The following is a 72,089-nucleotide window of genomic DNA, read 5'->3' as shown; positions in this document are numbered from 1 at the left end:
GGGTTTCAATGAGTATGGTTATTTTGATTTCTATGAAAGAATGTATAATATTGTGAAAGTAGGAAGTATAGTTGATAATTTACTTAATCTGATTCGAAGAATGTAACATATTAATTGTGAATATATATATATATATATATATATATATATATATATATATATATATATATATATATATATATATATATCTCGGGTATTACCTACCCGTTAAAAAATTTCACATTTAATATTTTGTACAAAAGAATTTTATTACAGTCTTTATGAATATATATATATATATATATATATATATATATATATATATATATATATATATATATATATATATATATATATATATATATATATATATATATATATATATATATATATATATATATATATATATATATATATTCTCTTCAGATGTAACATAGATTTTAATGAGTTAATACTAAATTAAACTCATTCGATTTACGGTTGGAGCCAGAATTGAATAATCCCTTGAAGGCTTTAGAGATTATATAAGTATTTCTTCAATAATATTGGAATTATGAATCAATGCTTCGTTATTTGTTGAGGCGTGATGTTGGTTTTCATTAAATTCTTGTGAACTTCGCAAAGTACGAATGATGTTATCTGAAAAGTTTCGGTTACATCGATGATGACAGTGTAAAATCAAATATATACGTGATTTATTAGGAATTGGAATTTGTTGAATTAAGACAGATATTGTAGTTAACGATGGTTAAGTTGCGGGCAAAGGACTTACATTATTGCATATTTGTATTATGAATTAACTGATTAGTTAAGATTCACACACAATAGCTTAGCACGGAAAGATTTATTTTTATTTCAATATATATATATATATATATATATATATATATATATAACAACAACAACAACAACAACAACAACAACAACAACAACAATTTCTTCAGAGGGAATGAGTTAATTCTTCATAACTCGTTGATACAATATACGTGTTATTGATTTGTAATGATGTACACAGTGATACTTGAACTGACGGAGTTTGTGATGTTATATGTGTTGTTGATTCTGATGTTGACTGTACTGACGATGCTGGTGACGCTGACGGTAATGTTGATGTTGTTGGTAAAACAAGTTTAGCTTGTTAATCACACACCATTTTTGTCAGGGTTTCTACTCTTCCTTCTATCATATTGGTTTGTTTAACTGATTTATGGTTAGGGCAAGATTAAATAATCTCTAAGACTTTAGAGATTACATAATCACCGCGGAATGTTTCTCCAATGAAGTTATGAATTAATACTTCGTCAGTTATTGTTGTTGGTACTCCTTGGTATCTATGGTGCGTATGACGTTGATGCTCGTGGGACAGATTGAGAAGTTGAGGTTTACGCCGCGGTTGTGGTTGGGGGTGGTAATGGTACTTTTGGCGTTGATGATGGTGGTACAGGTTATGCTGCTGGTGCTGCTGCTGGTGTTTATAACCTTTGCACCATATTCTCCAAAGCCACTACCCGAGCGCGAAGCTCGTTGACTTCTTCTATTACACAGGGGTGATTATCGGTTCGGCCGAGCGGATAAATAAAATCTAAAATTTGATGTAATATATAATCGTGACGAGATACTCTGGAAATGAGAGAGAAAATGGTGTCTCGAACAGGTTCGCCGGTAAGTGCTTCAGGTTCTTCGTCAAGAGGGCAATGATGTAGATGGAAGGGATCTCCTTCTTCTCGTCTCCAATAAATGAGGAGGCTACGAATCCATCTCCAATTCATCCAGAATAGATGATGACTGATTAGTTGATCCATTCCGATCACACTGCTTTCGGAGCTTAAGTGGGATTCCATTTCAGAATCCGAGTGACTTGAACTGATGATGAATTCCATTTAGTACGATTAAATAAAGGATTTCTCGATATGAAATGATTTTCTAGCTATCGTATGGTATTCTATTTACACAGAATATCTATATATATAGATCAAAAGATTTCATAGATTACGGAGGAATTTGCGGGATATGTCAGGCAAAGTTTAAAGTAACAGATACGATATGATATGATTTAGCAGATACGCTAAGATATGAATTTTGTCTATACACTACTCATGCAATTAATGTAGCAAGATGTGTCTAGACTAATAATGATAAGCAAGTAATTTCCTAAGGATGATAAGCAGATGATTTCCGACTAGAAATGATAAGCAAAACTTTTGACATGCAGACATGGTCAAAGTCCAGACTCACTAATGTATCCTAACGACTTATCAGTTAGACACACTAATGCAGACCTGGTTCGCTAAGACCACCACTCTGATACCAACTGAAAGGACCCGTTCATATACATTATAAACGATTCACAATAGTTGATTACATCGCGAGGTATTTGACCTCTATATGATACATTTTACAAACATTGCATTCGTTTTTAAAAGAAAAACTTTCTTTAAATCGAAAATTGACAGGCATGCATACCATTTCATAATATCCATTATCCAACAATAAATTGACCTAATAATAATCTTTGATGAACTCAAAGACTCGAATGCAACGTTCTTCGAAATATGCCATGAAAGACTCTAAGTAATATCTTTAAAATGAGCAAACGCACAGCAGAAGATTTCTTTAATACCTGAGAATAAACATGCTTTAAAGTGTCAACCGAAAGGTTGGTGAGTTCATTAGTTTATCATAATCATTCATTTTCATCATTTTAGTAGACCACAAGAATTTCATTTCCAGTTCTCATAAATATACGTCCCATGCATAGAGACAAAAATCATTCATATGGTGAACACCTGGTAACCGACATTAACAAGATGCATATAAGAATATCCCCTATCATTCCGGGAAATCCTTCGGACATGATAAAAACGATTTCGAAGTACTAAAGCATCCGGTACTTTGGATGGGGTTCGTTAGGCCCAATAGATCTATCTTTAGGATTCGCGTCAATTAGTAGATCGGTTTACTAATTCTTAGGTTACCAAGCAAAAGGAGCATATTCGGCTTCGATCATTCACCCATATAATGTAGTTTCAATTACTTGTGTCTATTTCGTAAAACATTTATAAAAATTACGCATATATTCTCAGCCCAAAAATATAAAGGGTAAAAAGGCAAATGAAACTCACCATACTGTATTTCGTAGTAAAAATACATATAACATCATTGAACAAGTGCAAGGTTGGCCTCAAATTCACGAACCTAAATCAAGTATATATATTTATATGTTGGTCAATATTTGTATAACAATTTAGGTCAAGTCATAGTGTATCACAACTCTAATGCTCGAGACTAATATGCAAAAGTCAACAAAAGTCAATTTGACTCAAAATAATTTCCAAAAATCTATACATGATTAATATGTAGTTTAAATATCGTCGTTTTATATTTTTAAATATTTTTAAAAGATTTATTAGAGTAAATAATATAATTCATTTATTAATAAATAAAATTTTATATTAAAATTTATATAATAAAATATACTTTTATATATAGTAAGTAATAAAATTTAAAGGGTTCATTTAATATCATAAAGATAATATGATAGGTATTATTAAAGTAATTTATTACACGTAGTAAAATATGTTTGTATCACATTTTTATTTGATAAAATAATATCTATAATGATAGTAAGTAAAAGTTGTATTATTTTGTAATAATAATTATTATTATAAAAATATCAATATTTATAATTACTAAGATGACATTATGATAAAACGATAATTCCAATTATGATAACTTTAATATTTACGCTAATTTTTAATATTATCTTTAAAATAATAATTCTATTTAAAATGATAATAATAATGATATTTTATAGTAACAATGACATTTCTATTAAAATGATAATTTTTGTTAAAATGATAGTTTTAATACTAACGATACTTTTAATAATAATAGTAATGATAAAAATAATAAGAACGATAATTTTATCTAAATCAATATCGTATAATATTTTAATTTCATCATGATACTCTTACTCATTATTTCCTAATCATTTCATTTAATAGCTTTTAATCGTCTTTTATATCGTGTTTATAATAATGATAATAATAGTAATCAAAATAATTAGGTGTTACTAATATTAGTTTTAATTACAATAATACTAATAATGATAATTACTATGACATTATTAACGATAATGATAATATAATAATAATAATAATAATAATAACAATAACCATTTTTAAATAATGATATATATGTATATATATATATATATATATATATTAATAATGATAATAATAATAATGATAATAATAATAATAATAATAATAATAATAATAATAATTAGATAATAATAATAATAATACTTATTATAACTTTAATGATAATAACGATAGAATAATAATAAAAATAACAATTTTTAATGATAAATCCTTTTATTGATAAAGATAATAATAATAATAATAATAATAATAATAATAATAATAATAATAATAATAATAATAATAATAATAATAATAATAATAATAATAATAATAATAATAATAATAATAATAATGATAATAATAATGATAATAATAATAATAATAATAATAATAATAATAATAATAATAATAATAATAATAATAATAAGATAAAAATAAAACGACGATAATAATAATCATTTTTAATAATAATACAAAAATTCGATGGAACATAACTTCAAATCCGTTCATCGAAACCATTCGATATCTAAAGGAAAAGTTCTTAATTTTTTGCTAGCTTTCCAACGACATGCATATCTTATACCTTATCTCAACCGCATAATAACTAATTCAGGATTCAATATAACTTAACTAAAGGTAATATCAAAAGTACAAACATGCATAATCCTATATACTCGAGCACTAGTCAGGGATACACTATTAGTATGTAAAAGTTAAATTATAAGTACTCACGTATCAATGTCGAGATTCAATATTGCAGAAAATGTACGTAAACGCAACGGAGACGATAAACACTAGATTGACCTCACGAGCATATCCTCGAACATTACCCATCACCTCCATAGCTATAACCCATAATTTTCTTAGCCCTAACCCACTCGAAAAACTCATTTTGAAATCACGCGAGCAGAACCTCGTCGTAGTATTTTATGTATAAATACAAATAATATCACTCATATTAATAATAATAAACAGAGGGAGTAATATATCGATGTATATGTGCATGTGTAATGAACCAGTTCGTCGAGCTTTTAAGCATTTGAGCCACCATCTTTCACCATGCGATCGCATGGATTCAAGAGAGGTTGGCCATACGATCGCATGGCCTCCACTTACAGCTCATATGCACGATCAAAGTTGTTGCCGACACTGATTTATATTATTTTAAATTTAATATATTTAATTTATATAATTACTTATATATTATATTATATTTACGCTCATGGTAAAAATGTAATTTTTACTCAAATGATTTGGACGTTGTCACTCGACTCATGTACCACTTTCGATTTTTCGAGCGCACTTTCGTACATTTAAAAAAAACTAGCCTTTTACGTTACGAGACATGTACACTTATTAATAATTTGACTTTACTCATCAAAAATTTACCTTATGATAAATGTAACCTATAAAATTGAGCGTTGTGGTCATTTGCTTCTATAAATTAGAGTCTCGTAGTTTATCAAAATGTATCATTTTAAATCATTTGTTAAAATATTATATTTATGTTGCATGTTAGAAGCTCTTTCTAATTCACGAAATCCTATGTTGGGATATGTTGAGTCAAAATAGGTTCTTAACCCGTAGCGTAAAATTGCATTTGGGTTCCCCGCATTTAACGCTTTAAAGAAAACACGACGTAACTTAAAGTCTCCCCAATGTGATATACCCCACCTATCAAAGGAAAGTCTTTTATAAACTAAGGCATTTCTGGAAAGTCTTTCAAATGTTTGACAAGTTAATTTCGCCATAACTAAATGTGCTGATGAATTCTGACCGACTCTAGACAAGATTTCCTCAATCATATCCTCTGATAGGTCTTCTAAAATATTCGGTTGTCTACCCTTAACGTCCATTTTGTTTTTATACTGTAAAATAGACAAGGATTAGATTCGTAATAACAAATAATACAAGCAATTTTTACATAGAACATAAAAGTACAAGCACACTACAATACATATATTACACAACATGCTCCCACCCCTCTAATCTGAATTACTGGTTTCTTCTTCTTCAGACTTGGTTCTTTTTCCTAATCTTCTAGGGATATATGATGTTCCTCTAATACGAGTCGTCATTTTCCACATTGGTTTGGAAAAACCTGGTGGTTTAGAGGTTCCCGGGTTATTGTCACGATATTGAAAATACGGGTGTTGACGGTACATATAAAGTTCATCTGGGTCGGAATCAGATTTCTCTATTTTGATGCCTTTTCCCTTATTATTTTCTTTTGCCTCATTAAATTGGGTCGGGGTAATTTCTATAACATCATCGGAATCCTCATCGGGATCCGTTTCATCGGAAAATTGGTAATCTTCCCAATATTTTGCTTCCTCGGCGGAAACACCATTGACCATTATTAACTTTGGTCCGTTGGTTGGGGATTTTCTTTTATTTAATCGATTTACTATAGGTATCAATATTTCTTCCTCCGGAACCTCTTCTTCTTCTGGTTCCTCCTCTTCCGATTCCTCATCTTCTGGTTCCTCTTCTTCCGGTTCCTCCTCTTCCGGTTCCTCCTCTTTCGATTCCTCTTCGGGAATTTGTGAATCTTCCCAAAATATATTCGACTCTTCATTATTACTAGGTGAATCAATGGGATTTGTACTAGAGGTAGACATCTATCACACAATATCAAACACGTTAAGAGATTAATATATTACATAATATTTACATGTTAATAATATATAGTTTCCAACAAAAAAATGTTAAGCAATCGTTTTTGAAGGAAAACACGGTCGAAGTCCAGACTCACTAATGCATCCTAACAAACTCGGTAAGACACACTAATGCAATTTTCTGGTTCTCTAAGACCAACGCTCGGATACCAACTGAAATATCCCGTTCATATTGATTATAAACGCTCCATATTAATTGATTTCGTCACGAGGTTTTGACCTCTATATGAGACGTTTTTCAAAGACTGCATTCATTTTTAAAACAACCATAACCTTTATTTTATCTATAAAGGTTTAAAAAGCATTACGTAGATTATCAAATAATGATAATCTAAAATATACCGTTTACACACGACCATTACATAATGGTTTACAATAAGAATATATTACATCAAAAATAAGTTTCTTGAATGCAGTTTTTACATAATATCATACAAGCATGGACTCCAAATCTTGTCCTTATTTTAGTATGCAACAGCGGAAGCTCTTAATAATCACCTGAGAATAAACATGCTTAAAACGTCAACAAAAATGTTGGTGAGTTATAGGTTTAACCTATATATTATCAAATCATAATAATAGACCACAAGATTTCATATTTCAATATACATCCCATACATAGAGATAAAATTCATTCATATGGTGAACACCTGGTAACCGACATTAACTAGATGCATATAAGAATATCCCCTATCATTTCGGGAAATCCTTCAGACATGATAAAAAAACGAATTCGAAGTACTAAAGCATCCGGTACTTTGGATGGGGTTCGTTAGGCCCAATAGATCTATCTTTAGGATTCGCGTCAATTAGTAGATCGGTTTACTAATTCTTAGGTTACCAAGCAAAAGGGGCATATTCGGCTTCGATCATTCACCCATATAATGTAGTTTCAATTACTTGTGTCAATTTCGTAAAACATTTATAAAACTGCATGTATTCTCATCCCAAAACATTAGATTTTAAAAGTGGGACTATAACTCACTTTCACAGATTTTTACTTCATCGGGAAGTAAGACTTGGCCACTGGTCGATTCACGAACCTATAACAAATATGTACATATATATCAAAGTATGTTCAAAATATATTTACAACACTTTTAATACATTTTGATGTTTTAAGTTTATTAAGTCAGCTGTCCTCGTTAGTAGCCTACAACTAGTTGTCCAAAGTTAGATGTACAGAAAAAAATTGATATATATTATGTTGAATCAATCCACGACCCAGTGTATACACGTCTCAGGCTAGATCACAACTCAAAGTATATATATTTTTGGAATCAACCTCAACCCTGTATAGCTAACTCCCACATTACTGCACATAGAGTGTCTATGGTTGTTCCAAATAATATATACACATGGTCGATATGATATGTCAAAACATTTGCATACGTGTCTATGGTATCTCAAGATTACATAATATATTAGAATACATGTATAATACAATATAAGTTAGCTAGGATATGATTAATATAGATTTGTTACCAATTTTCACGTAGCTACAACAAGAAAAAATATCCAATCTTGTTTTATCCATAACTTATTCGTTTTAAATCCGTTTTGAGTGAATCAAATTGCTATGGTTTCATATTGAACTCTATTTTATGAATCTAGACAGAAAAAGTATAGGTTTATAGTCGAAAATATAATTTACAAGTCATTTTTATAAAGGTAGTCATTTCAGTCGAAAGAACGACGTCTAGATGACCATTTTGGAAAACATACTTCCACTTTGAGTTTAACCATAATTTTTGGATATAGTTTCATGTTCATAAGAAAAATCATTTCCCCAGAATAACAACTTTTAAATCAAAGCTTATCATAGTTTTTAATTAACTAACCCAAAACAGCCCGCGGTGTTACTACGACGACGTATATCCAGTTTTACGGTATTTTTCGTGTTTTCAGGTTTTAAATCATTAAGTTAGTATATCATATAGATATAGAACATGTGTTAAGTTGATTTTAAAAGTCAAGTTAGAAGGATTAACTTTTGTTTACGAACTATGTTCTAGTGATTACATGTTCAAATCTTCGAATAAGATAGTTTTATATGTATGAATCGAATGATGTTATGAACATCATTACTACCTAAAGTTTAGTAGGTAAACCTAATGGAAGTGACAAGAAATGATCTAGCTTCAAAGGATCTTGGATGGCATGAAAGTTCTTGAAGTAGAATCATGACACGAAAACAAGTTCAAATAAGATTTCCACTCGAAATAAGATTGTTATAGTTATAGAAATTGAATCAAAGTTTGAATATGAGTATTACCTTGTATTAGAAAGATATATTACTCTAAATAAGAAAGATTTCTTGAGGTTGGATGATCACTCTACAAGATTAGAAGTAAGCTAGCAAACTTGGAAGTATTCTTAATTTTATGAAACTAGAACTTGTAGAATTTATGAAGAACACTTAGAACTTGAAGATAGAACTTGAGAGAGATCAATTAGATGAAGAAAATTGAAGAATGAAAGTGTTTGTAGGTGTTTTTGGTCGTTGGTATATGGATTAGATATAAAGGATGTGTAATTTTGTTTACATGTAAATAAGTCATGAATGATTACTCATATTTTTGTAATTTTATGAGATATTTCATGCTAGTTGCCAAATGATGGTTCCCACATGTGTTAGGTGACTCACATGGGTTGCTAAGAGCTGATCATTAGAGTGTATATACCAATAGTACATACATCTAAAAGCTGTGTATTGTACGAGTACGAATACGGGTGTATACGAGTAGAATTGTTGATGAAACTGAACGAGGATGTAATTGTAAGTATTTTTGTTAAGTAGAAGTATTTTGGTAAGTGTCTTGAAGTCTTTCAAAAGTGTATGAATACATATTAAAACACTACATGTATATACATTTTAACTGAGTCGTTAAGTCATCGTTAGTCGTTACATGTAAATGTTGATTTGAAACCTTTAAGTTAATGATCTTGTTAAATGTTGTTAACCCATTGTTTATTAAATCAAATGAGATGTTAAATTATTACATTATCATGATATCATGATGTATTAATATATCTTAATATGATATATATACATTAAATGTCGTTACAACGATAATCGTTACATATATGTCTCGTTTCAAAATCATTAAGTTAGTAGTCTTATTTTTACATATGTAGTTCATTGTTAATATACTTAATGATATGTTTACTTATCATAATATCATGTTAACTATATATATATCCATATATATGTCATCATATAGTTTTTACAAGTTTTAACGTTCGTGAATCACCGGTCAACTTGGATGGTCAAATGTCTATATGAAACCTATTTCAATTAATCAAGTCTTAACAAGTTTGATTGCTTAACATGTTGGAAACACTTAATCATGTAAATAACAATTTCATTTAATATATATAAACATGGAAAAGTTCGGGTCACTACAATACCTACCCGTTAAATAAATTTCGTCCCGAAATTTTAAGCGTTGGAGGTGTTGACGTATCTTCTGAAAATAAATGCGGGTATTTATTCTTCATCTAATCTTCTCATTCCCAGATGAACTCAGGCCCTCTACGAGCATTCCATCGAACCTTAACAATTGGTATCTTGTTTTGCTTAAGTCTTTTAACCTCACGATCCATTATTTCGACGGGTTCTTCGATGAATTGAAGTTTTTCGTTGATTTGGATTTAATCTAACAGAATAGTGAGATCTTCTTTAGCAAAACATTTCTTCAAATTCGAGACGTGGAAAGTGTTATGTACAGCCGTGAGTTGTTGAGGTAACTCAAGTCGGTAAGCTACTGGTCCGACACGATCAATAATCTTGAATGGTCCAATATACCTTGGATTTAATTTCCCCCGTTTACCAAATCGAACAACACCTTTCCAAGGTGCAACCTTAAGCATGACCATCTCTCCAATTTCAAATTCTATATCTTTTCTTTTAATGTCGGCGTAGCTCTTTTGTCGACTTTGAGCGGTTTTCAACCGTTGTTGAATTTGGATGATCTTCTCGGTAGTTTCTTGTATTATCTCCGAACCCGTAATCTGTCTATCCCCCACTTCACTCCAACAAATTAGAGACCTGCACTTTCTACCATAAAGTGCTTCAAATAGGGCCATCTCAATGCTTGAATGGTAGCTGTTGTTGTAGGAAAATTCTGCTAACGGTAGATGTCGATCCCAACTGTTTCCGAAATCAATAACACATGCTCGTAGCATGTCTTCAAGCGTTTGTATTGTCCTTTCGCTCTGCCCAATTGTGAAAGGATCCGTTCATATACATTATAAATGATTCACAATAGTTGATTACATCGCGAGGTATTTGACCTCTATATGATACGTTTTACAAACATTGCATTCGTTTTTAAAAGACAAACTTTCTTTACATCAAAAATTGACGGCATGCATACCATTTCATATTACATCCAACTATAATTGACTTAATATTAATCTTGATGAACTCAACGACTTGAATGCAACATCTTTCAAAGTATGTCATGAATGACTCCAGGTAATATCCTTAAAATAAGCTAATGCACAGCGGAAGATTTCTTTAATACCTGAGAATAAACATGCTTAAAAGTGTCAACCAAAAGGTTGGTGAGTTCATAGGTTTATCATATCAATCATTTCAATATATTAAAAGATCACAAGATTTCCGTTTATAAATATATGTACACTCGCAAGTGTATAAAAGTATTCTATAAGTTGTAGGCACCCGGTAACAAGCCTTAACATTCATGTTTTACCCTCTGAAGTACACCAGATCAGGTGTGTTTAATATAACCTCGAAGTACTAAAGCATCCCATAGTCAGGATGGGGTTTGTCAGGCCCAATAGATCTATCTTTAGGATTCGCGCCTACCGTACATAGACAAGTAGTTTAATGTTACCAAGCTAAGGGTATATGTGACGATCGGTCCAAATCCATATGGACGAACACGTCATTCATTGATTTCATTACGAGGTATTTGACCTCTATGATACGTTTTGTAAACATTGCATTCTTTTGAAAAGGCACACCATAAATGAATATTTAAATCAAAGGTTTTCGACATCTAATGATTTCTACATATAGACAATCACCATAAATAATAGTTTACAACAGTACTTCCATTGACAATGCAGTCAAAATAAGATACATGGTAATGATTTGGTGAATGCAACGTTTCCTCGAAAAATATGTCATGCAAGACTCCATGCACATAGCTTGTCTAACATCTAAGCAAACAGCGGAAGACTTCTAGGAAACCTGAGAATAAACATGCTAACAAGTGTCAACACAAAGGTTGGTGAGTTCATAGTTTTAGTGTTTCGTATAATCTGTATATAAAAGTGGATCACAAGATTTTAGTTGTTTCATCCAGAAATGTTTATCAATAGATTATATAAAAGTGGATCACAAGATTTCAGTTGTTTCATCCAGAAACGTTTATCAAAAGATTATATAAAAGTGGATCACAAGATTTCAGTTGTTTCATCCAGAAACGTTTATCAAAAGATTATATAAAAGTGGATCACAAGATTTCAGTTGTTTCATCCAGAAACGTTTATCAAAATATTCTACGAAATTGAGCACCCTGGTAACTAAACTTAACGTATATATAATTTGTACCCTTTGTATAATCATCTTAATAATACACGCAAACCAACGTGTACGCTTCTCAAATGGCATACGTCCGTTAAAAGGCTAGTGCTCTAGCTCGGACGGGGATATCAAGCCCTATGGATCCATATACTACTACTCGCGCCCACCAGTTCTTATAACTGGCAGTTAACAGTTACCAAAGCTAAGGGATTTTCGGTTCAAACTCAGTGTAGAATTTAGTATGTACTTGTATCCATTGCATTTAAAATAAAGTGCATGTATTCTCAGCCCAAAAATATATATTGCAAAAGCAATTAAAAAGGGAGCAAATGAAACTCACACATATAAATCTAGTATTTTCAGTATTTATAAATAGTCACATGTATTCTCAGCCCAAAAATATATTGAGTAAAAGGGATCATATGAAACTCACAGTTTAATATTGATATACAATATTGCAGGAAAGCACGTAGACGCATCGGAGATGATAAACACGAGGTTTGATTCACAAAAATACCCCCGAACATTACCCATAATTTCCTTGGCAATAACCCATATTTTCCTTAGCTCTAGCTCGCTCGAAAACTCGTTTTGAAAATTACTTGGACAGTACTCCGTCGTAATATTTTATGTACATTATTATTTTTGTATCGCAAAAATAATAATACTAATAATAAGATTAATAAGATTAATAATAATCTTAATAATAATAATAATAATAATAAATATTATACGGAGTAATATATATTTGTGTATGTGTGTTTGATTTTTCATTCGAGCGAAACACCTGAATTTATAGTACCTGGCCTGGAATCTGGAGTCATGCGACTCGCATGGAAATGGCCTTCTGGCCATGCGACTCGCATGAGGACCAGGGACAGCTCACATTGTTTTGTAATTTAGCTCGTCGACATAATTAAATATTAATATAATATATATAATTTAAATAATTAATTATATATTATATTAAATTCACGTGCATAGTTGACTTGTAATTTTTGTTCCGATAAGTCGTACGTTGTCACTCGACTTATGTCCCGGTTCCGGTTTTTCGAACGCCCTTTAGTACGCTGAGAAAACTTGTACTTTACGTTTCGTGAATCGTACCTTTGTCAAAATATAGTCTTAAATCATCCATAAAATATACCACTGTAGCAAAGTTACTGTAGCAAAGCACTGTAGCAAAGTCAATTTCACTGTAGCAAATAGTGATTTTCGAAAACACTGTAGCATTTTGAGTAATGTGGCAATTTGAAAACACTGTAGCAAATTAGTGTTTAACTGGTTTATCTTAAACGCTTTAGTTAACTTATCTAAATATCAATTGAATCAATAAACGAATGTTACTATCGTTTATTATATATATGTATATATCTTTTTAATATACATAAATCAGTTTTTAAATACACATTGGACGTTATTTATAAATAAATTTTAATAATAAATATTTAAATTTATCATATACATTAAAATAGACATTTAAACCAATAAGTTTAATGTACGGTATCAAACAATTAATACATTGTTACCTTTTCATGTTATAGTATATATGTATCTTTTTACATATAATTGTTCGCGAATCGTCGAAAACAACCGAAGGTATTTAAATATATAAAAGTAATTCAAAAATTTTGAGATTCAGTTTTACAGACTTTGCTTATCGTGTCGGAAATGTTAATCATACAAAGATTAAGTTTAAATTTAGTCGAAATTTCTGGGTCATCACAGTACCTACCCGTTAAAGAAATTTCGTCCCGAAATTTGAGTGAGGTCGTCATGGCTAACAATAAAAATGTTTTCATGACGAATATGAGTTGATAAATAGAATTTTATTACCGTTGAGTAATATGGATAAAACAATCCAATTACTCAGAGCTTATAAGAGAAGTTATCGTAATTGAGTGAAATGGAGAATAGAGATGCGTCTTATCTCTTGATGTAGTAACGATTGATTTCCGGATTTTAAGGAATAGAAAATCTTCATAATTTAAATAAGATTTGATTTTTCGGAATTTGCGGAAATTAGGATTTTCTTTGATTAAATGCGTAATCTGACTCTATTACTGCGTCCGATATTTTGCTATAAATTGACCTCTTCCGTTTCATTTATTTTCAACACTCCTATAATCTTCTTTATTATTTCATACATCCCAATAGATTGTGAAAATGCTTAATCCAGTTCTGATTCTTGATATTTTCCTGGCTATCGTATCCTTCATTCTTCTTTTTCATCTGCCACCAGAGGAAGTTATTTTCTTCTACTATTACCTTGGGGTTATAGTGTTTTTCATTCTCCCGTGTCTTTATATTGCTATACGCATTGATATACACGGTTTGTAATTTCGGGTTGTTTTCGGGCTTTATATTTTCCATTATATTTCGGAGCTTCATGCTTTCGTTTTCTCTTCCCGACTTTAAGTCAAGCGAATAATGGTTCAGAATTCGTAGGTATGAATTTCAGAATAAACATAATTAATGTTCTACGAAAGAAACGGTAATGGCACAATCTGACTTGTCAAATTACCAGAATATCCGGAAAAGACCGAATCATCAAGAAATATATTTTCTTGATATATTTAGAGATTATATAGAATGAAAGAGTTATGTAACATGGTTTATGATGAGGGTGTGATCTGTGAACCTTTGTCACTTTCCATTAGAAACTCAACATGACTTACTGTAATATAATCACGTTGATCAAGTGTCATTATATTATACTAACTCATGCTTCAGTTCCCAACATTACTTCAAAACATCCATTTTTTCGAATTTTTTTAGATTTTAGAAATTAAAATAGTTTCTTTTATGATGTAACACAGATAACGCGAAGAGGTAATGATTTCAGATAAGAATGGTTTCAAAAAAATATCTTCAGAAATATGGAGGATATTTATAATGAAAGATACGATGATATCTTAGAATTTCTAATATCAGAGGATGATGAAGAATATTGTCCGCAAGGGTTTAGATTCGGAAGCAAGGTATTCGTTAATGGCTTCAGCAGATACTGAATCATTTGTATTCTTTGAAGGCAGGTTTAGTCTTTGTGATTTATCCACAACCCTCCTTCATACTTTGCTCAATCCGTTTTCCAGTTTCAAACCTTCTCTTTTTCTCAGCTTTACCACCATATTATTCTTTATCATCAAACTTTTGTCTGTTAAGGTCGTTTACAGTTTTTGCTGCTTCATCAGCATTGTTCCAATTTCAGAGAACTAGTTTCATAGTTTGGGGTGTTTTTCAAAAACTTCACATTCAAAGTATGTAATTCGAGGAGGTAGACGTTATATGTACACATATAACTGTTGGCGTAGACGTGCTGCAAGATTTCAAAATACTGATTGCTAATTCCCGATAGTTGGTATGGCAATTGCCGTTACAAGATGTGGATGAGTACATGATACGGTTTCAATGAGTATAAGGATTTTTTTTTTTTTTGAAAGGTCAAAGATCAATGAAGTTGTTGGTAAATTTACTGCTAATGTGGTGGAACATGAAAGGTTCCCCAGTAACAAAAACGTATATGCCAAAGTTATAAGTCTGAAAGGTCGTCGTTGACTAGTTGAATGGGTGATAATACTGGATACTTTTAAAAAGAAATTGCAAGGTTACTTTCAGTAATAATAATGCCGAAGGATTTATCACAGATACGTGTTAAAGTTTTACTTAGGTTTCGAGAGCTTTCCAGATATATGATTATAAGTACAAATCTTTCTTCTCGTAGATATCGTGTAGTTGGTTTGTCTTCTCGTTTGTTCATTAGTTGAAGTGTTTCCAAGAATTTCGATGGGTTTGAACGCAAAATATAATCATATGATGTTCTAGTACTGTTCTAAATTCAAAGCATGGGTTTCGAAGCATGGTTTTGAAAGATGTAGGAATCTAAGAGTGATGTTTTTTGTTTAATCTTGACTTGGATTCTGATCTATCAGAATATGAAATTGAATGAAAATGGTTTTATTGTAGCAATTCACTGTAGCAAAGTCAATTTCACTGTAGCAAATAGTGATTTTCGAAAACACTGTAGCATTTTGAGTAATGTGGCAATTTGAAAACACTATAGCAAATTAGTGTTTAACTGATCATCTTAAACGCTTTAGTTAACTTATCTAAATATCAATTGAATCAATAAACGAATGTTACTATCGTTTATTATATATATGTATATATCTTTTTAATATACATAAATCAGTTTTTAAATACACATTGGACGTTATTTATAAATAAATTTTAATAATAAATATTTAAATTTATCATATACATTAAAATAGACATTTAAACCAATAAGTTTAATGTACGGTATCAAACAATTAATACATTGTTACCTTTTCATGTTATAGTATATATGTATCTTTTTACATATAATTGTTCGCGAATCGTCGAAAACAACCGAAGGTATTTAAATATATAAAAGTAATTCAAAAATTTTGAGATTCAGTTTTACAGACTTTGCTTATCGTGTCGGAAATGTTAATCATACAAAGATTAAGTTTAAATTTAGTCGAAATTTCTGGGTCATCACAGTATATTTCTGGTTTAAACCCACGTAGAATTAGTTTTAGTACTTGTGTCTATTTCGTAAAACATTTATAAAACAGCGCATGTATTCTCAGCCCAAAAATATATATTGCAAAAGCAATTAAAAAGGGAGCAAATGAAACTCACAATACTGTATTTCGTAGCAATTATGTATATGACGGCACTGAACAAGTGCAGGGTTTGTCTCGGATTCACGAACCTATATTAAGTATATATATTTATATGTTGGTCAATATCTGTGTAACAATTTAGGTCAAGTCGTAGTGTATCACAATCCTAATGCTCGAGACCGACATGCAAAAGTCAACAAAAGTCAACTTGACCCAAAATGACTTCCAAAATCTATACATGTTTATTATATAACTTATATATAGTAGTTTTATATATTTAAATATATTTATCAGATCTTATTATACTAAATAATACAAGTCATTTATTAATAAATAAAATTTTATATTAAAATTCATATATGATAAAAATATACTTTTATATATCTCAAGTAATAAAATTTATAAAATTCACTTAATATCATAAAAATATAGTGGTATGTATTATTAATGTAATTACATTACGTGTGGTAAAAATATCTTTGTACGCATATTTATTTGATAAAATAATATTGATAATAATGATAATGATAAAAATAATAAAATGATAGTTTCAATAAAAATATTAATTTTTAGTAATAAAAATAATTTTAGTAATAACATCAACTGATAACAATTATAATAATCGTTTTAATAATAATATTAAAATTAATAATAATTCAGTTGACCATATCTTTTAATCTGTTCATCGAACCCACACAATTTCTAAATGAAAAGTTATTAATTTTTCTTTAGCTTTTCAACGACATGCATATCATATACCTTATCTCAGTAGCATATGTATCAAATTCGTGATTTATCATAAACTATTTAACGACGAAACTAAGCATACAAACATGCATAATCATATATACTCGAGCACTAGTCAGGGATACACTATTAATATATAAAAGATAAGATATGAATGCTCACGTATCAATATTGTGATTCAATATTGCAGGGGAGTACGTAGACGCAACGAAAATGATAAACGTTAGGTTGACCTCACGAGCAATACCCTCGAACAATATCCATAACCTCCATAGCTATAACCCATAATTTCCTTAGCTCTATCCCGTTTGAAAACTTATTTTGAAATTTTCTGAATATAACTCCGTCGTAGTATTTTATGTATACTAATAATATCTTGAAATAATACAAAGTAAATATATATATATATGTAATTCGATTGAGAGAGTTTAGAGAAATATATTTTCAAGTTTCTATGAAATAATGAAACCTATTGAATTCTATTTATAATAGATTTTTGAATTATTAAAGTGAATTATTAAAGTATGAATTATTAAAGTGAATTATTAAAGTATGAATTATTAAAGTTAAAGTAAAGTAAAAGTAAAGTAAAGGTAAAGTTAAAGTATAGTAAAAGTATAAAACTATGTACGTATCATACGCGTATAAAAAAATATATATAATATTAATTTAAATCGTTTTATATATTTAATAAAATAAAATATAAATATCATTATCTTTATCATACTGGTTAAGTATTGAGTTGTCAAAAAGAATAGATTTCTTAAATCACAGTGGACCTCATAACATAGGCCCGTAATCATATCATAATGTATCTGATAATTCAATTATTTGATATTATCTCTTAATTCTGTCGATAAATATATCGAAACAAATATGTTCATGTAAAGTATCATATATCTAATACTTTGTTAATGTTTTCAGTTAATATTATATATTATATATACATATCTATATACACATAATTGTTCGTGAATCGTCGAACACGGTCAAAGGGTAATTGATTACATGAATGTAGTTCCAAACTTTTTGAGATTCAACATTACAAATTCTGCTTATCGTGTCGGAAACATATAAAGGTTAGGTTTAAATTTGGTCAGAAATTTTTGGGTCGTCACAGTACCTACCCGTTAAAGAAATTTCGTCCCGAAATTTGATTGAGGTCGACATGGCTAACTTTAAAAATGTTTTCATGACGAATATGAGTTGATAAATAGAGTTTTATCATCATTGAGTAATATAGATAAAACAATTTGATTACGCGAAGAGTATAAGTGAAGCTATCGCAAGAGAGTGAAATGAGTAAACGTATATTCGTTTTAACCGATGACGTAGTTATGATTGATTTCCGGAATTCATGGAATTTAAAGAAAATCTTTGCAATAAGATTTGGTTCTTTGGCGATTAAGGAAATCAGGATCTTATTTGATTTAATGCGATAATCTGTCTCGATTTCTCTGTCTGATATTTTACTATAAATCCACCCCTTCATTTCTTTATTTCCACAGCTCACACCTTCTAGTCTTTCTCCCCAATTCATACTTTAAAGCATTCGTTAATATGCTTCATCCAGTATTGATTCTTGATATACTCTTAACTTTCATATCTGTCATTCTTCTTTTTCATCTACCACCGGAGGAAGTTATTTTCTTCTACCATTACCTTGGGGTTATTGTGTTTTTCATCCTCCCGTGTCTTTATATTGTTATACGCATTGATATACACGGTTTGTAATTTCGGGATTGTTATCGGGCTTTATATTCTCCATTATATTTCGGAGCTTCATGCTTTCGTTTTCTCTTCCCGACCTTAAGTCAAGCAGATAATGGTCCAGAATTCATAGATATGAATTTTTGGATGAACATAGTTAATGTTCCAAGAAGAAAATCTTAATGGCACGATCTTGATTTGGCAAATTACCAGAATATCCGAAAATATAGAGCTATCAAGATGATATGTTCTTAATATGTTTGGAAATTGGGTAGAATGTAAGAGTCGTGTAAACAGTACATGATGACGGTATGTTCTGTGAATCATCACGTTCTATTAGAAACTCAGCATGACTTACTGTAATATAATCACGTTGATCAAGTGTCATTATATTATACTAACTCATGCTTCAATTCCCAACACTACTTCAAAAACATTCCTATTTTAAATTCAATTTTTTTTTTTTAGAATTTAGAAACTAACAAAGTTTCTTTTTATGTTGTAACGCAGATATTGCGAAGAGATAAAAGATTTCGGATAAGAATAGTTGTGAAAATATCTTCAGGAATATTGAAGATATTATAATAAAAGATACGATAATATGGATGATGAAGAAGATTTGTCTGTGAAGGTTTAGAATAAGAAGTAAGTTGTTTGCTAATGATTTCAGTAGACACTGAATCATTTGGATCCTTTGAAGGCAGGTTTAGTCTTTGTGATTTGTCCACAGCCTCCTTCATGGTCTGCTCAATCCGTTTTCCAGTTTCAAACCTTCTCTTTTTCTCAGCTTTACCACCATACTATTCTTTATCATCAAACTTTTGACTGTTAAAGTCGTTTACAGTTTTTGCTGCTTCATCAGCATTTTTCCAATTTCGGAGAACTAGTTCATAGTTTGGGATGTTTTTCATAAAATTCACATTCGAAGTATGTAAGTCTAGGAGATAGACGTTATATGTATAACTTTTGACGTAAAATTGTCGCGAAATTCAAAATACTGATTGCTAATTCCCAGTAGTTGGTGTGACAATTATTGTTACAGGATGTAGGTGAGTACATGATGGGGTTTTAATGAATAAGTATAGTGGCTTTTCGGAGAGGCTTAAGTCGAAGGTTAATGAAGTTGTTGATAAGTTTACTGCTAATGTGGCGAGATATGAAAGGTTCCCCGGTAACAATGATGAAGGGGTAATTGTTATAATAAGGTTTATTCGTATAAACAAATGAAGGTGATTTGCTGGAGCTGTGACAAAACTGTCTATTTTGGAAAGAGATTGAAAAATTATATTTAGTAATAAATATCAAAGGATCTGACACGGATACGTGTTAAACTATAACTTTGGTTTCGAGAGCTTTTCAGGTGCATGGCAGTGGGTAATGTGTGGTTGGATCATCATCTTGCATGTCTTTAATAATTTCGAAGTGTTTGAACACATATTGTAATTGTTAATATACATATGATGTTCTAAGATTTTGAATGATACAAATATTTTTGTGAGTTCCATGAATAGAAATGAGGTTCTAGGACAGTTTTGAAGTCAAAGTATAGTTTTGAAAGATGTAGAAATATAAGAGTGATGATTTCGGTTATATCTTGAATCGAATTCTGAGATTTCAAAATCAGAATATGTAATTAGATTTTGAATGAGTATGGTTGTTTTGATTTCTATAAAAGAATGTATATTGTTGTGAAAGTAGGGAGTATAATGGATGATTTGCTGAATCAGATTCGAAGAATGTAACATATTAATTGTGAATTTATATATCTCTCGGGTATTACCTACCCGTTAAAAAAATTTCACAATTAATATTTTGTACAAAAGAATTTTATTACAGTCTTTATGGAAATATATATGTGTATATTTCTTCAGATGTAATATTGATTTAATGAGTTAATATTAAACTAAACTCATTTGATTTATGGTTAAGGCTAGGATAGATAATTTCTAAACTTTAGAAATTACATAATCGCCGTAGAATGTTTCCCCAATGAAGTTATGAATCAATACTTCATCGTTGTGGTATTCCTTGGTATCTACATGGCGTATGACGTCGATGCTCGTGGGACAGATTGTGAAGTTGAGGTTTGCGATGCGGTTGTTGTTGGTGGTGGTAATGGTACTGTTGATGTTGTTGATGGTGGTACTGGTTATGCTGCTGGTGCTGCTGCTGGTGTTTGTAACCTTTGCACCATATTCTCCAAAGCCACTACCCGAGCGCGAAGCTCGTTGACTTCTTCTATTACACCGGGGTGATTGTCGGTTCGGACGAGCGAATAAATAAGATCTAGAATTTGGTGTAGTATATAATCATGACGAGATAGTCTGGAAATGAGAAAGAAAATGGTGTTTCAGACAGGTTCGCCGGTAAGTGCTTCAGGTTCATTGCCAAGAGGGCAATGTGGTGGATGAAAGGGATCGCCTTCTTCTTGTCTCCAATGGTTAAGTAGATTACGAACCCATCCCCAATTCATCCAGAATAGATGAAGGCTAATTGGTTGATCCATTCCGGTCACACTGCTTTCGGAGCTCATGTGGAAATCCATATCGGCATAGCTGTCGGAATCCGAGGAACTCGAACTGGTTGAGGGATCCATCTTGTATGATCAGGAAAAGAATTTTTTGGTATGAAATAGATTGTAGAATTTAGATTTGGTATTCTTCAATACATAATTTACATATGTATATATAATACCAAAATCCCATAAATTACGGAGAAATCTTTGAAAGATGTCAGTCAAAGTTCACAGTAACAGATATGCTAAGATAAGAATTCGTCTATACACTATTATGCAATAAATGTAGAAAAACGCGTCTAGACTTAAGAATGATAAGCAGGTAATTTCTTAAGGATGGTAAGTAGATGATTTCCGACTAAAAATGATAAGCAAAACTTTTGACATGCAGACACGGTCGAAGTCCAGACTCACTAATGCATCTTAACAACTATCAGTTAGACACACTAATGCAAGACCTGGTTCGCTAAGACCACCGCTCTGATACCAACTGAAAGGATCCGTTCATATACATTATAAACGATTCACAATAGTTGATTACATCGCGAGGTATTTGACCTCTATATGATACGTTTTACAAACATTGCATTCGTTTTTAAAAGACAAACTTTCTTTACATCAAAAATTGACGGCATGAATACTATTTCATATTACATCCAACTATAATTGACTTAATATTAATCTTGATGAACTCAACGACTCGAATGCAACATCTTTCAAAGTATGTCATGAATGACTCCAGGTAATATCCCTAAAATGAGCTAATGCACAGCGGAAGATTTCTTTAATACCTGAGAATAAACATGCTTAAAAGTGTCAACCAAAAGGTTGGTGAGTTCATAGGTTTATCATATCAATCATTTCAATATATTAATAGATCACAAGATTTTCGTTTATAAATATATGTACACTCGCAAGTGTATAAAAGTATTCTATAAGTTGTAGGCACCCGGTAACAAGCCTTAACGTTCATGTTTTACCCTCTGAAGTACACCAGATCAGGTGTGTTTAATATAACCTCGAAGTACTAAAGCATCCCATAGTCAGGATGGGGTTTGTCAGGCCCAATAGATCTATCTTTAGGATTCGCGCCTACCGTACATAGACAAGTAGTTTAATGTTACCAAGCTAAGGGTATATTTCTGGTTTAAACCCACGTAGAATTAGTTTTAGTACTTGTGTCTATTTCGTAAAACATTTATAAAACAGCGCATGTATTCTCAGCCCAAAAATATATATTGCAAAAGCAATTAAAAAGGGAGCAAATGAAACTCACAATACTGTATTTCGTAGCAATTATGTATATGACGGCACTGAACAAGTGCAGGGTTTGTCTCGGATTCACGAACCTATATTAAGTATATATATTTATATGTTGGTCAATATCTGTGTAACAATTTAGGTCAAGTCGTAGTGTATCACAATCCTAATGCTCGAGACCGACATGCAAAAGTCAACAAAAGTCAACTTGACCCAAAATGACTTCCAAAATCTATACATGTTTATTATATAACTTATATATAGTAATTTTATATATTTAAATATATTTATCAGATCTTATTATACTAAATAATACAAGTCATTTATTAATAAATAAAATTTTATATTAAAATTCATATATGATAAAAATATACTTTTATATATCTCAAGTAATAAAATTTATAAAATTCACTTAATATCATAAAAATATAGTGGTATGTATTATTAATGTAATTACATTACGTGTGGTAAAAATATCTTTGTACGCATATTTATTTGATAAAATAATATTGATAATAATGATAATGATAAAAATAATAAAATGATAGTTTCAATAAAAATATTAATTTTTAGTAATAAAAATAATTTTAGTAATAACATCAACTGATAACAATTATAATAATCGTTTTAATAATAATATTAAAATTAATAATAATTCAGTTGACCATATCTTTTAATCCGTTCATCGAACCCACACGATTTCTAAATGAAAAGTTATTAATTTTTCTTTAGCTTTTCAACGACATGCATATCATATACCTTATCTCAGTAGCATATGTATCAAATTCGTGATTTATCATAAACTATTTAACGACGAAACTAAGCATACAAATATGCATAATCATATATACTCGAGCACTAGTCAGGGATACACTATTAATATATAAAAGATAAGATATGAATGCTCACGTATCAATATTGTGATTCAATATTGCAGGAGAGTACGTAGACGCAACGAAAATGATAAACGTTAGGTTGACCTCACGAGCAATACCCTCGAACAATATCCATAACCTCCATAGCTATAACCCATAATTTCCTTAGCTCTATCCCGTTTGAAAACTTATTTTGAAATCGTCTGAATATAACTCCGTCGTAGTATTTTATGTATACTAATAATATCTTGAAATAATACTAAGTAAATATATATATATGTAATTCGATTGAGAGAGTTTAGAGAAATATATTTTCAAGTTTCTATGAAATAATGAAACCTATTGAATTCTATTTATAATAGATTTTTGAATTATTAAAGTGAATTATTAAAGTATGAATTATTAAAGTGAATTATTAAAGTATGAATTATTAAAGTTAAAGTAAAATAAAAGTAAAGTAAAGGTAAAGTTAAAGTATAGTAAAAGTATAAAACTATGTACGTATAATACGCGTATAAAAAAAAATATATAATATTAATTTAAATCGTTTTATATATTTAATAAAATAAAATATAAATATCGTTATCTTTATCATACTGGTTAAGTATTGAGTTGTCAAAAAGAATAGATTTCTTAAATCACAGTGGACCTCATAACATAGGCCCGTAATCATATCATAATGTATCTGATAATTCAATTATTTGATATTATCTCTTAATTCTGTCGATAAATATATCAAAACAAATATGTTCATGTAAAGTATCATATATCTAATACTTTGTTAATGTTTTCAGTTAATATTATATATTATATATACATATCTATATACACATAATTGTTCGTGAATCGTCGAACACGGTCAAAGGGTAATTGATTACATGAATGTAGTTCCAAACTTTTTGAGATTCAACATTACAAATTCTGCTTATCATGTCGGAAACATATAAAGGTTAGGTTTAAATTTGGTCGGAAATTTCCGGGTCGTCACAAATTGGTCCTTCGGTTCTATCAAATTCCAAAGGTTTGCAGGCAGTGAATTCTTTGTAGGTGCATCCTACACGATTTCTTGCGCCGTTAGCTGCATTACTAGATTCAGCGTTATTGTTGGTATGTAGCGCAGCCTGTACTGCGGCTATGTTTGCAGCAAGAAGGGTACGAAATTCCTCTTCGTTCATATTCATGGTGTGTTGAGTAGTCGGTGCCATTTTCTTCAAAATAGACAACTGAATCGAGTTAATCATACAGAATATTAAGAGTAGTCAATAGTATTTCGTAGCATAATATGAACTCATTTATAAAAGCTTTTTCTTCATATTAGCGTTTTATAAGTTTAAATTTGGGTACTACCTACCTGTTAAGTTCATACTTAGTAGCTAATATACAATTCAACTACTACAATTCCATATGAAAAACTGATTATAATAATATATCACATATAAATATTCTTCAAGCTTACAACTTCGCTATATTACATATAACATGAAATATAGTACACTTTGATACATGACAGTTTTGAAGATAAATCTAGTTAATACGCAAGTTGTTCAGCAAAGGAAATAAAGACGCGTAATTCATAAGTCCAGAAACAAGTCATGCATTCTGGTTTTACTAAGACGACTTCCCATCCTTGGTCTTGTGGAAAATAACCGTTATGACCATTGGCTAGGCAGCATGTTGTAATGTCGTTAAAAGGATGAGGGTTTCGTAATGTCCAACAGCCCTTTAATAATCTAAAAACCTTGTTTCTCACCCCAATTACTGAATCCGTCACTTGTGGGAAAGTTTTATTTAAAAGCTGCAATCCGATGTTCTTTTTCTCAGTTTGGTAAGAAGCGAACATCACTAACCCGTAAGCATAACATGCTTCTTTATGTTGCATGTTAGAAGCTCTTTCTAATTCACGAAATCATATGTTGGAATATGTTGAGTCAAAATAGGTTCTTAACCCGTAGCGTAAAATTGCATTTGGGTTCCCTGCATTTAACGCTTTAAAGAAAACACGACGTAACTCAAAGTCTCCCCAATGTGATATACCCCACCTATCAAAGGAAAGCCTTTTATAAACTAAGGCATTTTTGGAAAGTCTTTCAAATGTTTGACAAGTTAATTTCGCCATAACTAAATGTGCTGATGAATTCTGACTGACTCTAGACAAGATTTCCTCAATCATATCCTCTGATAGGTCTTCTAAAATATTCGGTTGTCTACCCTTAACGTCCATTTTGTTTTTATACTGTAAAATAGACAAGGATTAGATTCGTAATAACAAACAATACAAGTAATTTTTACATAGAACATAAAAGTACAAGCACACTACAATACATTTATTACACAACATGCTCACACCCCTCTAATCTGAATTACTGGTTTCTTCTTCTTCGGACTTGGTTCTTTTTCCTAATCTTCTAGGGATATATGATGTTCCTCTGATATGAGTCGTCATTTTCCACATTGGTTTAGAAAAACCTGGTGGTTTAGAGGTTCCCGGGTTATTGTCACGATATTGAAAATACGGGTGTTGACGGTACATATAAAGTTCATCGGGGTCGGAATCAGATTTCTCTATTTTGATGCCTTTTCCCTTATTATTTTCTTTTGCCTCATTAAATTGGGTCGGGGTAATTTCTATAACATCATCGGAATCCTCATCGGGATCCGTTTCATCGAAAAATTGGTAATCTTCCCAATATTTTGCTTCCTCGGCGGAAACACCATTGACCATTATTAACTTTGGTCCGTTGGTTGAGGATTTTCTTTTATTTAATCGATTTACTATAGGTATCAATATTTCTTCCTCCGGAACCTCTTCTTCTTCTGGTTCCTCCTCTTCCGATTCCTCCTCTTCTGGTTCCTCTTCTTTCGGTTCCTCCTCTTCCGGTTCCTCCTCTTTCGATTCCTCTTCGGGAATTTGTGAATCTTCTCAAAATATATTCGACTCTTCATTATTACTAGGTGAATCAATGGAATTTGTACTAGAGGTAGACATCTATCACACAATATCAAACACGTTAAGAGATTAATATATCACATAATATTTACATGTTAATAATATATAGTTTCCAACAAAAAAATGTTAAGCAATCGTTTTTGAAGAAAAACACGGTCGAAGTCCAGACTCACTAATGCATCCTAACAAACTCGGTAAGACACACTAATGCAATTTTCTGGTTCTCTAAGACCAATGCTCAGATACCAACTGAAATGTCCCGTTCATATTGATTATAAACGCTCCATATTAATTGATTTCTTCGCGAGGTTTTGACCTCTATATGAGACGTTTTTTCAAAGACTGTATTCATTTTTAAAACAACCATAACCTTTATTTTATCTATAAAGGTTTAAAAAGCATTACGTAGATTATCAAATAATGATAATCTAAAATATGCCGTTTACACACGACCATTACATAATGGTTTACAATAAGAATATATTACATCAAAAATAAGTTTCTTGAATGCAGTTTTTACATAATATCATACAAGCATGGACTCCAAATCTTGTCCTTATTTTAGTATGCAACAGCGGAAGCTCTTAATAATCACCTGAGAATAAACATGCTTAAAACGTCAACAAAAATGTTGGTGAGTTATAGGTTTAACCTATATATTATCAAATCATAATAATAGACCACAAGATTTCATATTTCAATATACATCCCATACATAGAGATAAAATTCATTCATATGGTGAACACCTGGTAACCGACATTAACTAGATGCATATAAGAATATCCCCTATCATTCCGGGAAATCCTTCAGACATGATAAAAAAACGAATTCGAAGTACTAAAGCATCCGGTACTTTGGATGGGGTTCGTTAGGCCCAATAGATCTATCTTTAGGATTCACGTCAATTAGTAGATCGGTTTACTAATTCTTAGGTTACCAAGCAAAAGGGGCATATTCGGCTTCGATCATTCACCCATATAATGTAGTTTCAATTACTTGTGTCTATTTCGTAAAATATTTATAAAACTGCATGTATTCTCATCCCAAAACATTAGATTTTAAAAGTGGGACTATAACTCACTTTCACATATTTTTACTTCGTCGAGAAGTAAGACTTGGCCACTGGTCGATTCACGAACCTATAACAAATATGTACATATATATCAAAGTATGTTCAAAATATATTTACAACACTTTTAATACATTTTGATGTTTTAAGTTTATTAAGTCAGCTGTTCTCGTTAGTAGCCTACAACTAGTTGTCCAAAGTTAGATGTACAGAAAAAAATTGGTATATATTATCTTGAATCAATCCACGACCCAATGTATACACGTCTCAGGCTAGATCACAACTCAAAGTATATATATTTTTGGAATCAACCTCAACCCTGTATAGCTAACTCCTACATTACTGCATATAGAGTGTCTATGGTTGTTCCAAATAATATATACACATGGGTCGATATGATATGTCAAAACATTTGCATACGTGTCTATGGTATCCCAAGATTACATAATATATTAGAATACATGTATAATACAATATAAGTTAGCTAGGATATGATTAATATAGATTTGTTACCAATTTTCACGTAGCTACAACAAGAAAAAATATCCAATCTTGTTTTACCCATAACTTATTCGTTTTAAATCCGTTTTGAGTGAATCAAATTGCTATGGTTTCATATGGAACTCTATTTTATGAATCTAGACAGAAAAAGTATAGGTTTATAGTCGGAAATATAAGTTACAAGTCATTTTTTATAAAGGTAGTCATTTCAGTCGAAAGAACGACGTCTAGATGACCATTTTGGAAAACATACTTCCACTTTGAGTTTAACCATAATTTTTGGATATAGTTTCATGCTCATAAGAAAAATCATTTTCCCAGAATAACAACTTTTAAATCAAAGCTTATCATAGTTTTTAATTAACTAACCCAAAACAGCCCGCGGTGTTACTACGACGGCGTATATCCGGTTTTACGGTGTTTTTCGTGTTTTCAGGTTTTAAATCATTAAGTTAGCATATCATACAGATATAGAACATGTGTTAATTTGATTTTAAAAGTCAAGTTAGAAGGATTAACTTTTGTTTACGAACAAGTTTAGAATTAACTAAACTATGTTCTAGTGATTACATGTTCAAATCTTCGAATAAGATAGTATTATATGTATGAATCGAATGATGTTATGAACATCTTTACCACCTCAAGTTTAGTAGGTAAACCTACTGGAAGTGACAAGAAATGATCTAGCTTCAAAGAATCTTGGATGGCTTAAAACTTCTTGAAATAGAATCATGACACGAAAACAAGTTCAAGTAAGATTTCCACTCGAAATAAGATTGTTATAGTTATAGAAATTGAATCAAAGTTTGAATATGAGTATTACCTTGTATTAGAAAGATATCTTACTGTAAATAAGAAAGATTTTTTGAGGTTGGATGATCACTCTACAAGATTGGAAGTAAGCTAGCAAACTTGGAAGTATTCTTGATTTTATGAAGCTAGAACTTGTAGAATTTATGAAGAACACTTAGAACTTGAAGATAGAACTTGAGAGAGATCAATTAGATGAAGAAAATTGAAGAATGAAAGTGTTTGTAGGTGTTTTTGGTCGTTGGTATATGGATTAGATATAAAGGATGTGTAATTTTGTTTACATGTAAATAAGTCATGAATGATTACTCATATTTTTGTAATTTTATGAGATATTTCATGCTAGTTGCCAAATGATGGTTCTCACATGTGTTAGGTGACTCACATGGGCTGCTAAGAGCTGATCATTGTAGTGTATATACAAATAGTACATACATCTAAAAGCTGTGTATTGTACGAGTACGAATACGGGTGTATACGAGTAGAATTGTTGATGAAACTGAACGAGGATGTAATTGTAAGCATTTTTGTTAAGTAGAAGTATTTTGATAAGTGTCTTGAAGTCTTTCAAAAGTGTATGAATACATATTAAAACACTACATGTATATACATTTTAACTGAGTCGTTAAGTCATCGTTAGTCGTTACATGTAAATGTTGATTTGAAACCTTTAAGTTAACGATCTTGTTAAATGTTGTTAACCCATTGTTTATTAAATCAAATGAGATGTTAAATTATTACATTATCATGATATCATGATGTATTAATATATCCTAATATGATATATATACATTAAATGTCGTTACAACGATAATCGTTACATATATGTCTCGTTTCAAAATCATTAAGTTAGTAGTCTTATTTTTACATATGTAGTTCATTGTTAATATACTTAATGATATGTTTACTTATCATAATATCATGTTAACTATATATATATCCATATATATGTCATCATATAGTTTTTACAAGTTTTAACGTTCGTGAATCACCGGTCAACTTGGATGGTCAAATGTCTATATGAAACCTATTTCAATTAATCAAGTCTTAACAAGTTTGATTGCTTAACATGTTGGAAACACTTAATCATGTAAATAACAATTTCATTTAATATATATAAACATGAAAAAGTTCGGGTCACTACAATAGATACGAGTATGGATGAACCGAAATGGATATAAATATAGATATGATCAAATTAAGCGGCACAACAATTACTAAGCACATCCATAACTAATTCGGATATGCTCGAATACATATCTCTCGTTTCAACTGCAGCTCCACAAAATCTTCATTGTAAATTTTGACGAGTACATATTGTTAACTATAGTTGGGCTTAGTCCCCATAGACTGCTATGTACACTATTTATAGTATAAATAAAATTTCTACATTTTTAGTTTTTAAAAAACACCAAAAATCATGATTTTTTTATCTATTTATACTTAATTACCTATTTTACCATTAACTAATAATTATACTTAAAATCTATAATTAATACTAAAATCTTATAATGATGATGTCATTATTAAGCTAATTCATTTGTTAAAAAAAATTAAAAAGAAAAAGAAAAAAATTTAAGCATGGTGGGTGATGTCATTAATCTAAATAATTTTGAATTAAAATTAAATCTTATTAATTATATAATTATTATTAAATCTTATTAATAATTATTTTAATTATTAAAATTAAATAATTTTGATTTATTTTAATTAATTATTTTGAATTGAGTATGAGAAAGTATAAAAGCTAGGCAGAAGGAAACCAATTCTAAATTTATATTTTAATTTACATTTTAAAAATAAAATGACAACCAATATTATCTCTTTTGATTGGACGTGGATTGTTTAATATGCATTCTATATGTTTGATGAAATGTTCAGCTGAGGAGTTTCTTAGTCGGACTCTGTGGTTCCACGGGTCATTAAACTAAATGAATTTAGCATTTACGTTAACTTAGTACCTAAAACATATAATTAAACTGTTTTATTTAAACAAACCCATGATATTAAACTAAATGACTTTAGCATTTACGTTCACTTAATACCTAAAACGTATCATTAAACTGTTTCGTTTAAACAAACCCATGGTTCCACGGGTCATTTCACTAGTAATAATATAAATTTAACTCCGTGGATTAGATTAGTTTAGGGGTATCAGTATGAATCTATAGTTAATATTAAAATCCTATAATATCATTATTAGACTAATTCCTTTGTTAAGAAAAAATCAAAACGAAAAAGAAAAAAAATCTAAGTATGGTGGGTGATATCATTACTCTAAATAATTTTAAATTAAAATTAAATCTTATTAATTAATTATTATCAAATCGTATTAATAGTGTTCGAACCCTCCCTTCGCGCCGCGGTTCGGTTTTCAATGTATTATATTGCGCTTAGTTTGTAAAATTATTTCGTAGCTAACGATGATATCGTTGAAGCGCAACTCGAGTCGAACTAAAAGGTATAATCCGTGAAAGATTTAAATGTTATTTTAAATTAACAATATATGTACATCTCCGCGTTTCACTATGGAATTGTCGACTTTTAAAAATTTAACGCAAAATCGACGTGTATGAAAAGTACCTCAAATATTTAGCGTTTTTTAAAAAGCGTCTGATTTGCGTATAGTTAGTGACAATGTGCTCCTAAAATTGTTTCGAGTTTAACGATGGTGTCAGAAAAATTTAACTCGGTGCGAGTGAGAAGATATGGCCCGTTGAATATTTGGGTGTAGTTTTTTTAAATTTTTTTTTATGAAAATGAGTATTTGACACTTTACCCCTATTTGGGGGGTCGATTTTAATATTTGAACAAACTATGGGGGCTTTTTAAAAAAAAAAGGTGGAAAAGGGGGGAAAAAGTGAAAGAACGAAAGCACCCCTGGTGACTATTAATCGTTTTTGTCTATTAGGTAGTATATAAAGTATGTAGTCGATTTATAATGAATGAGAAGTTTAATGGTTAAAGTATAAAATGTTAAAAGTTTGGGATAAATTTGTAAAAAACCATAAAGTTAACTATTATATATTTTTTTAGGGGTAAAATGTAAGTAAGTAAAAGAGTGGGGTAGTTTGTGAAACTTTTGAGGTTACTATTCGTTTGTGCTATGCCTTTTATATTTTTTTGGGGGGTTAAAATGTAAGTAAGTAAAAGAGTGAGAGTGGTTTGTGAAAATTTTGAGGTTACTATTCATTTATGCTATGTCTTTTAATGTTAAAAGTTTGGGATAAGTTTGTAAAAAACCATAAAGTTAACTATTATATATTTTTTTAGGGGTAAAATGTAAGTAAGTAAAAGAGTGGGGGTAGTTTGTGAAACTTTTGAGGTTACTATTCCTTTGTGCTATACCTTTTATATTTTTTTTTGGGGTTAAAATGTAAGTAAGTAAAAGAGTGAGGGTGGTTTGAGAAAATTTTGAAGTTACTATTCATTTGTGCTATGCCTTTTAGATATAAGCCTTTTAATGTTAAAAGTTTGGGATAAGTTTGTAAAAACCAATAAAGTTAACTATTATATATTTTTTTAAGGGTAAAATGTAAGTAAGTAAAAGAGTGGGGGTAGTTTGTGAAACTTTTGAGGTTACGTTTGTGCTATGCCTTTTATATTTTTTTTAGGGTTAAAATGTAAGTAAGTAAAAGAGTGAGGGTGGTTTGAGAAAATTTTGAGGTTACTATTCATTTGTGCTATGTCTTTTAGATATAAGTTTGGGATAAGTTTGTAAAAAACCATAAAGTTAACTATTATATATTTTTTAGGGGTAAAATGTAAGTAAGTAAAAGAGTGAGGGTAGTTTGTGAAACTTTTGAGGTTACTATTCGTTTGTGCTATGCCTTTTATATATTTTTTTTGGGGTTAAAATGTAAGTAAGTAAAAGAGTGAGGGTGGTTTGAGAAAATTTTGAGGTTACTATTCATTTGTGCTATGCTTTTTAGATATAAGCCTTTTAATGTTAAAAGTTTGGGATAAGTTTGTAAAAAACCATGAAGTTAACTATTATATATTTTTTTAGGGGTAAAATGTAAGTAAGTAAAAGAGTGGGGGTAGTTTGTGAAACTGTTGAGGTTACTATTCGTTTGTGCTATGCCTTTTATAATTTTTTTGGGGTTAAAATGTAAGTAAGTAAAAGAGTGAGGGTGGTTTGTGCTATGCCTTTTATAATTTTTTTGGGGTTAAAATGTAAGTAAGTAAAAGAGTGAGGGGTAAAATGTAAGTAAGTAAAAGAGTGGGGGTAGTTTGTGAAACTGTTGAGGTTACTATTCGTTTGTGCTATGCCTTTTATAATTTTTTTGGGGTTAAAATGTAAGTAAGTAAAAGAGTGAGGGTGGTTTGAGAAAAGTTTGAGGTTACTATTCATTTGTGCTATGTCTTTTAGATATAAGGTATAATAATTATTTTAATTATTAAAATTTTGAATTATTTTAATTAATTATTTTGAATTGAGTACGAGAAGGTATAAAAAGTTAGGCAAAAAGAAATCAATTCTAAATTTATATTTTAATTTACACTTTTAAAATAAAATGACAACCAATATTATCTGTTATGATTGGAAGTGAATTGTTTAATACGCATTTTAGGTGTTTGATGAAATGTTTAGCTGACGAGTTTCTTAGTCGGACTCTGTGGTTCCACGGGCCATTACACTAAATAACTTTAACATTTAAGTTCACTTAATACCTAAAACATAGGATTAAATTGTTTAATTTAAATAAACTCATGGTTTCACGAGTCATTTCACCGGTATATGAGATAAAGTGTACATCAGTGATCCATAAATAATAGATAAAAGTGTACATCACTATCCATAAATAATAAATAATATATAAATATAAATGTAAATAATGGAGTAAATAAAAATATATAAAGAAGTGAACAAATATTTTAGGGATAACCACAACTCGAGAAGGACCGTCAACATAATTTAGAAATACAGTGAGTGAGTGAGTGAGTGGCGCGTTTGTTTTTGGTGTTGAATGAAAATGGCGAATTTGAAGGAGGCTGATTCCCCTCTTTGTCGTCCCATTGTCCTGTCTTTTCTCGATTTTCTGAATTATGGTTTGCTCGCTTTCCCTATCATCTTCGTCTATATTTATATAAATATAAATTTAGTTCAATTTTACTTTGTAGGTCGTACTATTATAAGTAATGATCGTTATTAGGTTTAGTATCTTCTGTTTGAAAAATGGCAGCTGCTGATCATGAAACTTCTTGTTAAGTGTTGTAAAATTAGGGAAAGTAGTGAAATTAGGGTTTTATGAGAACTTAGAGATACATTTTTCATTTTTGTTAATATTTTGAAAATCAAGGGAAAAAATGTTAGTTAAGTGGAGAAAGAAGGCTATGAAATGCATGTTACTTACAAATGTTGAATGTGATTGTCTGGTTGAGCTTTTTGCTCGTGAAACGAACTTTTATTTTTTGTTCACAAGCAAAAATCTGTAAAAAAGAATAAAATATTACAGTGTTGAACTTTTTCGAAAATTTCCCAAACTTATTTTTCTATGTTTTATGCTTAAATCTTTGTATTCTAACAGTTCCTTTATAATCTGTTTTTTTCAGTTGAACCTAGTCTTGTTAGTAATGTGGAAAGTCTCCAAGTCGCAAAAGACTGCTTATCATCTGCTTTTAAGACAGGTTCATCATCTACTGTCAGCGTGCCAAAATCTGATTCTCTGGTGCAAATTTTCAGTTCACAACCTGTACAGGATAACGGGTTAAAATCAGATCAGGTTTGTGATAAATTTCAAGCAGATACATTTCATGCATCATCAACAGACAATGTTAATGCTCCACTAGATTCCAAAATTCCCGAGTCATCACAAACTCTGGTAGTAATGTTCTCTCATCTTGCTATAATTTTATGATTTTTTGACACACACACACACATATTTCAGGCGATGATAGCTATTCAGTTTCCTTTTCTGATGTTTTACTTCTTATACTTCTTATGTAGGGTGACAGTGACACCAACAAGAAGGATAATCGTTATGCAAGTAAGTGTTATTTCTTGTATATATATACTTATATATACAAGTAAGATTGAAGTTATAGTCCATCGAATTTTTGTATTATTATTAAAAATGATTATTATTATCGTCGTTATTATCGTCATTCTAGTTTTATCTTATTATTATTATTATTATTATTATTATTATTATTATTATTATTATCTTTATCAATAAAAGGATTTATCATTAAAATTTGTTATTTTTTATTATTACTATCGTTATTATCGTTAAAGTTATAATTAGTATTATTATTATTATCCAATTATTATTATTATTATTATATTATTATTATTATTATTATTATTATTATTATTATTATTATTATTATTATTATTCTTTATTCTATTGCTTTCATTTGTGCTTATATACTTCTCTTATTGTTGAACTTTAATAGTAAGTTTATAAAGTTTCTTCTAATTATACATTGTGAACCACTTGCAATCGAAAATCAGAGAGTTCATTTATATAAGGCATCATGATGTACTATAGTGAACATGCATGAATATCTTGTGTGTTATTTTTATGAATTGAATGTATAAAAGTATGAAGTTTTTGACTCTACGAATGACTAACGTTATATATCATTCATGATTGACAGGGTGGACCGAGGATCCACTTTTTGTTCAATTTTTTGGTGCTCTGGAAAAGGCTCGATATTCCGAGCCTCCGTTATCTAATGGAGATCCGCCACTCAGTCAAGCTAGTTGGATGTATGACTGATCAAAATGGGTATCCTATTAACTATTAACTTTAGTCAGTCTATATATTTTTCTTGCGTATCCATAATTGTGGCTTATATATATATATATATATATATATATATATATATATATATATATATATATATATATATATATATATATATATATATATATGGCTATATGATCAAGTCTTGTAGGTTTTTTTTATTTTATTTCTTTTGGGTTTTTTGTTATTTTAATTTTTTATTTTGGTGTCTCATACTAGTTTCGAAGTTGGAAGGTGTCTTATATATAAATTTTGAAAGTCAAAGATAGACGCGTATTGTGAAAACTAAATGACTTCGTACAGTTTAATTCTGATCCATACAGTGAATATATACTTTAAACAGCATTTTTGGAAGAGAAAAAAGCACACGTCGTTTGTAGATGCTCTGTTTTGTCAAAACATTAAACTTTAGCTATTTAATGTAAATCTTGAAAATACTTCAACTCATATTACAGCTCTCCATAACTGTGTCAATGTTTCACACTTGATGCTTATATTTAATGCTGAGGGTCCTGAAACCTGAAAGAATTCTATATATTTATATTTAAATTTATATTACCTTGATGAAATATCTTGATGTGACTTATTGTTGTTTCATTTTTATCTTTCATCTTTACTCTAAGGAAATGGAAAAATCTGGAGTTACTGAGTTTGATCTCAAAAACATGGCTGATGCCTTCAAGTTACAAGGTAATAATTAGCGTTGAAAAAATTAGGAGACTTTTATATAAAATTAGAAAAAATAATATGGTTAAGTAGAAATGTAAATAGATAAAAGTATACATACTGCATTCACTTATGTACTTTGTTTTCATGCAGGTAACAAATGTATGCAACGTAAGTGGTACCCAGATGCAATTCGGCTTTACACTGTTGCTGTTGCACTATGTGATGATAATGCTGTTTATCATTGCAACAGGTAACTTATTTTTTTACCCAAACAATTAGACGTTTTTTTAGTATTATGTTTGCTGTTTTGATACTCTTAAAAGTACATTGTTTTGAAATTACGTTTTTGTGAATGGGTACTCTTTCAGAGCAGCTGCGTACACTCAATTCAGGATGTATACTGAAGCAATCCGTGACTGCAATAAAGCGATTGAAATCGACCCGAACTACAAAAAGGCTTATAGTCGTCTAGGCTTTGCTTATTATGCTCAAGGGAATTATACGGAGGCCGTCGAAAAAGGCTTTAGGAAAGGTTAATATTTATCTTACAAATTTTTTTAATGGAGCATCTTTTAGTAAACACGAATTATCATCTAAATGGTTTTTCTCAGTCTTTTTCATGGGATCTCGTCATGTTTTCTTGTGCAACAGTTTATGTATTTTATTCTGGTTGGTTTTCATGCAGCCTTGCAATTGGATCCAAATAATGAGTCAATCATAGGAAATATTCAGGTTAGTACATCTTTTGGTTTATTTATCTTTTTGTGTATAAATTTCTTTTTTATACCCGGCAATTGAGGCTCGTAGCTTGAAAAATGGGTCCATTGAGTTATTTATATAACCAATTGGGTCCACAAAAAATTTAAGGAATGGGTCCAATTTAATTTTATATGTATATATAAGGTCCTGCGGGTCTTTTTGAGATTTTAAAAAGATTACTCCGTATTATTTGAAGGTATTACGAGTTTAAGAAACTTTGAGAAACGAGCCTTGTCTCAACCTCACCCGAACAACCTATTTAGAGCTGAACCGACCCGTCTAAAAATTCTTATCCGTTCGTGCCATGACCCTTTTTGACCCAAACCTGTTCGGGTCTTGACCCAAGCCGACACGTTTGCCAGGTATATAATATTTTTCATATGAGTTTTTTTTCATAATTATAGGCTGCTGAGCAGAAACTCGGGGAAGGGCGACTAAACACATGATGCTTTTAAAACTATGTTTCGCTGTTCAGAATTGGTTTTTTAATTGGGCTCCGGTGACTGGTAAATTTTGGTAATTGATGCAGTGTCTCTCATCTCTGCTTACTATTAGTATCTTTTATACTTACCTAAATACTAAAATTGAATGGTGGGCCGTTTAACGTGTATGGATATGTCGTTTAGAACTGTTATATCAATATCATTAGTACCTGTTTTATCTATCTGGTATTTATTGGTTGGACAACATGTTATCTAGGTCTTACTGACATAGAAATGGGAAAGGGCCGACTTGATTGCGGTGTTCTTTTATAAATATTATTACTAACCCACTCCTTAACATGATTTGCAACAAACTCAAATGTTAGTTTAACACCCCTACTCTGTTTATTAGTTGGCAAATACAATGAGGACCGGGTAATTTTTCAGCTACGGCGAAAATTTAATGAACTTGAAAAGCAACCATGCACGGTCCGATTTACTTAGATTTTAGATAGATAATGAGCAACAATTGTGCGAGTCCGATACTTAGCCATTAGAGGTTGTGCCTTTGGTGAAGTTATGTCAGCTGATTCGGACATATCCTCCAGTTCATCGCTAACACGTTTCCGATCAAAGCATTGAATCATTGATGCTAATGTTAATCCTATGATCCTCAATGCTAAGTTCTCACCGGGACATTGTCTTCTGCCTGACCCAAATGGGATCATAGTTAGCCCGTTACCTTTTGCATTGGAAACATTTTGTTTACCTTCAAACCTTTCGGGTTTGAATGTGCTTGGAGACTCCCATATCTCTGGATCATTCTGTATGGCCCACACGTTTACAAATAACATTGTACCATGTGGAACGTGGTACTTTCCTACTGTACAGTCTTTGGATGACTCGTGGGGAAAAGTAATGGGGCCGTTGGGTACATCCGTAATGTCTCTTCGATAATGCATTGCAAATAAGGAAGTTTTGACAAATCTGATTCGTCTATTAAACGATCACTTCCTACAAGATTGTCGATTTCATTTTGTGCTTTGGTTAGAACGTGTGGATGATTAAGCAAAAGTGGCATTGCCCACTCCATTGCATCAACTGATGTGCTTATTCCTCCATGCAACAGAGCCTGTAATCAAAGACAACATGTCATTAACACACTTTTTTTCACTGTTGAGACTTGAAACTCACTAATTTGATATGTCACCCACATAATGACATACCTAATTATCAATGGGACAAAGCCCCTTGGTAGTTTATTGAATATCTATCCATTGCAAGTCATAAAATATATTGAACATTTAAATTACTTTACCAAATTGAATGAGTCTTGTATAAATATAATGTATAGATGTTAATCTTGTAGCAATTGCACCCTGATTCTCTCTCACAGACACGCAGTCGGCAGGAAAGTTGTAGGTTCAAATCATAATATGCATTTGATTGTCTCTTGATTGAACGGTTCAACATTGAATGTTGACACGTTTCAACATTAGCATTCAGTTTAAAACACAATTTCATCCCTGCCATGAAGTATCCACCCATGGCACCTTTCCATATCGTTTGGGGGGTAAAGGGGAGGGGGGTTTTACTTGGCCGTGCCCTTGGATCGGTTTCAAGGTTTCCTCCCGGGCAGCGATGAGGGCGGGGTTATTATCGCTGCATCGACATTGTCGAAACGGGAGATGATCGCAACGGGTGGTTTAGTCCCCCTCGGGTGATCCCAATCGCTGTTCAAAAAAAAAAAAACATTAGCATTCAGTGTGTTTGTTAGTGACATCTGAATGACAAATGATGATTAACCGTTCAACAATTTAAATAGGTACTGATTCATTTAGAGTTGAAATACTTTCTTAACCATTTAGTATATCTAGTTTTTTTTTTTTCTTTCTTTTTTTTTCTTTTTTTTTTGAACGGCAAGTTTGCATCAGTGTATCATTTATTTCAACGACACTCATCATTTGCACACACACGCGTTCGAGAGGAAACCCGAATCGCATTACAGGAGCCCGATCCTTTAACCATCCCGAGGGGCAGGCAGACCGGGTTTGGATTCTGAATGGATCTGGGAGAAAACCCCCACTGGGGTCAATCTGGATATTCATATTTCATGCAGATTAATTAATAGGATGGGCAGAGCGAGGCTCGAAGAACGCTTACCAAACAATTATGTTCTTTTTATTTATTCATTTAAAGTGTTAACACATTAATTTTACATCTTTTATTATAGCGTTTATTCAGAATGATTATCAAACACAACTTATTATCATTCAGGTCCAAGTTCATTTAGAAACCTTCGAATTGTTTAGAATTTAAATCATTTAGCGCTTAATTGGTCTACTTTATCTACGTTTAAAAAAAATGGAGAAAGACCCTATCATACCTGTGAAAGGCTTTTGATCTCTTTGTCTGTGTAGTATTCTGGATCTGCATCTTGTAAAGAAAACAAAACTTGAAGGAATGTTTTCTTTCTTTCACCTTTATCCAAGCCACTTGTGCGATGTTCATCCATCCACTCTTGCATAAAATCATCTCGCCTCCTTTGCACCGCAGCATACCTCTTTTCAAGTTTCCATCCAACAAACCACCGCATAATTGGCAACATATCTGCCATACTTGACTGCCTATTCAACTCATTCGTGTCAGCCAATATATCATGAAAACTTTTTGCTTCCGCTACTTTTTCCATATTCACACCGTAATATCTCTTTCCTCCCATCATCCTTGTCATAGTATTAAACATAAAATCATACAATTCAGATTTCAAATCAACAATCCTATCTGGATTCTCATTGGCTGCCAAAAACAGGCGGCGTGTCAGCATTCGAATCTCATCTAAACGGATATGAGAGAGCGAGTCAAGCCGAGTGGAAGACAATATCTCCATAGCTGAGATACGACGAAGATTTTGCCAGTGTGCACCGTACGGAGCCCACGCAAGGCTCGTGTAGTTATAACCAAGATACTTTCCTCTGAGAAACCGAGGTCTATTAGCAAACACAATATCATTTTTGGAGAGACATTCTTCGGCAGCCAATGGGGAAGAAACGTGGAGAACACGACGGGAACCAAAGTAGAGGAAAAGAATGGGCCCATGGCGTTCGGATAACTTGGCTAGGGTCCGGTGAAGAGGTTTCTTTAAGAGGTGAAGATGGCCTATTAGAGGGAGTGATGGAAATGGAGTAGGAGGAAGATGATTGATCTTGTGCAGTACAAGTTTTGTTAAGAAATATGTAACAAAAAGCACTGGAATACAAATCCAGGTGTTGACTTCAAGTGCCATTTTTTGCTAATGAAAACATTCAAGTAGTGAATAATAATGCTAAATATAGAGCAAGTATAGATTCCTTTGAAATAAAAACAAGTTTACTAATAATCAAGTGTTAATTATATGTTGATTATGTCAGATTGAATATGATGTATCACCACACAACTCCCAAGTCATTTAAATATGAATCAGGCAGCATCTTTTAATCTTCACTTCTTAAATGCCTTCATCTTAGTCATCTCAACATTATTATCAAAACAAATAATTGATTAACGTACAAATTATGTATAATCAAGGCAAAATAAGTTATTTACTGTATTTGTATCTGCCACAACATAGCTGCAGAAGATTGATAAACATCTTAGATACAACATTAATTGTATAGACACTTTAATTCTTGAAAGCCATGAGTTGCTGTCCTTAGACCCCTCGCAGCAAATGATTGAAGACGAACTGCAAAGATGGATTGCCACCTCAGCGTCACGTTCGCACTTACTTTGAATATTGAACAAAGACTGAACACTGTCATTCAATGACTAAAAAACTGAACTTTTCTGGACCTCACATCTTACCAACAATACCTTTATTTTACACACACACACACACACACACACACACACACACACAAAAACATAAAACATAAAAAACCGGGTCCACCGTTGATGACACTTGAAAGACATATGGAAGACTATAAGAAGGCAGCAGTCTTATAGACACTGTGCCTGCAAACTTATATACGAGAAAGAAGATCCACCATATGAGGGTGAGGTCTATATTTAGCGACCAACGGTTGAGCTTTAGGCATCGTGAGACCGGCCCCTTCAGACATGTCTACTTTCTCGACGCCAATTCTCTCCCACTCGAAACACTGAACAAGTGTCCCTAACGTTAACCCAGTCATTCGCATAGCTAAACCTTCACCAGGACATCCTCTTCGGCCCGACCCAAACGGCATGAACTTAAATCCATCCCTCTGACCTTCAACACCAATAAACCTCTCGGGCATAAACCTTTCGGGCTCGTTCCACAACTTTGGGTCATTTTGAATGGCCCAAAGGTTCACCAAAAGCATAGTTCCTGATGGAACTTTAAAACCACCTACAGTGCATTCTTTTGTGGACTCATGTGGTGGAATGAGTGCTCCAGCTGGGCACATTCGAAGTGTTTCGTTTATCACTGCATGAAGATAAGTAAGATTTGAGAGATCAGAATCGTTTACGAGTCTTGTTGGGCCCACTTTGCTGTCAATTTCGCCAGAAAGCTTTTTGAGAGAATCTGGATGGTTAAGTAGAAGCGATAAAGCCCATTCCAATGTTCCTGCTGAAGTATCGGTTCCTGTTGATATTAGGACCTGCACATTCAAGATTGACTAAATTTAGTCAACTGACTGTACAAGGGGTTACAATCTCATCTTGTATATGTCAAAATGGGTTGATTTTGGTTTTCATATCAGGCTACCGGGCTAAACAGGTAATATTAAAACATATTAAGAAACAGAAACGGGTCAGTCAAACATGTTAGGGTGGACTAAAATTAGTCTACGGAAAAAGTCAACAGTTCATATTATTATGATGGATTTGATAGATATAGATGACCATTATTCCAACAATAGGTTTAACAAAATATAAACATATATTAATATATCAACTATATGTATATACTTATATGACAGAAGACAAAAATGGCACCCAACTCAGCCTATCCTGACCCAAATCTGTATGACATGTTACGAACCTGCTCGTTTTACCAGTTTATCAGGTATGACCCAACTCTGAATGACATGTTCGACCCATTACCCAACCCGGCCCAACCTCGCCCATTTCCACCCGTTTAAAAGTTTGACCCGTTTAACCCATGACCAATTTCAACCCAAAACCGTCGACCCGTTACCCAACCCGACCCAACCTGGCCCATTTTGACCCGTGTAACCCTTGACCCGTGTTACCCTTGAGCCATTTCAACCCAAATCTGTTTTGATCCGTTACCCGAACCTGACCTGTTTGCTTGGTATATTAATACTGCCAAACTAACTGATAGATATAAAAGAAAGCTTACTGATATCAAGCCTCTGATGATTTCATCTGTATAAGATTCGGGCTCCATTTCTTGTAGAGATAAAAGTACATCAATAATAGTCCTACTCGTTTCCAACGAAGAACGACTAGTTGTTCTATGCAATTTAATCAAGTCTTGAGCAGCAGAATCTCGCTTTCGATGTAACTTTTCCATCTCCTTCTCCATCGAGTTCAACCAAATCCATTTCACCATCGGTACAAAATCTCCAATATTCGATGCACCACTCAACCGAAAATTATCCTCCACCATTTTCTTAAACTTTCTTGCCTCTGGTGCTTCCTTTCTTCCCGTAATCATCCGCATAATAATATTCAACGAGACCTTAAAAAAGCTCGACTTCATATCAACAACCTCAAATTGACCATCTTTAGACCGATCATTCAAACTAGAGATAAAAGAACCAATCTCTTCATTACGAATATCAGTAAACATTTGAATACGATTACTCGACAATATCTCAATTGTTACAATCTTCCTCAAGTTTCGCCAGTGGGGTCCATATGGGGCCCAAGGAAGAGTTGTGTAATTGTAACCAAGATGCTTCCCAGCAGTCAACTTAGGACGGTTTGCAAAGACTTGATCGTTGGTTGCAAAACAGTCCTCAGCTGCAGCAGGAGACGAGACAAGAAGCACCGGGCGAAGACCAAATTCAAGAAACACAACTGGGCCATGTTTGTTTGAAATTTTGGCTAGGGTCCGGTGCATCGGATTCTTAACAAGATACAAATGGCCGATTATTGGTATAGAAAAAAAAGGTCTGGGTGGGAATTTTCGAAGCTTGTGAATGAAATGTTTGGTGATCATGTATATGATAATTGGAAACACGATGATGTAGGCCAAGTTCTCCATGGAAATTAAAAGTAAACAAGTTTAGAGGTATTAAGTTAAGAATTACAAGATGGTATCGAGTATATATATACTCGAGATAATATATACATATACGTACATGTTATAACTCAGACTATGTAATCATTGTGTACAAGAACAAAAGGTCAATGTACACTGCTACATTTATTCTCATTTAGACCCCATATATAGACGTGTTAATAAATTAACGCGTCTATATAAACAAATGGACACGTCTAATTAGGAAAAAGAGCGGAACACGTCTAAATACGTTACTATATAGACATGTTGACACGAAAAAAGGAAAAAAGGAACACGTCTAAATATGTTACTAAACATATTTAGGCGTGTTGATGAGAAAAAAAGGAAAGGCTTTTTAACACGTCAAATTAACGATTGTTGTAGTAGTGGTAACGTGATAGAAGATGTGTGTACGTAGTAGATATATTCTTGTAACAGGCTAACTGAATTTTATAACATATTCAACGATATTATTTTAAGATGATATCCTTTTCAATATGTTTTTTTAGTGAACTTTTGTTTTCTGGTCAATGTAACTTGGATGTTGGACATTTTGTTTGAATATTGCAATTATTATACTTTATATATAATGATACGCTATCCGGTTAGCGTATAGAAGCGCAACAGAAAAACACAATTTAATGAAGAACCGGTCATCATAAACGTGAACAAAAGCATAAAAATCACATAAGTATAAGCTTCAACGAACAACGTACGGAAGTCATAAAAAGTGTTGGAAATTTAGTGTAATTGAGGGATTTAGTCTACACTTATAAATGGGTTAGGAGGTACGGAGTGTACACCCATTAAGTGATAGATTACCCGGACCCAAGTGATTTTCCTTTAGTCACTATAATGACTTAGTCAGTTCGAAATTTGACTAAGTGTTTTTGTGCTTAGTCTTCTTAGTAAGCACGAGTTGTGGTGCTTAGTCTTCTTAGTAAGCACAAAATGTTTTTCGTGCTAGGTATTCTTAGTCAGCATGAGATTTGACTAAGTGTTCTCGTGCTATGTTGATGTTAAAGCAGAGGGGTACGAAATAGTTATATTTTTATTGCGAAATACTATTAAATACGATACAATTTTACACAAGTTATTTATTTATTTATATAGATGGGATATACTTAAACCTTGCTACAACACTTATAGGCAGTGTACCTAATCGTGGAGTAGTGTAGTTTTTAGTAAGTCCGGCTCGTTTCACAGGGAGCTAGCTGAGTTTAACGCTATATTTTTAACAACTATATTTATATAAAATACATATAATTATATATAGTAATATTATTATAAAAGGAGGTTTTTACCGTTTAATGACTTGTTTGTCGATTTTATATTTTAAGCGTAAAGATAAATGACGATAATATAAATAACAGAATTTAAATTGCGATAAAGTAAATTGCAGTAATTAAAATGACAGTAAATAAAGGTACGATGAAATATGAAATAAAAGTATTATGCTTATTTAAACTTCTGTAATCATGATGTTTGACGTTTCGATTTTAATTTATTTATCTGGGTTAATTGTCCTTTGTCCTGGATTTATTTGATACCTACCTGATTTTTGTCCATAATAATCCATCGGTCATAATTATAAAATGCTCGTCAAATTAACCTTATTCCCGAAGTCAAATATTCCAATTAATTAGGGATTCAAACTGTAACAATGTTTTAATACTTTGTTAATAATTACACCAGGTTATCGACTGCGTGTAATCCAAGGTTTTAATACTTTGTTAACAATTATACCAATTACCCTTGTATGTAATCCACCCCTGTTTTAATAAGATATGAACATTAATTTACCCACTTGATCAGTTTGAATAATCAATTACCCAACCCGAATAATTAATTAAATGATCGTAAAAGATGTCGTATAAATGTCACTAAATAGGACATGCATAATCATTTAATAATTATTAGATTAACTAATTTGAAGATAGGTTCGACAGATTCTAATGAGTTGTCATTCGATTAGACAATACCCCCCCATCTATTAATAGTTCATAGTCCAATGTCCACAAGTGTCGGTCTTTTGTCCAAACCCGAATTATGGTACAAAATCCAATAACTCCATCTTTAATATTTAGCCCAACATCACAATTACTTCGGCTCAAATAAGCATAATAATAACTTAGTTACGAGACATTAATTTAAAAAGGAAGAACATAACTTACAGTGGTGATTAATCGCATAACGTTACCCGGACAGAGTTCCGACTTACAAAACCTTAAAACGTTTCTTACATTAACCCAATTATTATTATTATTAAACTTAATTTAAACTTAATATTATAAATATAAATATATATATTTGATTACAGATAAAGGAAGAGAAAAAGATGTGTGTTTAATTTCGGCCAGAAAATATGAGTTTTATAGAATGTGGCCTGCTACAGTAACTCATGCGAGTGCATGAGTTTTGTGCCTTCTGGCCATGCGATCGCATGGCCGTCATTTCCTGGTCACATACTTTTTGGCTCCTAGCTTGTCGACATATTTATTTAATATATATAATATATATATAATTTTATATAATTATATATATATATATATATATATATATATATATATTATATTATATTCATGTGCATAGTTGATTTGTAATTTTAGCTCCGTTGCGTCGCGCGTTGATAGTTGGTTCATGTCCCGGTTCCGAATTTTCGAACGTCCTTGCGTACTATTTAATATCTTGTACTTTGCGTTTTGCGGCTCGTACTCTTGTAATTTTTAGATGTTTCTCATCAATAAATTGAACCACTTGGATTATACTTTGTACTTTTTAGCTTTTTGGTCGTTTGCGTCTTCAAATCGTCGAATCTGTCTTTTGTCTTCACCTTTTATTATTTAAATGAATATCACTTGTAAATAGAACAATTACAACTAAAAGCTTTACATATTGGAAGGATATTGTGCCTAAATATATGTTCATTTGGATCACTATCAAATATCCCCACACTTGAACATTGCTTGTCCTCAAGCAATACAGAACTTGAAATTAAATTACACTTCACTCGAATCAATTTTTTTTATTCTCACACTTTATACATTAGTGATTTTGATACGGCGGTATAAACAATGATAGTAACAATGTGGTTTACAGTCCACATGACTATAAAAATTTAAATCTTTTAAGAAAATTGGATCTTTATGAAAACATTTGATCTTTTTGAAAATTCAATCTAGTTTTTACCCTAGATAAGTTTTCCGGAATAACCCTTCACCGGTGTTTGCAAATTATTTTTTTGGGTTTTGTGGGTTTTAGATTTGAAAATTTTAGCTCAAAACTTATGGTTTTGTGTCACCCACTTACTAATCCTTGTATTAGAAAAGCAACACGTCCAGTATACTTGTTTTGTATATTACCTTTCGGTAAACTACCGTCCGGTTGTAAAGAAAAGCGTTGAACAAGCAACTGTTAAGGCAATGTCTAATGACATGCAGATGTTCATGGTCTAAAACGTGTCGGATGCAATTACTATCCTTTGTAGGAGCAATAGTAAAGATCACCCTATAGTTTTTCGGTCTGGCACAAGGTCCTGTCTTCGACCATGCTATGTAACCACCGTTCTTACGGTTGACACCTGATTTGATTCAGGTGACCTAATGAATTTCAGGTGAATTTCTAGGATTTTACGTTCAATGGTAATGAACGCATTGAAAATAGGTTTTTAGAAAACAAATCGGTTTTAATTTTGATCAAAATATTTTCTCGTTCAAGCTCGAGTTTAGATATCATTGAATTCCATGAGTTTGTAATTCTCAGTCTTTAAAGTCAATCTCAAGGATTGAGTAATATCAGGCTTAAAAGCTGATTTTTAATCTTTTAAGGAGATTATCCGTTCTGGGGGTCTGATTCATTAGTCTTATCAAGCTAATTTGCATGGCGCCCTCCCCATTTTACGAGACAGATCCTTTCATGGTTAGGATAAGTCTGACCACATGGCGACCCTGTTTGATGCTGAGGTCCGTGGATTTCCTGCTGATTTTAGAGATGACTTTTCTAGATTTTTCGTCAACCTACAGCTGGTCTGGACAACAACTTCCTGACCTAAATCAAGAAGCACATGTCTTTTTTGGAAGACTTTACTTCCTTTTAATGATGGAATTGATTCATCGTGCAGATCCATCTTTCTTTCAAATATATTACAGTAAATTAGGTAAAACTGATTAAAATCGTCCAAAACAAAAGTACCTGCAATAATCTTGTACAAACATATGTGAAATGTGTTTTAAAGAAATTAGTAAATTCTTCCCATACTTAGCTTTTTTTTATTCTTTTCTTTTCCTTTTTATTCTCCTCTATTCCATTTTAAATGAATTCTAACGTTTTGGGTTGCTTCTCCATTTATGTTCTCTCCGAGGTAACAATAATTTCGGCATTAACACCTAGTTTTATCGTTCATAAATATGTATAAACATGATTTTGAATTCATTTAGTTGAAAATTTTTCAAATTTTCACAAAATTTGGCAATTAAACTAAATGTAAACCCGAGAGAATTTATAACCCTTCCCCACACTTGAGATCATGCAATGCCCTCATTTGCAAGAAATCAGTAAAAATTTAAATTCATGAGGGTGATTAGTGTAGAAAAATGATTAAAAATACCGAGTTTGCAAACATATTGTTTTATATCACATTTGATATTTTACGTCTTGTCGTTAAAATTAGTAGCTTTTGCTGAACTTAATGTCAGTCTTTGAAAGTGCGATGTTTTACCCTGTTTTGTACATAAGATAAACTACAAACATATATATATATATATATATATATATATATATATATATATATATATATATATATATATATATATATATATATATATATATATATATTTTATAAAACCTTTATTTATTAAAACAATTTAAATGAATAATTTTTTAAAATTTTGTTTCCTTTTACTTTAGGTAGTTTCGGTATGTTTACCTAGTCCGTCCCTCGACAAAATTTAAAATTTGTCGTTTTTAAAGCGATTGTTTTAAAAGCAAAGATTTTTTTTGGGTTTTTTTAATTTTTTTGGTATACTTTAGATCAATAATATTAAAAATAATGATAACAAAATTTGTCGCCCCGCCCTCGGGTAAAGCAATTTCGGTTCCATGACCTAGTCTTCAACTTACGATGAATTTTAGAAATTATTTTTTAAACTTAATGAAATAAAGTAATTTTTGTTTTTAAATTCACAAAAAACTTAAATTTAAAAATGCATATTAATTTCATACAAAACCTACAAAACAAAAATTTAGAATGGGGGGAGAAAACTAGTTCTTTAGTGTCTGCTAGTGGAAAAGACCAATCGAATTCCATTCTCGGAACTACACGAGAACAGAACAAATAACTCTAGACAACGTTTTCGTTTTAGAACATTTGAATCTCCCCACACTTAGGTAGCTGTGGTGTCGAAATTGAGATTAACTTCATTGTCAATTTCTCTTGGACCATAATCAACTTGCATATCTGTGACTTTTGCTTTAAGCCATTGGTCGGATTCCTGTGTAATATCCACAAATTCAACTAGTTTTGCCTTTTCTTTAGGCGATAGATTGGATACTAACCGGTTACATAACTTAAAGTTCCCCTTGGTTTTTGCATCGCGAATCCGTTTAATAAGTTTCTTCATTGAACTGTTAATAACGGGGTCATTTAATTTTGTATCAACAACGGGGTTCTTTGTTATCAAGTCATCATTAGGTGTTACTTCATTTTCTCCACACTTAGGCATTTTATTATTGCTAAGCACTACCGTTGGAGTTGGTAAAACAACATGGTTTTTACCAATCATTTTTATTGGATCAACAGTTTTGGTTGGTGGAGATTTAAACTTTCGAATCATAAAGGTGATCGATTTTTCATCATTACTAAGTGTCATTCTACCCTCTCTTACATCAAATAACGCCCCGGTGGATGCTAAGAATGGTCGACCTAAAATTACAGGAATGTTTGGGTCCTCTTTTATGTCAATGACAATAAATTCGACTAAAAAGGTTAAATTACCCACTTGAACGGGTAGGTTTTCAGCAATTCCAACTGGGTGCTTAATAGTTTGATCAAAGAGTCGAACACTCATCTCTGTTAGACTTAACTCACCTACTCCTAATTTCTTATATAATAAAAGAGGCATAACACTCACACTCGCACCTAAATCTGCTAGTGCATCATACATGACACAATCACTAAGTAGACAAGGAACAATAAATTCACCCGGATCACCCAACCTGGGTGGAGGTTTCGGTGGAACTGTCTTCACCGGGTTTATCTTTATGGTTTTTGTTTCTTGTACTTTATTATTCTTCATCTTCTTTCCAGAGGTATCACAAACTTTATTACCTATTACTTGCTCATACTCAACTCCTTTTCTTGGAAACGGGATGGGTGGTCTGTATTGTGACAACCAGGAAATTTCCAACCAAATTTAAACTTTAATCTTTATATATTCCTGACATGATAAGCAATGTTTGTAAGTTGAATCTCAAAAATTTTAAACTATGTTCATACATTCATTTAACCTCGACCAAACTCCGACGATTCACGAACCATTAAACGGATATGATTATATATGCATATGTGTATATATATTATAACTTGAAACGTAAACAAAATATTAGATTTAATGCTTTACATGATTGTATCCGTTTTAATATGTTTATCGATGAAATTAAAAGATAAGATTTAATGATTAAATTATCAGATACATTGAATTATGATTTACGAGTCTCTGTTGAGAGGTCCACTTTGATTTAAGAAATCTATTTTCTTTTTAACGATATTCGGAAAATGGTAAAGTGATTTGCATATAAGAACAATGTGTCAAATATCAAGAATTAGACAAAAACTAGTGGAAGACTAAATTACATAGTAATCAATTGAATTGATTTCAGACGTACGCAACGCTTTTTGATATAATAGGACTTGTCTATCTAAACTCCCTTTAAATAAATAAACGTAAGTTGAAATATTGGTTGTAACGTGTATTTAAAAAGTGTTCATTAAATATATATGTTTTTAAATTAAGTATACGGTAGTAACACCCGCCTAGTGACGCAATTGATATTTAAAAACGATTAGTACTTGTATCCATTTAAATTCTTAAAAAGAAAAACGTTACGCGCTAAACTATTTTCCTAAATGAAATGAAAATAAACTTTGAAAAATAAATAGTTTTGAAAAACTAAATGTTATATAGTTAGATGAAAGATTTTGGATACAAAATTTATATTTCTAAAAATGTATATATATATATATATATATATATATATATATATATATATATATATACATTAATCTCGTCATAAAACATCTTAATTTAAAATAAAATATTTTGGTAAACAACGAGTCACTGATTTATAGAAGCAAATGACCACGATGCTCAAATTTTATAAGATACATTTTTACAATGTAATTTATTGATGAATAAATCAAACTATTACTAAAGGTACACGTCGCGTAACGTAAAAGGCTAGTTTTCTAAACGTACGAAAGTGCACTCGAAAAACCAAAAGTGGTACATGAGTCGAGTAACAACGTACGAGTCATTTTTGTAAAAATTATATTTTTACCATGAGCGTAAATATAATATAATATTTAATTAATTCTATAGATTAAATAATATTATATTATGTTAACTAATAAACTACGTGCTATTATGAAGCAAAAACGGTGTGCCAGTTTGGTAAGTCATGCGCATGAGGTAGTTGGTGAGACTAATCCCTTTAAATATCGAAAGTATCCAGTTTCTTATTTATATTCATTCATTCATCTATCTCGTCTCTTAATCTCTCTATATATCTACTAATTATAATAATTATTATTAATAATAATATTATTATTATTAAGATTAATATTAACCTTATGGTTTGGTTAGGAGTATTATTATTATTTTTAGTATTATACATAAAATACTACGACGGAGTGCTGCTCGAGTGATCTGAAACGAGTTTTAAAAAAACTGTTTTGTGAGTGGGATAGGGCTAAGGAAATTATGGGTTATAGCTATGGAGGTATGGGTATGGTTCATGGGTATGCTCATGAGGTCAATCTAGTGTTTATCGTCTCCGTTGCGTCTACGTACCTTTCCTGCAATATTGAATCTCAATATTGATACGTGAGTACTCGTAAATTAATTTTTACATATTAATAGTGTATCCCTGACTAGTGCTCGAGTATATAGGATTATGCATGCTTGTACTTTTAATATTGCCCTTAGATAGGTTGTGTTGTGTAGTGACCCGAACTTTTCCATGTTTATATATATTAATTGAGATTGATATTTACATGATTAAATGTTTCCAACATGTTAAGCAATCAAACTTGTTAAGACTTGATTAATTGAAATATGTTTTATATAGACAATTGACCACCCAAGTTGACCGGTGATTCACGAACGTTAAAACTTGTAAAAACTATATGATGACATATATATGGATATATATATATATATATATAGTTAACATGATACTATGATAAGTAAACATATCATTAAGTATATTAACAATGAACTACATATGTAAAAACAAGACTACTAACTTAATGATTTTTAAACGAGACATATATGTAATGATTATCATTGTAAAGACATTTAATGTATATATATCATATTAAGAGATATTCATACATGATAATATCATGATAATATAATAATTTAAAATCTCATTTGATATTATAAACATTGGGTTAACAACATTTAACAAGATCGTTAACCTAAAGGTTTCAAAACAACACTTACATGTAACGACTAACGATGACTTAACGACTCAGTTAAAATGTACATACATGTGGTGTTTTAATATGTATTTATACACTTTTTAAAGACTTCAATACACTTATCAAAATACTTCTACTTAACAAAAATGCTTACAATTACATCCTCGTTCAGTTTCATCAACAATTCTACTCGTATGCACCCGTATTCGTACTCGTACAATACACAGCTTTTAGATGTATGTACTATTGGTATATATACTCCAATGATCAGCTATTAGCAGCCCATGTGAGTCACCTAACACATGTGGGAACCATCATTTGGCAACTAGCATGAAATATCTCATAAAATTACAAAAATATGAGTAATCATTCATGACTTATTTACATGAAAACAAAATTACATATCCTTTATATCTAATCCATACACCAACGACCAAAAACACCTACAAACACTTTAATTCTTCAATTTTCTTCATCTAATTGATCTCTCTCAAGTTCTATCTTCAAGTTCTAAGTGTTCTTCATATATTCTACAAGTTCTAGTTACATAAAATCAAGAATACTTTCAAGTTTGCTAGCTCACTTCCAATCTTGTAAGGTGATCATCCAACCTCAAGAAATCTTTGTTTCTTACACTAGGTTATCATTCTAATACAAGGTAATAATCATATTTAAACTTTGGTTCAATTTCTATAACTATAACAATCTTATTTCAAGTGATGATCTTACTTGAACTTGTTTTCGTGTCATGATTCTGCTTCAAGAACTTCGAGCCATCCAAGGATCCGTTGAAGCTAGATCCATTTTTCTCTTTTCCAGTAGGTTTATCCAAGGAACTTAAGGTAGTAATGATGTTCATAACATCATTCGATTCATACATATAAAGCTATCTTATTCGAAGTTTTAAACTTGTAATCACTAGAACATAGTTTAGTTAATTCTAAACGTGTTCGCAAACAAAAGTTAATCCTTATAACTTGACTTTTAAAATCAACTAAACACATGTTCTATATCTATATGATATGGTAACTTAATGATTTAAAACCTGAAAACACAAAAAACACCGTAAAACCGGATTTACGCCGTCGTAGTAACACCGCGGGCTGTTTTGGGTTAGTTAATTAAAAACTATGATAAACTTTGATTTAAAAGTTGTTATTTTGAAAAAATGATTTTTATTATGAACATGAAACTATATCCAAAAATTATGGTTAAACTCAAAGTGGAAGTATGTTTTCTAAAATGGTCATCTAGACGTCGTTCTTTCGACTGAAATGACTACCTTTACAAAAATGACTTGTAACTTATTTTTCCGACTATAAACCTATACTTTTTCTGTTTATATTCATAAAATAGAGTTCAATATGAAACCATAGCAATTTGATTCACTCAAAACGGATTTAAAATGAAGAAGTTATGGGTAAAACAAGATTGGATAATTATTCTCATTTTAGCTACGTGAAAATTGGTAACAAATATATTCCAACCATAACTTAATCAACTTGTATTGTATATTATGTAATCTTGAGATACCATAGACACGTATACAATGTTTCGACCTATCATGTCGACACATCTATATATATTTCGGAACAACCATAGACACTCTATATGTGAATGTTGGAGTTAGCTATACAGGGTTAAGGTTGATTCCAAAATATATATAGTTTGAGTTGTGATCAATACTGAGATACGTATACACTGGGTCGTGGATTGATTCAAGATAATATTTATCGATTTATTTCTGTACATCTAACTGTGGACAACTAGTTGTAGGTTACTAACGAGGACAGCTGACTTAATAAACTTAAAACATCAAAATATATTAAAAGTGTTGTAAATATATTTTGAACATACTTTGATATATATGTATATATTGTTATAGGTTCGTGAATCAACTAGTGGCCAAGTCTTACTTCCCGACGAAGTAAAAATCTGTGAAAGTGAGTTATAGTCCCACTTTTAAAATCTAATATTTTTGGGATGAGAATACATGCAGGTTTTATAAATAATTTACAAAATAGACACAAGTACGTGAAACTACATTCTATGGTTGAATTATCGAAATCGAATATACCCCTTTTTATTAAGTTTGGTAATCTAAGAATTAGGGAACAGACACCCTAATTGACGCGAATCCTAAAGATAGATCTATTGGGCCTAACAAACCCCATCCAAAGTACCGAATGCTTTAGTACTTCGAAATTTATATCATATCTGAAGGGTGTCCCGCAATGATGGAGATATTCTTATATATGCATCTTGTTAATGTCGGTTACCAGGTGTTCACCATATGAATGATTTTTATCTCTATGTATGGGATGTGTATTGAAATATGAAATCTTGTGGTCTATTGTTACGATTTGATATATATATAGGTTAAACCTATAACTCACCAACATTTTTGTTGACGTTTAAAGCATGTTTATTCTCAGGTGAATACTAAGAGCTTCCGCTGTTGCATACTAAAATAAGGACAAGATTTGGAGTCCATGTTTGTATGATATTGTGTAAAAACTGCATTCAAGAAACTGATTTCGATGTAACATATTTGTATTGTAAACCATTATGTAATGGTCGTGTGTAAACAGGATATTTTAGATTATCATTATTTGATAATCTACGTAAAGCTTTTTAAACCTTTATTGATGAAATAAAGGTTATGGTTTGTTTTAAAATGAATGCAGTCTTTGAAAAACGTCTCATATAGAGGTCAAAACCTCGCAACGAAATCAATTAATATGGAACGTTTTTAATCAATAAGAACGGGAAATTTCATGTTGGACCTTGAATTAGTTACACCTGCGGTTGAGATAAGGTATAAGATATGCATGTCTGATGTTATACGAGGTGTACTAGGAAATAGTATTATTTTTACAACGAAATACTATTAAATTCGATACAATTTTACACAAGATATTTATTTATTTATAGAATGGATATACCTAAACCTTGCTACAACACTTATAGGCAGTGTACCTAATCGTACAGTAGGGTAGTTTTTAGTAAGTCCGGTTCGTTCCACAGCGATCTCTAAAACAAGCTTAACGCTATATTTTTAAAAACTATATTTGTAAAAGTACAAAAATATATATAAGTAGTATTATTATTATAAAAGGGGGTTTTTACCGTTTAATGACCGGTTTGTCGATTTTAAAACTTAAGTCGCAGTTAAAACCTAATGTAAAATATTAAAAATAAATAAAACTTAATTTAAGCGTAAAGTAAATAACGATAATGAAATTGCGATAAATAAAAGTGCGATAAAATAAAATTGCGATAATTAAAGAGTACGATAATTGAAAGTGCAATTAAATATAATGACAGTAAATAAAAGTGCGATAATTAAAAGTGCAATTAAATATGAAATATATAAATTATGCTTATTTAAACTTCCGTAATCATGATGTTTGACGTGTTGATTTTAGTTTTATTACCATGGGTTAATTGTCCTTTGTCCTGGATTATTCGATATGTCTATACGGATTTGTCCATAATCGTGCATCAGTCATAAATATAAAGTGCGAAAGTCTTCGTCAAATTATTCTTATTCCCGATGTCAAATATTCCAACTAATTGGGGATTCGAATTGTAACAAGGTCTTAATACTTTGTTTAATGAATACACCAGGTTATCGACTGCGTGTAAACCAAGGTTTTACTACTTTGTTAACAATTACACCAATTACCCTTGAATGTAATCCACCCCTGTTTCAACAAGTCTATTAACTATTAATCCAGTTCCGTGTCCGGTAAAATGAACAATTATTGGTATTTATAGATATCCCGCCCACCGTGCTCAGTCAAGCGTATGTGGTTATATATAAATACGTCAAATTATAAGTCTATATATTAAATTAACGAGGTATCATTTAGTTAATATAAAACCCATTAATAGCCCATAGTCTAATTTCCACAAGTGTCGTTCTTTTATTCAAACCTCAATTATGGTACAAAGCCCAATTACCCAATTTTAAATATTTTAGCCCAACATCATGATTACTTCGGCTTAAATAAGCATAATAATAACTTAGCTACGAGACATTAAATTAAAAATAACATTAACTATAACTTACAGTGATTAAAAATAGCGTAGCGTTACACGGACAGAATTTTGACTTACACCCTTACAACATTCGCTAACATACCCTTATTATTAGAATTTTAAAATTAAAATTAAAATTAAAAATATATATATATATATATATATATATATATATATATATATATATATATATATATATATATATATATATATATATATATATATATATCTTACGAGTGAGTAAGAAGGAAGAAAAAGATGTGTTTTAGGTTCGTGCAAAGCCTGCCTTTTATAGGCATGTGGCCAGAAAAAGGCCTCCATGCGATCGCATGGTTTTATAACTGCCAGGCCATGTGATCGCATGGCCTGCTTTTCCAGCTCACATGAGCTTGTTTCTTCTGCCGACGGTTTATAATAACATATATAATATATAAATAATTTTAAGAATTATTTAAATATTATATTATATTCGTGTGCATAGTTGACTTGTAATTTTTAGTCCGTTGCGTCGAGCGTTGAGAGTTGACTTTGGTCCCGGTTCCGGATTTTCGAACGTCCTTACGTACAATTTAATATCTTGTATTTTGCGTTTCGTTGTAATCTTGTAATTTTGAGACGTTTCTTATCAATAATTGGTTAAACCACTTTGATTGTACTTTGTACTTTTAAGCTTTTTGGTCGTTTGCATCTTTAATTCGTCGAATCTGTCTTTTGTCTTCACCTTTTATTATTTAAACGAATATCACTTGTAAATAGGACAATTGCAACTAAAAGCTTGTATTTCTTGAGGGATAATGCTATGAAATATATGTTCATTTTTAGCATTATCAAATATTCCCACACTTGAGTGTTGCTTGTCCTCAAGCAATATAGTTCTGAAATAAAAATACTAGAATCACTTCTTTATTCTTCACACTTTGTACATCAGTGATTTCTATACGGCGGTATAAATAATGGTAGTAACTGTAGTGACCCGAACTTTTCCATGTTTATATATATTAATTGAGATTGATATTTACATGATTAAATGTTTCCAACATGTTAAGCAATCAAACTTGTTAAGACTTGATTAATTTAAATAGGTTTCATATAGACAATTGACCACCCAAGTTGACCGGTGATTCACGAACGTTAAAACTTGTAAAAACTATACGATGACATATATATGGTTATATATATAGTTACCATGATTTTATTATAAGTATGTATCTCATTAGGTATTTTAACAATGAGTTATATACATAAAAATGAGACTATTAATTTAAGAAACTCGAAAAAGATATATATAACGATTATCGTTATAACAACGTCTTACTAGGTACATATGAATCATATTAAGATATTGATACACTTGGTTAATTATGTTAAATGATAAGTAAATATATTATTAAGTGTATTAACAATGAAATACATATGTAAAAATAAGACTACTAACTTAATGATTTCGAAACGAGACATATATGTAACGATTATCGTTGTATAGACATTTAACTGTATATATATCATACGAAGATATATTATATATATCATGATATCATGATAATATAACAATTTAACATCTCATTTGTTATAATAAACAATGGGTTAACAACATTCAACAAGATCGTTAACCTAAAGGTTTCAAAACAACATTTACATGTAACGACTAACGATGACTTAACGACTCAGTTAAAATGTATATACATGTAGTGTTTTAATATGTATTCATACACTTTTGAAAGACTTTAAGACACTTATCAAAATACTTCTACTTAACAAAAATGCTTACAATTACATCCTCGTTCAGTTTCATTAACAATTCTACTCGTATGCACCCGTATTCGTACTCGTACAATACACAGCTTTTAGATGTATGTACTATTGCTATATACACTCCAATGATCAGCTCTTAGCAGCCTATGTGAGTCACCTAACACATCTGGGAACCATCATTTGGCAACTAGCATGAAATATCTCATAAAATTACAAAAATATGAGTAATCATTCATGACTTATTTACATGAAAACAAAATTACATATCCTTTATATCTAATCCATACACTAACGACCAAAAACACCTACAAACACTTTCATTCTTCAATTTTCTTCATCTAATTGATCTCTCTCAAGTTCTATCTTCAAGTTTTAAGCGTTCTTCATAAATTCCAAAAGTTCTAGTTTCATAAAATCAAGAATGCTTCCAAGATTGCAAGTTTACTTCCAAGTTTTCTAAATCCATTCCAAGTAATCATACAAGATCAAGAAACCTTTGTTACTTAAAGTAGGTTATCTTTCTAATACAAGGTAATAATCATATTCAAACTTTAATTCAATTTCTATAACTATAACAATCTTATTTCGAGTGGAAATCTTACTTGAAATTGTTTTCGTGTCATGATTCTGCTTCAAGAACTTTCAAGCCATCCAAGGATCCTTTGAAGCTAGATCTATTTTTATCATTTCCAGTAGGTTTATCCAAGGAACTTGAGGTAGTAATGATGTTCATAACATCATTCGATTCATACATATAAAGCTATCTTATTCGAAGGTTTAAACTTGTAATCACTAGAACATAGTTTAGTTAATTCTAAACTTGTTCGCAAATAAAAGTTAATCCTTCTAACTTGACTTTTAAAATCAACTAAACACATGTTCTATATCTATATTATATGCTAACTTAATGATTTAAAAACTGGAAACACGAAAAACACCGTAAAACCGGATTTACGCCGTCGTAGTAACACCGCGGGCTGTTTTGGGTTAGTTAATTAAAAACTATGATAAACTTTGATTTAAAAGTTGTTATTCTGGGAAAATGATTTTTATTATGAACATGAAACTATATCCAAAAATTTTGGTTAAACTCAAAGTGGAAGTATGTTTTCTAAAATGGTCATCTAGACGTCGTTCTTTCGACTGAAATGACAACCTTTACAAAAATGACTTGTAACTTATTTTTCCAACTATAAACCTATACTTTTTATGTTTAGATTCATAAAATAGAGTTCAATATGAAACCATAGCAATTTGATTCACTCAAAACGGATTTAAAATGAAGAAGTTATGGGTAAAACAAGATTGGATAATTTTTCTCATTTTAGCTACGTGAAAATTGGTAAAAAATCTATTCCTACCATAACTTAATCAACTTGTATTGTATATTATGTAATATTGAGATACCATAGACACGTATACAATGTTTCGACCTATCATGTCGACACATCTATATATATTTCGGAACAACCATAGACACTCTATATGTGAATGTTGGAGTTAGCTATACAGGGTTGAGGTTGATTCCAAAATATATATAGTTTGAGTTGTGATCAATACTGAGATACGTATACACTGGGTCGTGGATTGATTCAAGATAATATTTATCGATTTATTTCTGTACATCTAACTGTGGACAACTAGTTGTAGGTTACTAACGAGGACAGCTGACTTAATAAACTTAAAACATCAAAATATATTAAAAGTGTTGTAAATATATTTTGAACATACTTTGATATATATGTATATATTGTTATAGGTTCGTGAATCAACTAGTGGCCAAGTCTTACTTCCCGACGAAGTAAAAATATGTGAAAGTGAGTTATAGTCCCACTTTTAAAATCTAATATTTTTGGGATGAGAATACATGCAGGTTTTATAAATGATTTACAAAATAGACACAAGTACGTGAAACTACATTCTATGGTTGAATTATCGAAATCGAATATGCCCCTTTTTATTAAGTCTGGTAATCTAAGAATTAGGGACCAGACACCCTAATTGACGCGAATCCTAAAGATAGATCTATTGGGCCTAACAAACCCCATCCAAAGTACCGGATGCTTTAGTACTTCGAAATTTATATCGTATCCGAAGGGTGTCCCGGAATGATGGGGATATTCTTATATATGCATCTTGTTAATGTCGGTTACCAGGTGTTCACCATATGAATAATTTTTATCTCTATGTATGGGATGTGTATTGAAATATGAAATCTTGTGGTCTATTGTTACGATTTGATATATATAGGTTAAACCTATAACTCACCAACATTTTTGTTGACGTTTAAAGCATGTTTATTCTCAGGTGAATACTAAGAGCTTCCGCTGTTGCATACTAAAATAAGGACAAGATTTGGAGTCCATGTTTGTATGATATTGTGTAAAAACTGCATTCAAGAAACTGATTTCGATGTAACATATTTGTATTGTAAACCATTATGTAATGGTCGTGTGTAAACAGGATATTTTAGATTATCATTATTTGATAATCTACGTAAAGCTTTTTAAACCTTTATTTATGAAATAAAGGTTATGGTTTGTTTTAAAAATGAATGCAGTCTTTGAAAAACGTCTCATATAGAGGTCAAAACCTCGCAACGAAATCAATTAATATGGAACGTTTTTAATCAATAAGAACGGGACATTTCAGTTGGTATCAGAGCGTTGGTCTTAGAGAACCAGAAAATTTGCATTAGTGTGTCTTATCGAGTTTGTTAGGATGCATTAGTGAGTCTGGACTTCGACCGTGTTTTCTTTAAAAATGATTACTTAACATTTTTGTTGGAAACTATATATTATTAACATGTATATATTATGTGATATATTAATCTCTTAACATGTTTGATATTGTGTGATAGATGTCTACCTCTAGCACAAATCCCATTGACTCACCTAATAATAACGAAGAGTCGAATATATATTGGACTGATTCACAAGTTCCCGAAGAAGAACCGGAAGAAGAATCAGAACCGGAAGAAGAATCAGAACCGGAAGAGGAGGAACCGGAGGAGGAAATTGAACCGGTGGGGAAAATAATAAAATGGTTAAGTAAAAGAAAATCCTCAACCAACCGACCAAGGTTAATTATGGTCAATGGTGTTTCCGCCAAGGAAGCAAAATATTGGGAGGATTACCAATTCTCCGATGAATCGGATTCCGACGAGAATTCCGATGATGTTATAGAAATTACCCCAACTGAATTTAAAAAAGCAAAAGAAAATAATAAGGGAAAGGGCATAAAAATAGAGAAATCTAATTCCAACCCTGATGAACTTTATATGTATCGTCAACCCCCGAAGTCCTTAAGTTGTAACAATGACCCGGGAACCTCTAAACCACCAGGTTTTTCTAAACCGTTGTGGAAAACGACAACTAGTATTAGGGGAACATCATATATCCCTAGAAACTTGGCAAAACGAACCAAAACCGAAGAAGAAAAAACGAGCGAGTCGGAATAAGATAGTTGTATTCGTGTGGTGTAATATATGTAATATAGTGTGCTTATGCTTTATGATATATGTAAAAATTGCTTGTATTAATAAGTATTTTTTTATGAATCTAACTCTGGTCTATTTTACAGTTTAAAAACACAAAATGGATAGACAACCCAATATTTTAAGAGACCTACCCGGAGACATGATTGATGAAATCTTGTCTAGAGTCGGTCAGAATTCTTCGGCACAACTATTTACGGCGAAATCAGTTTGTAAGACATTCAAAGAACGTTCCAAGAATGTCTTGGTTTATAAGAGACTTTCGTTTGAAAGATGGGGGATATCACATTGGGAAACCCATAAGTTACGATGTGTTTACTTTGACGCATATATTGCGGGGAACCCAAATGCTATTTTACGCAACGGGTTAAGAAATTATTTTGACTCAATGTATCAGAATATAGGACTTTATGATTTAGAAAAAGCGGCTAACATGCAACATAAAGAAGCATGCTATGCTTATGGGTTAGTAATGTTCGCTTCTCACCAAAGTGAGAAAAAGAACATCGGGCTACAACTATTAAATAAGACGTTCTCACAAGTGACGGAGTCGGTAATTGGGGTAAGAAATGAGGTTTTTAGGTTATTACGAGACTGTTGGTCATTACGTAACCCTCGTCCCTTTGACGACGTTACAACACGCTGTCTTATCAACGGCCATAACGGTTATGTTCCACAAGACCAAGGATGGGAAGTAGTCCTAGTAAAACCAGAATGCATGACTTGTTTCTGGACGTATGAATTACGTGTCTTTATTGCCTTTGCTGAACGACTTGTGTACCAGTTAGAATTATCTTCACAACTATCTTGTATCAAAGTTATTGTGTGCTATATTTCATGCTTTATGTAAAATAAGCGGTATTGTAAGTTTGTAAAATATTGTATAAAAGTTTGAACGCGAAATATTATTACAATCAGTTTTTCATATAGAATTGTAGTAGTTGAATTGTATATTAGCTACTAAGTATGAACTTAACGGGTAGGTACTACCCGAATTTAAACTTATAAAACGCTAATATGAAGAAAAAGCTTTTATAAATGAGTTCATATTATGCTACGAAATACTATTAACTACTCTTAATATTTTGTATGATTAACTTGTTCCATTTGACTATTTTGAAGGAAATGGCACCGACTACTCGACACACCGTGAATATGAATGAAGAGGAATTCCGTACTTTTCTAGCTTCAAACATAGCCGCAGTACAGGCTGCGCTACATACCAACAATAACCTTGGATCTAGCAGTACAGGAAATCGTGTAGGATGCACCTACAAAGAATTCACTGCCTGCAAACCTTTGGAATTTGATGGAACCGAAGGACCGATCGGATTGAAATGGTGGACCGAGAAGGTCGAATCGGTGTTTGCCATAAGTAAGTGTACTGAAGAGGACAAAGTGAAGTACGCTACGCATACCTTCACAGGTTCTGCGTTAACATGGTGGAATACCTATCTAGAGCAAGTGGGACAAGATGATGCGTACGCACTACCGTGGTCAGCATTCAAGCACTTGATGAATGAGAAGTACCGTCCCAGAACCGAGGTCAATAAGCTCAAGACAGAACTTAGAGGGTTACGAACCCAAGGATTTGATATTACCACGTACGAAAGACGATTCACAAAATTGTTCCTATTGTGTCCGGGAGCGTTCGAAGATGAGGAAGAGAAGATCGACGCGTTTGTGAAAGGATTACCGGAAAGAATCCAAGAAGATATAAGTTCACACGAGCCCGCCTCCATACAACAGGCATGTAGAATGGCTCACAAACTAGTGAACCAGATTGAGGAAAGAATTAAAGAACAGACGGCTGAAGAGGCTAATGTGAAGCAAGTCAAAAGAAAGTGGGAGGAAAACGGTGATAAGAATCACCAATACAACAACAACAGCAATTACAATAATAATCGCAACAATTATGCCAACAATCGCAACATCAATCACAACTACAACAAACGGCCCAACAACAACAACAACAACAACTACTACTACAACAATCGTCCCAATAACAATAACAATCGCAACAACAACAACAATCAGAAGCAGCTATGCCAAAGGTGTGAAAAGTATCACTCGGGGATCTGCACCAAATTTTGCAACAAGTGTAAAATAAATAGTCATAGCGCGGCGAAGTGTGAGGTCTACGGACCAGGGGTTAACAGAACGAAAGGAACAAATTGTAACGTCCTCCCAATAGGGTCTGGAAGAAACGTTACTAATATCAAATAAACCAACATATTATAATACGAGAACAATACTAAATGAGAAAATTTAACTTTATTGAGTACGCAGCGGAAAATGAAATGTCGTTACAATAATGGAAATAACGATAAAGTAATTGTTCATATGCAGAAGTAATAAATGCGATATCTCTTGATCCTAAGTCCAAGTAGCATCACATAAGTAGTAATCAAACAGCACCTGAGACAAAACATGCTAAAGTGTCAACCAAAAAGGTTGAGTGAAGTTCATAGGTTTAACAAAAGTAGTTATCGTTGTTTTTAGACCACAAGATTTAGTTGTAAAGTTGATCTCCCGCAGGATCAAAAAGTAGATCTCGCAGATCCAAAAGTAGTACTGATTCGTGATATTTTAGACTAAACGTTTGTTTTGTTGCCCCGATGATAAGTTGGCAGTACCTTATCACCATGTTTAAATCATTATTAAGTAATACAAAGACATCACGGTCAAATGTATCGGGGACGTTACTCCCGATAGGCCTACCCCCAATAATTAAGAATGCCTTATCCTGAAAGCAATTAAAAAATATCACTGTGGGGTCTTAGTAGCATAAGCTAGTCATAGTACAGTTTAGGTTTGTACTTGTGTCTAAGTTGTTTAAAGTATAAAAGCAGCATGTGTCTCACCCCAGTAAGTATAAAAAGTGCTATAGCAATAAGAGTGGGGCTATGAAAGTCACCTTAGTAAGTAGAGAGAGAGTTATTCCTCAGAATAAAGAGTTGAACGAGTGAGCAGGAAAGTCAACCTATTAACATTTAAGAGTAGTTAAGTGTTTTGTCCATGTTTAAGTTTAAGTATGTGTTTAAGTATAGTTTGTTTTACTAAGTTTCTATTCCTAGTAAGTTACTATTTTTATAAAGTTTCCATTTTTAGAAAGTTTCTTATTTTACTAAGTTTCTATGACTAGAGAGTTTCTACTTTTATGAGTGTTTTTCATTTTAGGATACTTGCCGTATTAGATAAGCTTCCAATCACCCCTTTCCCTTCGAATGGCTAATTTAGATCTAGGGGCTTGAGCCATAGGACCCTTTAAATCGGAAATCCAAACCCTCTGCCTAGAATCTCGTAGAAACCATTCGTCAAGAAAGTTCGAAGATCTATACATCTCTAATACATATCCCAAAATGTTTTTGTGCTACAATATAAGTAGTAGGTTATAGGTGCTAGTAATAGTAATAGTAATAGTGTATACATGTTAAGTACTAGTATAAGTAGTATTAGGGTTTAAGGTTTTAATATGTATATGTATATATAATTCGTATATATACATAAAAATATATATTTTTTACATGTATATATGTATATATAAATCTAGGAGTGTTTATGTATATACATATGAATAACAAGTTTATAATATGAATATGAATTAACAAAGATTAAAGTTTATGTAAATAGTTTAGGGTTTATGTTATACCTTTGAAGATTCAAGATAATTAACAAAGAAAAGATGAACACGATGAAGATGGAAGATCAAAGCCTTAAAAATCTTGAAGAACTCCTTGAAGATTCTTGAAGAACACGAAGAACAAGCTTGAAGATCCGAATACCACAAGAGAGGGAGAGGGAGAGATTGTTTTTGAGAGAGGATTTTGGTGTGATTTGTGAATGAGAAACTAGGAGTCTAGGAGTGTTTATATAGTGCAAGTATTAGAGTGTTAGTCAACATAAGGATGTTCTAATTAATGATTTTATTTTGTTTTATAATTTTTAGTCAACAAAAGGTGGTACTAGTTTATAATTAGTCAACATAAGGATGTACTAGTTTATACTTTATTTTTAGTCAACATAAGGATGTAATTGTTTAAGATTCTTTAGTCTCATTATTATTACTATTATTATTATTATTATTATGTTTATTATTATTTTTACATTTACTACATGATAAGTATTATTTTCTTTTTACTAATTCATGACTTGTATTTATTTTTATTTAGTTCCCAATTGTTTTATTATTTATATAAATGTCACTTTTTATTTATTACTTATAGATTAATAGTTATAAATAATATTATTGAAATGCATAAATTTTAATTAGCAGTGAGTGTCGAATAAAAGTTTATTATTTGGTCAACGTTAAATTGATTGTGTATATAACAACCCTTAAATAATTAATACGTATAGTCAGACAGTAAACCCTAGGGTCATTTCAGTAATTTCAGAAGTCAAAAAGTGAGGGTTGTTATAGTACCTCCCCGTTAATAAAAACTTCGTCCCGAAGTTTTAGGTAGACTTCTCGAATGCATCAGCAGTTGAGAAGAGATGGGGATATTTCCGTTTCATATGGTCTTTGCATTCCCAGGTATATTCGGGGCCTCTACGTGAATTCCAACAGACTTTAATGATAGGTATGTTGCTTTTACGCGTTTGTTTGACCTCTCCTTCCATGATTTCTATAGGTTCTTCAATGAAGTGCATTTTATCGTTAATGCGAAGATCATTCAAAATGATGATGTTATACAAGTCATTTCAGTAAATTGGATACATGAAATGTGTTATGAATGGTATTGAGCTCATTTAAAACCTTGAGCATTGTATGCCACAATATTAGGGCAGACAAACAAAGAGGAGTTCGTGAAAATCACAGTCATGAAATTTGATAGAGATCTTCATTGTTTACAACAAGAATATTTTAATGATGAATATAAGTTGAAAAATAAAGTTTTATCACTATTGAATAATATGGATAAAACGATTCGTTTATAGGAAGAGTATAAACGAAGCTATCATAAAAGAGTGAAATGAGAAAATTAAATGTTCGCCTTAACTTTTGACGTAGTCACGATTGTTTTCCGGAATTCAAGGAATTAAAGGAAATCTTCGTAATCTATAAGATTTGATTCTCCGGTATTTACGAAATTTTGATATTTGTTTGATTAAATGCGGTGATTTGCCTCGATTGATGTGTTTGGAATTTTGCTATAAATTAGCTTCTTCCGTTTCATTATCTTCACCACTTCTATACTTTCTTTCTCAATTCAAACTTCCAAAAGATTAAGAAAATGCTAAATCCAGTTCTGATCCTGGTTATTATATTGACCATCTATGCAGTCATTCTTCTTTTTCTTTTACCGCCAGAGGAATCTGTTTACTTCTTCTATGCTCTTGGGGTTATAGTGTTTTTAATTATCCCGTGTCTTTATATTGCTATACGCATTGATATACACGGTTTGTAATTTCGGAGTCGTTATCGGGCTTTATATTTTCCCTTATATGTCGGAGCTTTATGTTTTTGTTTCTTCTTCCCGACTTCAAGTCAAGCGAGTAATGGTCCAGAATTCATAGGTATGAAGTTTTGAATGATCATAATATATAAAGTAGAAAGGAAAGGTAATAGCACGATTTGATTTGTCATATTACCAGAATATCCGAAAAAGACCGAATCATCAAGAAAAATATTTTCTTGATATGTTTAGAGGTTAAATAGAATGTAAGAGTCATGTAACATGGCAAATGATGATTATAAAATCTATGAATCATCATCTTCCATTAAAAACTGAGCATGACTTACTGTAATATAATCACGTTGGCCTGACGTCATTATATTATATTAACTCATGCTTCAATTCCCAATCACTTCTTCAAAGCATTTATAATTTAAACTCGAATTTTACAGAATATAGAAACTAAAACAGTTTCCTTTATAAAGATATCGCAAAGAGATACTTAATTGCGGACATGAATCGTTATGAAGATATCTTCCGAAATATAGAGGATATTTATGATGATATTTTGGAATTTCTAAGTTCGAAAGTTGATGAAGAAAAATTTTCCGCAAGCTTTTAACATGACTTCGGAGCAAGATATTCTCTAAAGATTTCACCGGATCCAAAATTACCTGGATTCTTTGAATATAGGGTTTGACCCTTGTGTTTGTCCTTGGTCTCCTCCATGGTTAGCTCAATCCGTTTTTCAGTTCCAAATTTTCTTTTGAGCTTTTCCAACGTACCATTCTTTATTATCAAACTGTTGGCCCTTAAGACCATCTACAATTTTTCTGTTTCCTCTGCATTTAATGCAGCCATATTTGAATCATCGGTTATCAATCCGAAATGGTTTCAAGAAATTTCATTTTTAGATGATTAAACGCTGATTGCGATCGTCAAGATTCAAAGGATGTTTTCAAGAATTTTAAATTTGAAGTGTTTAAGCGTAAGATGCATCCATCAATGGATCTAACGGTTGATGAAGAAATGTTGTGATTTTCAAAAGTAAGGAATGGTAAGTTCGGTGGTTTGATTTTATAATTCATCATAGAATACGAATGAATATAATTCATGAATGTAGTGATCTTTAGGAAGATAACACTTGCTAAAGCTTTACTTAAGTTTCGATATGTAAAAATCAGAGTATGTAACTGAATTTGTATGAAAATGGTTTTTCTTTGGTGAACATATACATATATCATGTGAATGTAAGTAGTATAGTTAACAACTGCTGAATCAGAATGGAAGAATGTACAATGTAACATATTTATATGAGATATGAATATCTCTCGGGTTTTACCTACCCGTTAAAATATTTTTTACAATTAACAGTTTGTACAAAAGAGAAGATATACGTTCATATATGTATTCTTCAGATGTAATCATGGTTTTAATGAGCTAATATAATATTAAACTCATTTGATTTGCTGTTGAAACGAGAATAAATAATCTCCAAAACCTTAGAGATTTCATAATTGTCGTGAAATATTTCGCTAATGAAGTTATGAATTAATACTTCATCGTTCATTGTTATTGATATACTTCGGTATATGATGTTGGTGCTCTTGGAATTCTTGTGAAATTCATAAGGCACTAATGATATTTTCTAGAAAGTTTCGAGTACATCGAAAATTAAAGTATACAATCAATCATATATTTGAGTAATACACTTGGTTTATTACGAAATGGAGTTTATTGTATTGAAGCAATGATTAACGATTGTTAAGTTATTAACAAAAGATGTACATCATAGCATATTGTGATATGAATTAACCATGTAGTACATACTAGTTAAGATTCACACGTAATAGCTTAGTACGAAAAGATTTATTATTGTTCCAATCCATATATATAAAGTATACATATGTAATTCTTCAGGAAGAATGAGTCAATACATCTTAACTCATTATTAATAATATTCCTTGGTATCTATGGGGCGTATGATGTTGATGTTTGAGGTACTGAGTGCGATGTTGAGGCGTGGAATGCGGATGTTGTCGTTGGTGAAGCTGGTGATGTTGGTGGTGATGTTGGTGGTGATGCTGATGGTACTGGTGGTACTGGTTATGCTGCTGGTGCTGCTGCTGGTGTTCGTAGGTTTCGCACCATATTCTCCAGAGCCACTACTCGAGCGCGAAGCTCGTTGACTTCTTCTATTATTCCGGGATGATTGGCGGTTCGGACAAGTGGATGAATAAGATCTAAAATTTTAGATATTATATATTCGTGACTGGATATCCTGAAAATGAGGGTGAAAATAGTGTTCCGAACGGGTTCGCCAGTAAGTGCTTCAGGTTCTTCACCAAGAGGTGAATTCGGTTGGTGGAAGGGATCACCTTCTTCTTGTCTCCATTGATTAAGTTTACTACGAACCCATCCCCAATTCATCCAAAATAGATGATGGCTGATTGGTTGGTTCATTCCGGTTACGCTGCCATTGGAGCTCGAAGAGTTCGAGGAATCCATATTATGTGTTTGGAATTAGGGTTTTTGATATGAGATTAGTTTTGAATACTGGATGATATATTCGTCTCCTCGAATACGTGTATATAGCAAAAAGATTTCCGTAATTTATGGAGGGAATTTAGGAAAAGTGTTAGACAAAATCTATTAGGATAGATACGATAAGATATAATAAGATATGATGTGTCTTTACTTTAATAATGGCAGTATGACGTGTCGAGATCATAAAGTGATAAGTATGTAATCTAATAATCTTTTGATTAAAGACTTTCAATTCGTATACTGTGATAACCCAATGACATTTTTCAATTCGCAAACCGATGCATAAAGGCATAAGGCATATAGGTACGTGATATAACAGAGAGTTATATACGTTTGAGTGTGAGTAGTAACAATTATAAGAATTTCAAAATCATGGATAATATTTCATGTAATACATATGTAATACACATAACCATGATAGATGACTTATGAATGTCAAGAATTTCTGAAATCATTGTGTCGCATTTAGATGCGGTGGTGTAATTGGATAGTACTCAGGAAAGTGAGCAGAGTTCTTAGATTAGCTCGGCATTCTAAGATAAGTAAAGTTTCTAAAGTATAGTGTAGCATTTAACAGTTAAAGGCAACAATTAAAGGCACTATGGTCAAGGAAAGTTGTAGTCCTACATTAGGAAAGAGACTTTGATTAGAATCTTTAAGTCAAGTTTGGTAAAGCATGATTGTTAAGATTATAAGGCAATTCTAAATGCTTTAAGTCTAAGGCAGGAAAGGTTATAGTTTCCTAGATTGCTAAGCCACCCTAGCTAGCAAGTAAGGCACACATAAAATTGCAATCCTGGTTCTCTATAACAGCCTGGTTATGCTCTGATACCAATCTGTAACGTCCTCCCAATAGGGTCTGGAAGAAACGTTACTAATATCAAATAAACCAACATATTATAATACGAGAACAATACTAAATGAGAAAATTTAACTTTATTGAGTACGCAGCGGAAAATGAAATGTCGTTACAATAATGGAAATAACGATAAAGTAATTGTTCATATGCAGAAGTAATAAATGCGATATCTCTTGATCCTAAGTCCAAGTAGCATCACATAAGTAGTAGATAAGAAAGCTTGAATCAAACAGCACCTGAGACAAAACATGCTAAAGTGTCAACCAAAAAGGTTGAGTGAAGTTCATAGGTTTAACAAAAGTAGTTATCGTTGTTTTTAGACCACAAGATTTAGTTGTAAAGTTGATCTCCCGCAGGATCAAAAAGTAGATCTCGCAGATCCAAAAGTAGTACTGATTCGTGATATTTTAGACTAAACGTTTGTTTTGTTGCCCCGATGATAAGTTGGCAGTACCTTATCACCATGTTTAAATCATTATTAAGTAATACAAAGACATCACGGTCAAATGTATCGGGGACGTTACTCCCGATAGGCCTACCCCCAATAATTAAGAATGCCTTATCCTGAAAGCAATTAAAAAATATCACTGTGGGGTCTTAGTAGCATAAGCTAGTCATAGTACAGTTTAGGTTTGTACTTGTGTCTAAGTTGTTTAAAGTATAAAAGCAGCATGTGTCTCACCCCAGTAAGTATAAAAAGTGCTATAGCAATAAGAGTGGGGCTATGAAAGTCACCTTAGTAAGTAGAGAGAGAGTTATTCCTCAGAATAAAGAGTTGAACGAGTGAGCAGGAAAGTCAACCTATTAACATTTAAGAGTAGTTAAGTGTTTTGTCCATGTTTAAGTTTAAGTATGTGTTTAAGTATAGTTTGTTTTACTAAGTTTCTATTCCTAGTAAGTTACTATTTTTATAAAGTTTCCATTTTTAGAAAGTTTCTTATTTTACTAAGTTTCTATGACTAGAGAGTTTCTACTTTTATGAGTGTTTTTCATTTTAGGATACTTGCCGTATTAGATAAGCTTCCAATCACCCCT

The 72,089-nt window shown here is 31.6% G+C and overlaps 2 protein-coding genes and 1 pseudogene across 2 annotated transcripts; 1 reads left to right on the top strand and 2 right to left on the bottom strand.

The window, feature by feature from the left end:
- Window positions 1-36,821: 36,821 nt before the first annotated feature.
- On the top strand, window positions 36,822-38,069 carry LOC139859355 (small glutamine-rich tetratricopeptide repeat-containing protein 2-like). Its single transcript, XM_071848145.1, has 5 exons — window positions 36,822-36,885; window positions 37,015-37,114; window positions 37,233-37,396; window positions 37,550-37,596; window positions 38,028-38,069. The coding sequence occupies exons 1-5, from the start codon at window positions 36,822-36,824 to the stop codon at window positions 38,067-38,069; spliced, it is 417 nt and encodes a 138-aa protein (XP_071704246.1).
- Window positions 38,070-38,545: 476 nt separating this feature from the next.
- On the bottom strand, window positions 38,546-41,331 carry LOC139858521 (cytochrome P450 81Q32-like; annotated as a pseudogene).
- A 715-nt stretch (window positions 41,332-42,046) lies between these two features.
- On the bottom strand, window positions 42,047-44,241 carry LOC139856835 (cytochrome P450 81Q32-like). The gene is made up of 2 exons (XM_071845545.1): window positions 43,372-44,241; window positions 42,047-42,667 (listed from the first exon to the last, which is right to left on the bottom strand). The coding sequence occupies exons 1-2, from the start codon at window positions 44,239-44,241 to the stop codon at window positions 42,047-42,049; spliced, it is 1,491 nt and encodes a 496-aa protein (XP_071701646.1).
- Between the last annotated feature and the right edge of the window lie 27,848 nt (window positions 44,242-72,089).

The sequence above is a fragment of the Rutidosis leptorrhynchoides genome, chromosome 7, assembly GCF_046630445.1.
Source record: "Rutidosis leptorrhynchoides isolate AG116_Rl617_1_P2 chromosome 7, CSIRO_AGI_Rlap_v1, whole genome shotgun sequence".
NCBI lineage: Eukaryota > Viridiplantae > Streptophyta > Magnoliopsida > Asterales > Asteraceae > Rutidosis > Rutidosis leptorrhynchoides.
Note: the sequence above shows the minus strand (reverse complement) of the source record. Positions and strands in the feature narration are given on the sequence as shown.

What these genes read in the sequence shown, in the direction of transcription:
- LOC139859355 (XM_071848145.1), top strand. Translation starts at nt 36,822, where the DNA reads ATGGAAAAATCTGGAGTTACTGAGTTTGATCTCAAAAACATGGCTGAT. An exon ending in GCTGTTTATCATTGCAACAG is followed by an intron (nt 37,115 to 37,232) that starts GTAACTTATTTT and finishes GTACTCTTTCAG; the next exon opens with AGCAGCTGCGTACACTCAAT. An exon ending in CAATCATAGGAAATATTCAG is followed by an intron (nt 37,597 to 38,027) that starts GTTAGTACATCT and finishes TCATAATTATAG; the next exon opens with GCTGCTGAGCAGAAACTCGG.
- LOC139856835 (XM_071845545.1), bottom strand. Translation starts at nt 44,241, where the DNA reads ATGGAGAACTTGGCCTACATCATCGTGTTTCCAATTATCATATACATG. An exon ending in TCATCAGAGGCTTGATATCA is followed by an intron (nt 42,668 to 43,371) that starts GTAAGCTTTCTT and finishes TTGAATGTGCAG; the next exon opens with GTCCTAATATCAACAGGAAC.